The 72,089-nt window shown below is 48.1% G+C and overlaps 3 long non-coding RNA genes across 4 annotated transcripts; 2 read left to right on the top strand and 1 right to left on the bottom strand.

Annotated features, from left to right (window-relative positions):
- Positions 1–15,911: 15,911 nt before the first annotated feature.
- On the bottom strand, positions 15,912–22,746 carry LOC144302426 (uncharacterized). Its single transcript, XR_013369282.1, has 2 exons — positions 22,502–22,746; positions 15,912–22,170 (listed from the first exon to the last, which is right to left on the bottom strand). It is a non-coding gene; the product is annotated as an uncharacterized LOC144302426 (long non-coding RNA).
- A 32-nt stretch (positions 22,747–22,778) lies between these two features.
- Positions 22,779–47,364, top strand: LOC144302424 (uncharacterized). Of its 2 annotated transcripts, XR_013369280.1 has the most exons (4): positions 22,779–22,837; positions 39,842–39,922; positions 40,227–40,403; positions 44,705–47,364. It is a non-coding gene; the product is annotated as an uncharacterized LOC144302424 (long non-coding RNA). The 2 variants fall into 2 exon arrangements; XR_013369281.1 differs by lacking the exon at positions 40,227–40,403.
- Positions 47,365–60,558: 13,194 nt separating this feature from the next.
- LOC144302423 (uncharacterized) lies at positions 60,559–69,431 on the top strand. The gene is made up of 3 exons (XR_013369279.1): positions 60,559–60,669; positions 62,599–62,679; positions 69,193–69,431. It is a non-coding gene; the product is annotated as an uncharacterized LOC144302423 (long non-coding RNA).
- The last annotated feature ends 2,658 nt before the right edge of the window (positions 69,432–72,089 follow it).

The following is a 72,089-nucleotide window of genomic DNA, read 5'->3' as shown; positions in this document are numbered from 1 at the left end:
CCCCACATGAGGCTGCACACCACAACCTCGAGATCCTGACCTGAACCAAAATCAAGTGTCGACGTTTAACCGACTGAACCTCTCAGGAGCCCCTCAAATGTTCTTAAGTGCAAAATCCAAGCTGTGAAACCTTGGGGTTGGTAGGACAGCTGGGACACAAGGCTACGTAGAAGGGTGGGAGGCCTGGAGGACCTGTGGGTGGGAACTAAGGACTTGGGGGGAGGGTACCTGCATACCCTTCCCACGCAGCGTGGTGACAGGACCTCCCCTCACAGCCTTGGCCTTCAGGGTGCAGGCTTAAGTGCTTACACGACCCCGCCAACATACAGTGATGACACGTTAAGCCATTGTGGGCGGAACCCTGGCGCCCCAGGGTTCCACTGCTGCCTGGCGCTACTCTGCATTCCCAGGCAATGGGAGGCACTCGTGCTTTGGATCTGGCTCACAGTGCCCGAACTATCCCACTCTCCCCAGTACCCCAGTGTATAAAGTGTAGATGCTCACACAGCGACAGGTCACAGATGAGTGGGAGTTTCTCCCTGCTCACCTCGAGTCACTGTGGCTACTGTGGGTACCGGTAGGGGTGCTGGCTTCCTGGGTTGGGGTGAGAATGCACCGACCCCCACGTGATGCCCATGAGGCAGCTCCTGCAGCCCTTCCCCAGGTCCACGAGGTCAGGTCTGCCTCCCTGTTCCCCAGTCCAAGAAGGAGTTTGTGGTGGAGGCTCGGGCACTTCATCTCAGACACCCACTCCCTAGTAAGCCCTGTTCTTTGCAGGGAGACCCATGCCATGACCTTCCCAGCCCATGTTAGCTACATGGAACCCAACACCTGATGACCAATCCCCCCACACTGTGTCCAGGGTGGACAGTCAGAGCTTCTGGGAACTCCTGGCCCATGAGCAGGCTTGCTCTTCATGAACTAGAAAATAGAGGCCCTCGTGTTCCTCCCACAGGCCCCCTCAGGCTATTCACAAATCATTGCATTCAGTGTGGGTAGTTTGGTCACACTTTGGCTGGCATAAGTTTTTAGTTTTGATTAAGTCCAGTTCATTGTTTTTTCCCTTTGGTCATTGCGCTTGTGGAATCTAAGAGAAACATTCCGTCTGCTCCAAGCCCACAGGAACACTCGCTGGCAGGCCCACCACCACAATCTGCGCGCCAGCCCTGGGCTGGGAGACGTCACCCCAAGCATCAGGTCAGTAGTTCCCCTCAGGCTCCTGGGCCTCCTTGTGTTTCTGATAGGGGGTGGGAGAGCTCTGTCCTCTCATCATGATGACATGTCCTGGGACAGTGGCTGGGAAGGTGGACTGCAGGTGGGTGAGCTACAGACTGTAAGTGCCCATGTGTGATCCTCCAGCCCAGCACATCCCCCTTGGATCTATGGGATTGTCTCCTCCCTCCTTTCAGACAGATGGGGACCTGCCCACAGGAAGCACACAGATGCATGTGTCCTCTGAAGCTTTTCACGTGGTGTCATCCTTGGATGTGTTTGGTTTACAAAACCATGGAAGAGGACATGGAGAACCTGCTGGTTGTGAAAGGGCTGATATCATAGGCAAATACCATCAGCTGAGGCCCAGCTAAGTACCATTGACACTAGAGCACCCTCGAGAGGTGGGGACCACATTTGCAAGAGCAGGAGAAGCCCAGGAGGGGATCAGAGCCAAGGATGAACCAGGTCAGCCCAGACAAGTACCATAGTCACCAGGAACAAGGGAGACTCTGGGGATGGACATGGGAATCAGTAGCAAGTAGATCCTGGATCCTAGTCATCTGTAGCCCATGAGCCCAGGTGGGGGTCATAGTCACCAGATCCTGATGAGGCCCAGGTGGTGCACATACTCAGGTATGTATAAGCAGCAAGGGCCCAAATGGTATCATAAGCAGCCTGAGCAATTATGTCCCATGTGAGGATCGTAGCAAAGTCCAGTCAATGAGACCCAAGTGGGTGTTGTTGCCAGTAGGAGCAGGTAAGGCCAGGTGGGGATCGTAGTCCTCAGGAGCATGAGATATCTGACGGTGTGTTAGCCAGCAAGTAGAGGTGAGACCCAATCAGGGATCCGAATTTAATCTAGGCAGTGAGGGCCCAGGCAGAGATGAAAATCAGAGGAGCACTGAGGGGGGCACTTGATGGGATGAGCACTGGGTGTGATTCTATATGTTGGCCTATTGAACACCAATAAAAAATAAATTTAAAAAAATAAAAAAAAAGGAAATCAGAGGAGCAGAGCATGAGTCAAAGTCTGGAGGCATTAGAGCCAGGTGAGGCCCAGCAGGGGATCAGAGACAAGGATGAGCCTGGTCAGCGCAGACGACCATAATCACCAGGAACAAGTGAGACCTTGGGGACAGACCCGGGCATCAGGTGAAGTCAGGGACCATCTTGGCTCCTAGTGATCGGTAGCCAATGAGCCCAGGTGGGGACCAAGGTCACAAGGTCCAGGTGAGGCTCAGGTGGGGACCAGAGTCACCAGGACAGGTCAGGCCCCAGTTGGGATCATCACTGGTAGAAGCATGTAAAGCTGTCAGGCTGCTCCCATTGGGCAGAGGGGCCCTTCCTCTCATGCCCGGCCAATCTCAGAGGGTCCTGATCTCCCTAAGGACTCAGTGGAGAGGAGCCATTCTGCCCCCTCCTTTCCCTATGTCCCTTTCACTGATCAGTCCCACCACGGGGTCCCCTCTGTTTCAGCATGCCAAGTATCATCTCCATGGGACCTTGAGATGATGCTGACCCATCACTGTGGAAGGTCACAGACAATGAGATCTTTCTGCAGTAAGTTCCCCAGACATCCCTTCATCCATCTCAGGAGGCGGTTTGCATTTGCAGGAATGTCACTCTAGAGGCTGGTCTATTCCCCTGGGTCAGGACCTGACCCCTGGTGTGCTTTGAGGGCCATGTCTGCCCTGGGCTGGAGCAGAGAGACTCAGGAGGCAAACCTGGGAAGTGGGTAGGAAGGGAGCTGGGTCTGGGGGCACAGCCTCTGGGCAGTCAGATATGTGGCATCCATGCCTGCTTTGGGGAGGGCCTGGTGTCTGCCTCCAGCATCAGTGTGGGGGGCGTCCTGTCTTCAGCAAGGGATCCAGAGTTGAGACGCTCTGGGACAATGGCCTGCTTTCTACAGGAGGATGGTCTGGTCTGTGACAAATCAGCTGGGGGTGCTCCTCACTCATACCCCCAGGCCAGGGCTTCCACGGTCCTGAAGGTTTCTTCGGAGATGCAGATAGATGCCAGGGACACAGCAACGTCAGGTAGGGAGGGTGGTCAGCAGAGGAAGGGGCCCACCAGCTTGGGCAGGAAGAGGGAAGAGGAGGGGGAGGAGGCCACCTTGGGTGGCAAATGAGGGAAGGATGACAGCCCAGTGGCCTTGGTCAGAGGGGAGTAGGATTCTGATTCCTGGGCCCCACAGTAAACTCAGGAGGCTGCAGACCATATGGGGCCAACAGGGCTGCCCCCGGCCCCCTCAGCCCTGTTCAATGCCCACTGGCTGCTTGGATGGATCAGAAGTGGGTCATGCTCAAGGCTGTGACAATAGGTTCAATGGGTCAGAGTAGCAGAGATGACAGCAAGTGGAGTGGAGTCAGTGGACAGCAGGTAGGACGGCCAGGGTGCAGGGGGAGGCCGGCTGGATGCCGGGCAGTCAGGCCCTGGGAAAACAGGGGGGCCTCTGCTGAACAGTCCCTGTGCAGCATCTTCCCACTCCTGGGTGCCCGCATCCTGAATCTACAACCCCAGCAATTACCGTGCACACCCATCATCCTCCTCGTGGCCAACACTTGCTGCCCCTCGGTGCTGGGTACCCGGCTTCCCCCTTGGTGGCCACTGCAGGAAAGAGGGTCCTGCATCAGGCGAGTTTGGTCCTCAATCCAGGGCTCCCACCCTGCGGGGTCTCTGAGAGGACAGGGGTCTCTGGACACTGCCGCACCTAGCCAGAACAGCAGTCCTGCTCTCTGGAAAGACCGGGTCCATTCAGGGCTTAGAAGGCTGTGGGCCCACTGGGGTCAGGGCATGGGGGAGGAGGCCCCTGCCAGGATGCCTCTCACTGCCCGCCTGGTGATGAGGAGACCCTGATCTTTTGAGGTCTGGGGCCTTCTCAGACTTCTTCATTCCAGGATTCCCCAAACTGCTGAGTTTCTAGGCCCATCACGATCACATTCTAGACAGAGCTCATCCCAAGCTGAAGAAGCACATGGGGAGTAGATGCTCCCCAGGGGCTCTCTGCCCTTCGCCCCGGGGCAAGGGGTGACAGCACAGCCCTTCTGAACTGGCCCAAGTTTCGTGTCAAGTTCCTCCTCGTGGGGGCCTGGGGTGCCCTCGAGGCAGGGAGGGGCCATGGGGAGTGTGTCCACCTGGATCCACGGGGCCGCAGCATGGGGCCTGAGCACCTCCTGCCCATCTGCCAGGACGAGGAACAGATGTTCACTGGCATTTACACCCCCAAGTGGTTCCTTCATTGTTTCATCACTCAGGTAAGGCCACCCCAGGACCCCTGCTCCGTCATCCTGGCCACTGACCCCAAGGAGGGCCCAGCTCAACCCCTCCCTCCAGACATGCCAGGCCCAACCCTGGGGCCCTAAGGCTGAGGCTCACAGCCCAGACCCATCTGTAGAAGCCCAGAGGGTCCCTGTAGGAGGTTCCAGGGGACAGGCTGTCTCTGCCTCAGCTCCCCCAGGGAGGCCTGGTTAGCTTGGGTTTTGGATGAGCCCTTGGCCCATTTTGCAGTTAGCCTGGGGTCTCTCATGGCATGTTGGCAGAAATGGGGGCAGCATCTGTGCCCCCCAGGTCTGTGGGTAGTGCTGGCCAGGATCAGAACCTGGCCCAGTAAGATGACATTGTAGGGATCCAGATACCTTTCCTGCCCTATGGCTATAGAGCTCAAGTCCCTCGCTGGACAGGGATAGGCAGGGCCAGGCCTGAGTCAGGACAGCACTGTACCCGCAACCCCAAGACCCCACAGAGTCCCGGGGCCATCTGACCTCTGCCTCCACAGGGAAGCTTGATGCACCTGGGATTCTGCAGCAGAACGAAATGGTGAGGGTGTGGGCCCTGAGGCTCTGACCAGCTGACACCATGAGCTGCCTCATCTCACTGTCCTTCCTGAGGGCGCCCCCCACAAGGCAAATGTCCCTGACCCAGAAGGCCCTTGGTTGGCCTCTCCCCAGGCTCTGGGAGGCAGCGTCGACATGAACCCCACTAGAGTCAGAATTCCAGAATGATGGGATTGAGCCCCCTGTGGCCCTGACCTGTTCTGGATTCTGCCCCAAAGCTGAGCGACCCTGCAGCAGGATGTGGCCTCCTGGGACCTGGGCAAGCCCCACAGATCCAGGTCGCTGACCTAGGAGAGCACTGAGAATAACAGGACACCTCAGGGCAGGGGTAGCAGGGGCAGGCCGCTGGGCCACACCCTCATCCACACTAGGATCTCCACATGCTGGGTGTCCAGCAGTCAGTCTCCTAGCACCAGTGGGCCAGAGTCCGGGGTCCAGCTGGCCTGCTGGGACCCAGCGAAGGAACCTCTAAGTTGCAGGTCCAGGTCAGGTCTACTGTCCTCAGAACTGCCTCTCAGGCCCCAACCTCAGGACATGTGCCCCGATTCAGGGTTGGCACAGCCTTCCAGCTGAGGGACTCTAGCACTCATTCTCCCATGTGATTTTGACTTTCCTATAAAGGACAAGATGGTCCCTCTCCCGAGGGGAAAGCGTGCACCCTGAGCAGACCTGAGCCCCTGTTTGCTGTAGAAAGTTCAATAAAGTGAGGTTGTGTTAAAATGCACAGCAAGCTCGTGTTTGCATCTGCCAGAGCTCTGTGCAAGAGGAGGGGATAGATCCCCAGAAAGGAGGAGGAGGCCCTGCCCAGTTCCCTGAGCTGCCCCTGCACAGGTGCCACCAGGCACACAAGGCCTACCTGCCCCCATGCCTTCCAAGGTCGGCCAGACGCCAGGGGCCGGACCATCACAGACTTACTGTGACTCAGCCCCTGCCCCACAGGCCAGGACGGGGCTGGGATAGAGTGTCAGATGGGGGCTGGTGGCCTCAGTTCATGACGGTCTCTGCAAAGTGCCCTGGGAGGTCTGTTTTGCGTCTGTCCAGGGAGCCTGGACTGGCCGGGCTCCCGGTGTGCTTCCATCCTTCTTCACCCCGAACCTGTTCTCCTGGGGCACACAGAGCCATTGGGGCGGGCAATGTGGCCCTGGAGGGGAGGTCAGGACAGCAGGCACTTGCAGCTCACGCTCCTGGGGCCCCCTCACCTGGCGGACTCAGTTTATGAACCTTGTGCTATGGCATCTCCTGCTCCAGAATGTGGAAGGATCCTCCACGTCCTAGGGAGTAGGGTCTAGGGGAGAAGGGGGCTCAGCCTGGGGGCCTGGAGCACAGGGGACTGAGGGACCCTGGCCCCAGCTGACCCCCAATGTCCTCTCACCACCAGGGCTCAACCCCTATGTCCTCTGTCCATACAGGGTTGAACCCCGTATCCCATCCCCACCCAGGGACACCCACCATGTCCCTCCCGGCCCAGGGCTGACCCTCAGCCCCCTCCTCGACCAGGAGAGCTGAGCACAAGCCTTCATGCAGGCTCCACAGGCACGGTGGGCACCTGTGCTGTCCCTTGCCACACAGAGGAAGGAAGGAGGTTTCTGAAGGACACACTCACATAGTGCCTAGCAGTGCTCCTGCTTAGGATGGCTGTTGGTGACAGTGTTTTGTGTCCCTGATGTCCCTGTGTCATTTTAAATCAATCGTCAGTAAAATGACTACTGGTGAGGAAATTGTCAACTTTTAATGTATTGGCCCCACTCCCTGGATCCCAGGGAAGCTATGCTTTCTTTAACATTTATCAACATCCAAATGACTCTACCAAACCTCAAAATGTGAGCTCCATTTCTGCCCTGACACATGTTGTATGTTTGGTTCAATTAATAGATATGAATCCATCACAGGGAGCCTGGCCGGCTTAGTGTGTTTGGTAGAACAAGTGATGCCTGATCTCCCATTGGTGAGTTCAAGCCTCATGCAAAGTGAAGAGAATACAGAAAAAGAAAATCTAAAATCAATCAATCAGTTGACCTGGGGAGACACAGCTCCAGATCCCACAGGGGCAGGGAGCCACCTTACAGGTCTGCGCACAGGATCATAAGCAGCAGAGCACAAATTCAGAACTTTCAGTAGTTGGCCAGTGTGGGGGACACAGCAGCCTTAACGGTGCTCAGGTAGCGAAGTGAGAGTCAGCCCCAGGACCTATTGGGTGTGTTTAGAGTCCCTGGGGCCACAAGGACAGTGGCGCCAAGTGTGCCCAGGCCAGGAATGGGAAAACCAGCTGAGAGCAGTTGGTTTAGAGGACAGCTTTCTGCTGTGTGTGGCCATGAACTGCAAACCTCTGTGCAGTCATGGGACTGCTTTACTCGGACGGAAGAAGGAGGTGACCCTCCAGGGCAGAAAGAGCTGAGGTGTCCACCAGGGGAGGCCCTACATTTTGGAATTTTGAAACTCAGTCGCTCATCTGAAATTTAAGTTAAAAAAAAAAAAGCTCAAACACAGGCAGGGTGGACGCAGGGTTCTGACACAAACTGCAGAGACAAGAGGGCTTGATGGCTCTTCTGTGAAGCCTCACTGCAGACTGGGGGGCGGGATGTTCAGCTCCAGGGCAGGGAACCTAGGGCCCCCACCCTCATCCTTCCCATCAGCACTGAGAGTCCTCAGGGAACAGCACAACGCCGCCAGGTGGAGACCAGAGGCGCTTACACCGAGCCTGCCTCTGAGCCCTGCAGGTGCATCTCCACTAAGACAAGTGGGCACCTGACAATCATGGCAATGACCCCTTCCCAGAGGCCTGAACAGACCACTGCATCCCACCAAGAGAACTGATCACAGAGGCCTGCAAAGCTTCAGCTCAAAGGGGAAAGTAGGATCTGTCTTCCTTTGTACTTTTTTCATTATTTATTATTTTTCATTTATTATCTTCAATTATTTTTTGTTAATTTCTTAATTTTAATTGTCATGTACATACTTGTATATTTCTTATTTTTGATTGCTTTCATTGTACTTTAATTTTCTTTTTATTTGGGACTAGATTCTTCTAATAATTAATTAATAATTACCAATCAGGCTAAAACACACCAGGGTCTTGTTTTGGGGGCATGTTTTCTGTTATTCTTGTTTTCCCGGTTTTTTTCTTTTTCTCTCTACCTTCTTTTCTGGAAAAAATAATGAGGTGGAGAAATTCACCTCCCAAAATAACATAAGATAGTACTCACAGCCAGGGATTTAATCAATGCAGATAAAGGTAATATGTCTGAACTAGAATTTAAAACCATGATTATAAAGATAGTAACTGGGTTTGAAAAAGAGGTTAGAAGACACTACACAATCCCTCACTGTAGAGATAAATGAACTAACATGTAGTCAGTTCACATTTAAAATGCTATAACTGAGATGCAGTCCCAAGTGGGAGCCCTAAAAACAAGAAACGAAAAGGACCAGAGAGGCAGACTTAGGAACTCAGACTCTTATTAAAGCAATAACCTTCGTATCATAGTAGACTCGGAACATGAAGAGAGAGATAAAGAGGCAGATGTTTTATTTGAACCAATTATATAAACTTGTCTCATGTGAGGAAGGACCCACACACTGAAACCAAGAGCACAGAGAGCTCCCATTAAATTCAACAAAAGCTGACCATCGCCAAGGAACATCGGACTCAAATTCACAAATACACAATCACAGTTAGAATCCTAAAAGCGGTGGAGGGTGGGGAGTGAGAGTCCTTAACCTACACGTGAGGATGAATCCAGTTTACAGATCTGTCCACACAAACATGAAAGTCCAGAAAGCAGGGGAAGGAAATATTCAATATTTTAAATGGGAAAAGTATGTAGCCGAGAATTCTTTATACAATAAGGCTATCATTCAGGATAGAAGGAGAGATTAAGAGTTTCCCAGAGAGACAACAAAGAAAGCAGTTCATGACCAGTAAACTAGTCCAGCAAGAAATTTTTAAGGGGGACTCTTCTAGTTGGGGAAAAAAAAAGACCAAAAGCAACAAAGACTAGAAAGGACCAGAGATCAACAGAAACACCAACTCTACTGGTAACACCAAGGCACTCAATTAATATCTTTCAATAATGAAACTGAATGTAGGTATACTCACTTTAGACCAATAGACACCAACATATTGAAAGTCAGGGGATGGGAAATCATGTATCATGCTAATGGACATCAAAAAAAAAGCTTGAAGACACCTATTTATATCAGACAGACTGGATTTGAAACCAAACCTTGGGGACACATGGTGGCTCAGTGGTTGACCATCTAGTATTGGCTCAGTGTGTGATCCCAGGGTTCCAGGATCAAGTCCCACATTGGGCTCCCCTTGGGGAGCCTGCTTCTCCTGCTGCCTACGTATCTACCTCTGCTTCTCTCTGTGTGTTTCTCATGAATAAATAAATAAAACTCTTTTAAAAAAGAAAAAAATGAACAAATACTGGACCAAGAGAGCAGAAGGGCACTAATTCTTAATTAAGTAGGCTATCCCTCAAGAAGATCCAACAACTGTAAATACTTATGCCTCCAACATGGAAGTACCTAAACATATAAACCAATGAACAACAAACATCAGAAACTCACTGATAGTAATGCAATGACAGGGGATTTTAACACCCACTTATGGCATTGGACGGATAATCTAAGCAGAAAATCAACAGGGGAGCAATGGTTTGACACACTTTACCAGGTGGACTCAACAGATATATTCAGAATATTTCATCCTACACAAGCAGAATACACATTCCTTTCAAGTGCACATGCGACATTCTCCAGAACAGATCACATCATGGGCCACAAGTCAGCCTCAACAGGTACAAGAAGATTGAGATCATACCAGTAACATTTTCAGACCACGACACTATGAAACTTGAAGTGAACCACAGACAAAATTTGGAAAGACCTCGAATATGTGGAGATTAAAGAACATCCTACTAGTGAATGAAGGAGGCAACCAGGAAATTAAAGAAGAAATTTTAAAAATATATGGAAACAAATGAACATGAAAACATATTTGTCCAAACAACTGGGATGCAGTAAAAGCAGTCCTAAGAGGGTAGTACATAGCAATACAGGCCTACATCAAGACACAAGAAAAGTCTCAAATACACAACCTAATCCTATACCTAAAGGAGCCAGAAAAGCAAAAGCAAACAAAGTGTAAAGCCTGCAGAAGAAAGGAAATAATAAACATGAGAGCACAAATAAGCAAAACAGAAACAACAACGAAACAGTAGAATGGAATAACGAACCTAAGAGCTGGGACTTCAAACTAATTAATAAAATGGATCAAACCCTAGCCATACTTATCAACAAGAAAAGAGTAATGACCTAAATAATAAAATCACAAATTAGAGAGGAGACATTTCCACCATAAACAAAACCATTATAAGAGAATACTATGAAAAACTATATGCCAAAAATTTGGGAGACATGAAAAAAAAGTATAAATCCCTAGAAATGTACAAACTATCAAAACTGCAACAGAAAAATAGAAGGGCAGCCAAGTGGCTCAGTGGCTTAGTGCCATCTTTGGCCCAGAGTGTGATCCTGGAGACCCGGGATGGAGTCCCAAGTTGGGTTCCCTGAATGGGGCCTGCTTCTCCTTCTGCCTGTGTCTATACCTCTGTCTCTCTGTTTCTCTCTCTCTGTCACATGAGTAAATAATATATAAAATCTTCTTTTTAAAAAAAAAAAAGGAAGAAATAGAAAATGTGAACAGACCCATAACTGGCAAAGACATTGAATCAACAAGGCACCTGGTTGCCTCAGTGGTTGAGCATCTGCCTTTGGCTCAGGACATGATTTCAGGATGCTGGATAAATCCCACATCAGTCTCCCTGCAGGGAGCCTGCTTCTGCCTGTACCTTAGCCTCCCTCTCTGTGTCTCTCATGAATAAATAAATAAAATCTTTAATGAAATACCTATCAACATAGCAATAGCATTTTTTTTTTCACAAAGCTGGAACAAATAATCCTAAAATTTGTTTGGAAACACAAAAGGTTTAAAATAGCCAAAGCATGTTGGAAAAGAAAACCAAAGGTGGGCCATCACAATTCCAGACATCAAGTTATATTACAGAGCTCTAGTGATCAAAAAAGTATGGTGCAGGCACAAGAAGAAGACACGCAGATCAATAGAACAGAATGGAAAACCGAAACACCATACAAACCAGTAATTCTATGCTTAATTAATCTTCAACAAAGCAGGAAAGAAAAAGCAATGGCAAAAAGACAGTGTTTTCAACAAACGGTGTTGGGAAGATTAGACTGCCACATGCAGAAGACTGAAATTGGATCACTTTCTTACACCATATGCCAAAAATAAATTCAAATGGATTAAAGACCTAAATGTGAGACCTGAAACCATGAAAGACAAGAAACGATAGGCAGTAATGTGTTTAACATTGGCCATTGGATCTTTCTAGATATGCCTCTGAAGCAAGGGAAACAAAAGCAAAAATAAACTATTGGGACTTCATCAGGTTGAAAAGGTTCTGCACACTAAAGGAAACAACCAATGCTAAAAGGCAACAAAGAAAATGAGAGAAGATACTTGTAAACCACATATCTAGTAACGACCTAGTATCCAAAATATATAAAGCAAATATACATCTCAGCATCATAAACACAAATGATCTAATTGAAAATGGGCAGAACACGAATGGACATTTTCTCTAACAAGACCTCCAGATGGCCACCACACACATGAAAAGACACACAACATCACCCATCATCAGGGAAATGCAAATCAAAACTACAATAAGGTATCACCTGACACTCATCATAATGGCTAAAATTAACAACACAGGAGACAACAGGTATCGTTGAGGATGGGGAGAAAGGGGAACCCTCTTACACTGATGGTGGGTGTCAAAGAGGTGCAGCCTGTTGCATACTGTGGAAAAGAGTATGGCGATTCCTCTAGAAGTTCAAAATAGAACTACCCTACGATTCAGAAATTGCACAACTAGAAGATCAAAAGTACAGATTTGAGGGGGACATGCAGCCCAATGTTTATGGCAGCATTATCGACCATAGCTAGCTAAATTATGAACACAGCCCAGGTGTCCATCGACAGATGAAAGGGCAGAAAAGATATGGTAAATATACACACTGCGGTATCACTCAGTCATCAGAAAGGATGAAATGAAGCTATTTACAATGACGTAGAAAAAGCAACTAAAATTATGCTACCTGAAAGAAGTAAGAGAAAGACAAATACCATACGACTGCATTTATATGTGGAAACAAACTAGGGGTGGTGGAAGGGGAGGAGGGCGGGGGGTGGGGGTGAATGGGTGATGGGCACTGAGGGGGGCACTTGATGGGATGAGCACTGGGTGTTATTCTGTATGTTGGCAAATTGAACACCAATAAAAATAATTTTATTATAAAAAAATAAGAAACAAAACAAACTGGCAAAGGGGGGAGGGAATGAGAGAAGCAAACCAAGAAACACATTGTTAACCATAGAGAAGAAACTAACAAATACCAGAGGAAGGTGATGAGGGGATGGGTAAATGGGGGATTGGGTTGACGGAGGGCACCTGGGATGAGTACCAGGTATTGTATCCAAGGGTTGAATCACTATCTTGTACACCTGAAACTAATATTATACTGTGTTAACAAACATGAATTCAAGTAAAACTTTAAAATAACAATTGTTAGTATTGATGACACAGGTGCACACAAGAGATAAAATGAGTAAGGAAATTGAAAATCCAAATAAAGTTTATTTAGAGCCATATACCCCTCCTTAGCTCAGCTCAGGAGATGCCTGTCATGTCTATACTACCCCAGAAGAAGCCTGGAGTTTGATTCTCTGGGGAGGCCTCTGAATGGATGGATGCCAAACACAAACACTAACCCCAAACCTAAACACAACACTTAAAACTAACCCATTGAAGATACTAGGAGTCCCAGTGCCAGACATTCCCAGATCCAATCTCTACCTGTGTACAGACAATAACCTTAACCCTAATCTTAATCCTAACTTTCATCTAGCCTCACACTGGACCTATCACTAACTGAAAACCAAATATGAATCACTAGCCCCTAAACTATATACCTAACCATGACTTCAACCATAACCCTAACCCCAACCCTAACGCCTAACCCCTAATCCTAAACACTGAAAGGTAACCCTAACCCTTTAACCCTAAACCGACCTCTATTGTTATCCCACCCCAAATATGGAGCCTAACCCAAACCCAAGCCGTACTCCCTAACACTACCCCAAACCACAATCCTAACCAAAAACCCTTAACCATAACGATTAACCGATAACCCTCATCCCTAAAACCAAACCCTCCCCCTAACCCAAACCTGTAACCCTAACCCCTAACACAAATGTAACACTAAGCCTAACCCCTAACTCTAAACACGAACCTTAACCCCTAACCCAAAACACTAACCCTAACCCTAACCCTCACCTGAACCCTACCGTTACCCTAATTGTTATCCTAACCCCTGACCCTACCCCTAACCCCTAACACTAGCATTAACTCTAACGTATCCCTTACCTTCTGGTTTTCAAGAGTCCCTGCTCATGTCCATGTGGACCCGATCAATGCCGTCAGAAGCCTCCAAGGAGGTTCTGAAAGGCCAATTTCCGTAGGCATGTCGGGCCCTACATCAGCCCCCATACTCATCACCCCGGGTCCTGAGGAGGCCAGAGCTGCTGTCAGAGTGGCCGCGGCCCCACGCGCTCCCCAAGCCTCCCCAGCGGGGCGACTCCTGTTCCTGCAGGTGGACAAGGCCCCCTGCACCTGCCAGCCCCCTGGGGCAGTGCCTGCGCTCGTGCGCCCCCTGCAGGGTGTTCAGGCACCACAGGAGTCCTGCAGGAGGCGGGGTCCTCACTGCCAGGGCCCCACCTGCCTCCTTCCAGGTTCCAGTTGAGACCTAGAAGCTTTGCAATGGCTCACTGGCATGCGCTACAACATCCCGGCTTCTCCAGAAATACTTAAGGAACAACGAATTGGAACCCATAGGATATGAAATGAAATGTGGGCAAAACTTTTACAACTTCCACCAAAAGTCACTCAACATTGTATGTAAACTTAAAACACACAGCTATCAAAACAGCAAAAAGACGACATAAAATCTATGAGACCTTGAGTGTGGTGGTGCGTTTTGACACACAACACCAAACATGATCCAGAAAAGAAAAAAACATAATGTGAACTTTACAAACTTTAAAACTGCTACTCTGAAATCTCACAGAGGAAGACATAGACATGGCCAACACGCACATGAGAAAATGCTCTGCATCACTTGCCATCAGGGAAATACAAATCAAAACCACAATGAGATACCACCTCACACCAGTGAGAATGGGGAAAATTAACAAGGCAGGAAACCACAAATGTTGGAGAGGATGTGGAGAAAAGGGAACCCTCTTACACTGTTGGTGGGAATGTGAACTGGTGCAGCCACTCTGGAAAACTGTGTGGAGGTTCCTCAAAGAGTTAAAAATAGACCTGCCCTACGACCCAGCAATTGCACTGCTGGGGATTTACCCCAAAGATTCAGATGCAATGAAACGCCGGGACACCTGCACCCCGATGTTTCTAGCAGCAATGTCCACAATAGCCAAACTGTGGAAGGAGCCTCGGTGTCCATCGAAAGATGAGTGGATAAAGAAGACGTGGTTTATGTATACAATGGAATATTACTAAGCCGATAGAAATGACAAATACCCACCATTTGCTTCAACGTGGATGGAACTGGAGGGTATTATGCTGAGTGAAGTAAGTCAATCGGAGAAGGACAAACAGTGTATGTTCTCATTCATTTGGGGAATATAAATAATAGTGAAAGGGAATATAAGGGAAGGGAGAAGAAATGTGTGGGAAATATCAGAAAGGGAGACAGAACATGAAGACTCCTAACTCTGGGAAACGAACTAGGGGTGGTGGAAGGGGAGGAGGGCGGGGGGTGGGAGTGAATGGGTGACGAGCACTGAGGGGGGCACTTGACGGGATGAGCACTGAGTGTTGTTCTGTATGTTGGTAAATTGAACACCAATAAAAAATAAATGTATTATTTAAAAAAACTGCTACTCTGTGAAAGACATTGCTGAGAGAACCTAAAGACCACTCACAAACTGAAGAAAGTATGTGTTCAAAACACATCGGATATTCAAAATTTTTAATTTTTATTCAATCTACACAAAAAAACCCTCATAACAATAAGAACACAGATAACTTAATTAACGATGGGTGACTATCTGAGCAGACACCTGGACAAAGATGGCACACAGAAAATAAGCAAGCCTACAAAAGTATGTTCTACATCCTCTAGCATTAGGAAGTTGCCAATGTGAATAACAGTGAGATGGTGCTACACACCTTTTAGAAATTTTACTTTTTTAAAAAAATTTTACTCATTTGACAGAGTGAGCAAGGAAGTAGGGGTAGAGGTAGGCAGAGGGAGAGAGAAGCAGGCTCCCCCCAAAGCAGGGATCCTGATGCAAGGCTCGATCCCAGGACCCAGGGATAATGACCTGAGCCGAAGCAGACGCTTAACCAGCTGAGCCACCCAGGCGCCCCTAGAAAGGCTAAAGTCCCAAAAAGGAGGATACTAGTTGCTGGAGGGTGATATATGACAGGAACGCTCCTTCATGCTGCGGATATAAATACGGTTGCTTTGGAAGAGAGTTTAGCAGTTTTTTCCAAGGCTCAATTAATCTCACCTGAGGCTCCAACAGTCACACTTCTAGAATCTAGACAACTGCTTTGAAAACAGGTTCCACACAGTTTTTGTAAAATCTAACAATCACTCATGGGAAAGAGTTTATCAGTTTTATCAAAAAAAAAATAGTTTGCATACAATTACCACATAATTCAGTAATAATTCACATAATTCACATAATTAACTACTGGGAATTTATTCCAGAGAAATGAAAATTAAAACAAAAAAAGCATTTACATAGCCATTACACATATGAAGGCACCTCTGCAGATATGATAAAGATTTCTCATATGTCTTCAATGTTGATTTTTAAAAGATTTGAGAGATCGTGCAGTGGGAGGAGCAGAGGTAAAGGGAGACTCTCATCACACTCCCCACCGGCCAGAACCCAAACCCACGTGAGGCTCCACACTACAACCTCGAGATCCTGACCTGAGCCAAAATCGAGTCGATGTTTCACTGACTGAACCACCTAAGAGCCCTTCAAATGTTCTTAAGTGCAAAATCCACGCTGTGAACCCTTGGGGGTGGGAGGACAGCTGGGACACCAGTCTACCTAGAAGGGTGTGAGGCCTGGAGGGCCTGAAGGCGGGAACTAAGGATGTGGGAGGGTGCTTGCATCCCCTTCCCACCTGGCGTGGAGACAGGGCCTCCCCTCACCTTCAGAGTGCAGGGCTAAGTGCTAACTGGACCCCAGACCTACAGTGATGACACGGGGCTCCATTGTGGGCGGAACTGTGGTGCCCCAGGGTTCCAATGCCTGGCGCTACTCTGTGTCCGCAGGCTCTTGGAGGCACCCGTGCTCCGGATCTGGCTCAGTGCCCGACCAGCCCACTCTCACCAGTACCTCAGTGTATAAAGTGTAGGCACTCACAAGGTGACAGTTCACAGGTGACTGGGAGCTGCTCCTGGCCCCCCCTCTGGCCACTGTAGGTCCTGTGGGTCTTGCTGCAGGTGTTGGCCTCCTGGGCTGGGGTGAGAACACACCGACCCCCATGTCATGCCCATGAGGCAGGTCCTGGAGCCCTTCCACAACTCCGCAGGGTGAGGGCTGCCTCCCTGCTGCCCCAGGCCAGGGAAGGAGCCTGTGTTCAGGGCTCGGGCGGCTCATCCTGGACCCCCGCTCCCCTCAAGCCCTGTTCTGTGCAGGAGGCAACAGGTCAAGCCATGACCTTTCCAGTCCGTCTTAGGTGCATGGACCCCAACATGTGATGACCAATCCCCCCACGCTGTGGTCCGGGGTGGATGGTCAGGGCTCTCTTGGTCCTTCTGGCTCATGAGCAGGCTTGATCTTCACAAACTGGAACATGGAGTCCCTCGTGCTCCCGCATAACCCTCCTCAAGCTATTCACAAATCATTGCATTCAAGGTGGGTAGTTTGGTCACACATTTGCTGGCATAAGTTTTTAATTTTGATGAAGTCCAGTTCATTGCTTTTTCCCTTTGGTCTTTCTGCTTGTGGAATCTAAGAGAAACCTTCGGTCTGCCCCAAGCCCGCAGGAACACTCTCTGGCAGGCACATCCACCGCCATCTCGGGGCCAGCCCTGGGCTGGGAAACATCACCCCAAGGATCAGGTCAGCAGCTCCCCGCAGCCTCATGGGCCCCCTTGTGCTACTGATAAGGGGGGTGGGAGAGCTCTGTCCTCTCAGCATGACGGCATGTCCTGGGACAGTGGCTGGGAAGGTGGACTGCAGGTGGGCCAGCTACAGACAGTGAGTGTCCCTGAGTGATCCTCCAGTCCAGCACGTCCCCCTCAGAGCTACTGTGTTGTCTCCACCCTCCAGTCAGACAGATGGGGACCTGCCCACAGGGAGCACACAGACGCATGTGTCCTCTGAAGGTTTTCATGCGGTGTCATCCTTGGATGTGTGTGGTTTGCAGCACCAGGCAAGAGGACCTGGAGACCCTGCTGGCCTTGGAAAGGGCTGATATCAAAGCCGAATACCATCAGCTGAAGCCCAGACAAATACCATAGACACTAGAGCACCCACTAGATGTGGGGACCACATCTGCAAGAGCAGGTGAGGCCCAGGAGGGGATCAGAGCCAAGCATGAGCCAAGCATGAGTTAGTTCAGCCCAGACAAGGACCACAGTCACCAAGAACAAATGAGATCCTGGGGACGGGCCTCGGGTATCAGTAGAAGTGAGAGTCAATCTTGGCTCATAGTCATCAGTTGCCAATGAGCCCATGTGGTGACCACGGTCACCAGGTCAGGTCAGGCCCAGGTGGGAATCATCTCGCGGAGAAGCAGGTAAGGCTGTCAGGCTGCTCCCATTGGGCAGAAAGGCCCTTCCCCTCATTCCCGGCCAATCTCAGAGGGTCCTGATCTCCCTCAGGATTCAGGGGAGAGGAGCCATTTTGCTCCCTCCTTTCCCCATGTCCCTAGCGCTGATCGGTCCCCTCTGTTTCAGGCACGCCGGGTATGGTCTCCATAGGACCCTTGGGATGATGCTGTCCCGTCACTGTGGAAGGTCACGGACAATCAGAGTTTTCTGCATTGAGTTCCCTGGACACCCCTTCATCCATCTCAGGAGGCGTTGCAAAACGCCTCTCTTGAGGCTGGCACATCCCCCCAGATCAGAACCTCTTCCCCTTGGGCCCTCTGAGGGCCATGTCTGCCCTAGGCTAGAGCTGAGAGACCCAAGAGAAAAACCCTGGAAGTGGGTAGGAAGGGATCTGGGCCTGGGGTACGGTCCCTGGGCACCCAGAGGAGGGGTCTCCATGCCTGCTTTGTGGAGGACAAGGTGTCTGACACCTGCATCGGGGTGGGTGGTCAGGGCGTGGGGGAGGAGGCCCTTGCCAGGATGGCCCCCCTGCCTGCCTGTTGCAGGAGGAGACCCTGATCTTTGGGGATCTGGGGCCTTCTCAGGCTTCTTGATTCCAGGGTTCACCAAATTGCTGAGGTCCTAGGCGAGCACGTTCTAGACAGAGCTCACCCCAAGCTGAAGAAGCACATGGCGAGTAGATGCTCCCCAGGGGCTCCGACCCCTTGGCCCCAGGGCAGGGGTTGCCAGCACAGCCCTTCTGAGCTGCCCCAATTTGGTGTCAAGTTCCTCCTCCTGGGGAGCCTGGGGCACCATTGAGGCTGTGCGGGGCTATTGGAACTGTGTCCACCTGGCTCACGGGGCCGCAGCGTGGGGCCTGAGCACCTCCTGCCCTTCTGCCAGGGCGAGGAACTGACGTGCACTGGCATTTACATCCTAAGTGGTTCCTTCAGTGTTTCATCAGTTAGGTAAGAGAACCCGAGGAACCCTGCTGCCTCATTCTGTCCCCTGACTCCAGGGAAGGCCGAGTTCAACCCTACTCTCCAGACAATCCAGTCCAGACCTTGGGCCCGAAGGCTGAGGCTGGCAGACCAGAGCCACCTAGAGAAGCCCAGAGTGTCCCTGGAGGAGTTTTGAGGGAACGGGCTGTCTCTGCCTCAGCTCCCCCAGGGAGGCCTGGTCAGCCTGGGCTGTGGATGAGCCCTCGGCCCATTCTGCAGTTAGCCTGGGGTCCTCTTGTGGCCTATTGGCAGAAATGGGGGCAGAGTCTGTGCCCCCATGTCTGTGGGTAGTGCTGGCCAGGATTAGAACCCAGAGTGACCTGGTGCCCTGATCTCCCTGGGAGGAGTGCATGCACAGGAGGGGCTATGGTGTCTCCTCGGATGTAGCCCGGCAGGGTGGCAGAGGCTATGGGCAGATGGGAGACCCCAAGGGGCTCTGCTCAGGCCACTCCTCTCAACCCCCGCTCCCCAAAACCCCTTATCCCTACCCTGAAGCACTGGGACGCGTATATCCTGGACATGGAGCCTGTGCTCACAGCCATGGCTTACATGATCCTCAAAGTGCACAGGAATAAGTGGGCCCCTGGGTGCCTAGGTGTGCCCGAGGCTGGGGGTGAGGGGACAGGGGTGTTGACCCCCTACTCTGAGCAGCACCCAGGCCTGGGGACGGGGGGACGGCTGAGCAGGCGAGTAGATCAGGACTCCCTGAATGAGCAGCAGGCAGGGCCCTCCCTCGGTCATAGCACTGCCCACGGTGATCCTGCACAGCTGGATCCTCAGCTGCTACCCTTGGGAGGCACCTGGAGGCCACAGAGCAGGGAGCCTCTGGGTCTCACTCACACCCACTGCCCAGAGAGCCTCCTGAGGCTGCCCCTGGAAGGTCCTCAGGAGTTTCTGCAGGACGTGATGGTCCAGCCCTGGGCCCTGGAGGATGAGGTGGTGCTCAGACAACTTTGGGCCTCCACGACCCAGCTCCGAAAGATGAAGTGTGACCTGCCCCCACCCAGGTGTACCTAGGTCCCCATCCCCTCCCGATTCTGCTTGCTGGGGCTGCTCACGTGGATAGGGCCCCTGGGTTTTCCTCCTCATCTCTGGCCCAGACCTTCGGTCTGCCCCAAGCCCGCAGGAACACTCTCTGGCAGACACATCCCCGCCATCTCGGGGCCAGCCCTGGGCTGGGAAATGTCACTCCAAGCATCAGGTCAGCAGTTCCCTGCAGCCTCTTTCCAACAGGAACTGGAGAGTTACCTCAGGAGGCCCCTGGGCCTGGAGTGAGTGTCCCGGCAATTGAGCCTCTCCTCCCTTCTATTACCAAGACGCTGCCCAGAGTGGACGAGCAGGCTTCCCCAGGCCCAGCCACACAACCTGAGCAGTCTGGACCCCCTCCTGGCAGGGCCATCCTCAAGGCCAAGGAGCTGCTGCAGGAGGGAAGCTCCCCAGAGCCCACAGCTGTACACCTGTGTCTGGGAACACTGGGGGCTCTGCTTCTGTCTCAGCTGCCCCCAGCCCAGGACACCTCACTGGCCCGGAGGTCCCGTAGCGATAATACCCCTCCTCATGCTCCCAGAGAACCAGTACAGTGCAGGCAGGTGGCACCCAAACAAGGACCTGAAGCCAGAACACTGGGTCCCATTCATTTTGGCACCTGCCTGGGCCACACCACAGGCCACACAGCAAACCAGACAATAGAATCCCCCTTGGACGCCCCTCACAGGGTCCACCCAGCCCACTAAGATGACACTATAGGGATCCAGATACCCTTCCTGTCCTGTGGCCACAGCAGCTCAAGTCCCTCACTGGGCAGTGATAGGCAGGGCCAGCCCGTGCCAGGACAGCGCTGAACCATCTGACCTCTGCCTCCATGCTCCTGGGCCTCTGGAGGAGCGAAATGGTGAGGATGGGGGTCCTGAGGCCATGGCCAGCTGACACCATGCCCTGCCTCATCTCATTGTCCTTCCTGGAGGGCGCCCCCTCAATAGGAAGAGTCCCTGACCCAGAGGGACCTGAGCTGGCCTCTCCCTAGGCTCTGGGAGGGAGGGTCGACATGAGCCCCAAAAGGGACAGAATGAAGACTGATGAGATTGAGACCCCTGTGGCCCTGACCAGTTCTGGATTCTGCCCCAAGTCTCAGTGACCCACTCAGAGCAGGATGTGGGACCTGTTGTGCCCCACAAATCCAGGTCGCTGACCTAGGACAGCATTGGGAATAACAGGGCACCCAGGGCAGGGGCAGGAGGGGCAGGCTGCTGGGCCATACCCTCATCCACAGTAGGAGGCAGACTCACCCACATGCTGGGTCTCCAGCAGTCAGTCCCCTGGCACGTGAGCCAGAAACTAGGGTCCAGATGACCTGCTGGGATCCAGCGCAAGAACCCTGAAGTTGCAGGTCCAGGTCTGGTCCGCTGTCCTCAGAACTGCCTCTCAGGCCCCAACCTCAGGACACGTGCCCCCATTCGGGGTCAGCACAGCTTTCAAGCTGGGGGACTCTGGCACCAACACCCCCATGTGACTTTGGCTTTCTCCTAAAAGAAAGGAAGGTCCCCCTCGAGGGGAAGGCGCGCACCCTCGGCCCTGAGCTCCTGTTTGCTGTTGAAAGTTCAATAAAGTGTGGTTGTGTTAAAATGCACGGCCACCTCATTTCTGCATCTGCCAGAGCTCTGTACAAAAGGAGGGGAGAGAACCCCAGAAGGGAGGAGGGGGCCCTGCCCAGGCCCCTAATAGCTCTTGCACAGGGGCCAGCAGGAACACAAAGCTGACCTGCCCTCCTGTCTTCCAAGGTCAGCCAGATGTCAGGGGCAGGTCATTCAAAGACTTACTGCGACTCAGCCTGTGCCCCACAGGTCAGGACAGGGCTGAGAGAGAGTGACAGCCGGGGGCCAGTGGCCTCAGTTCACGACGGTCTGTGCAAAGGTCCCTGGGAGATCTGCGCTGCCTCTGTCCAGGGAGCCTGGACTGGCTGGCCTCTGGGGCGCTTCCAACCTTCTTTGCCCTGAAACTCTGATCCTGGGACATAGAGAGCCATCGGGGCGGGCAACGTGGCCCTGGTAGTGACGTCAGGACAGCAGGCACTTGCAGCTCATGCTCCCAGGCCCCCTCACCGGGCGGGCTCAGCTTGCACACCTTGTGCTACCGCATCTCCTGCACCAGCGTGTGGAAGGATCCTCCACGCCCTAGTGTGTAGGGGATGGAGGAGATTGGGGCTCAGCCTGGGTGTCTGGAGCACAAGGAACCGAGGGACCCCAGCCCCAGCTGACCCCCAAAGTCCTCTCACCACCAGGGCTGACCCCCATGTCCTCTGTCCGCACGGGGTTCACCCCCAGTGTCCCCTCCCCCCCAGGGATACCCGCCATGTCCCTCCCGGCATAGGGCTGACCCTCAGTCCCCTCTGCATCCACAACAGCTGAGCACAAGCCCTCATGTAGGCCCCACAGGCACGGTGGGCACCTGTGCTGTCCCTGGCCTCACAGGGGAAGGAAGGAGTTTTCTGAAGGACACACTCACATGGTGACCAGCAGAGCTCCTGCTTAGGATGACAGTTGGTGACAGTTAGTGTTCTGTGTCCCTGATGCTGGCTCCTACTACCCGGTTCTCGCCACAGGAAATGAAGGAGGAAGCCCAGGTCTCCTCCCAAGACATCAAACAGATAGTTCTAGATATCAGCAGAAGCTTCCCCAACCAAATCATGGTCATGTTCTGGGACTACTTTGGGGTCGGGTGAGGCTGCTGGGCCAGCGGGCTTCTGGGGACCCCAGGGCAGGCCCAAGGGCTTCTGGGTAAAGAACACAGGGTGTCTGCAGCCAGGTGGATCTGCGCTGGCAAACAAAACACTGCCATGTGGTAAAGTGCTTGGGATGACCCATGTGTTCCCCCCTGGGTCTCTGGGATGGGGAGGCCACCAGGACAGGGCCTCCAGATGTCACTGTGTGAACTGAACCACAAGCGGGTTTGGAGATGCTCCGTTAAGAGCAGGGCACAGGGGCAGGGGCCGTGTGGGGGCAGGAAGGGGACCTGGGGGCGGGGCAGCACCGCCACAGCTGGACCAGGACACACGGACCCAATGAGGGTCAGACAGGTGAAAGGGACACCCGGCCTCAGTGTTTTTATGTATTTCTGAATGTTGTGCATTGAATTTTAGACAATTTGCACTGCTTATAAACATATCTAGTATGATGAGCCCCCAAATGCCGTCCCCTATCCATCCAGGGTTCTGCGCCGACCACACAGGTCCGCGGCAAGAAGTGTGTCACAGCAAACCCCAGACCTGGGGTCGAATTTATCTATAGCTCATTTGTGTGGCCTTGCACCCTGCTGTCCTTGCCATCTGGGAGCATCCTATGGGAGCCTGGGCAGTGAGGGAGCCATGGGAGCCTGACGTCCAAGAGGGGAGGGCTCTGAGGGGCCTCAGGAGTAGACACTCTCCATCAGGCAATGGCTCTTGCAGGAAGTGGGCTACTGCCAGGGCACGAACCAGATCGTGGCCATCCTGCTGATATTCCTGACTGAGGAGGATGTCTTCTGGGCGCTGGCCCAGCTGATGACCTACGGGAAGCACACCATGCAAGTTAGGGGCTGGATGGGCCGCTGGTCCGGACTACAGCTCAGAAGAGCCTCCTTGCAGGGCCACTCCAGCCATGGGGCAGTAGGGGACCCCCACTCAGCCTGCCTCCCCACTGGCATGGGCTCCGCTTCCCCAGGTGGCCTTTGGTTTCCTGGAGCAACGACCACCTGCACCACCATTTGCAGGCTAGTCTTGCACTCCTGCTGCTCCCTCAGCCCTGTCTTTGGTTGCCTTCTTGCTCCCAGGCCCCCCTTCAGCCCACAGACGACCAAACCCAAGTGCAGCATCTCCCCGCTCCCAGGAGACCCCATCAGGACTCCAAAGCCCCAGAGATGACCATGCCCACCCATTAGTCTCCCTGTGGCCTATACTCCCGGCCCCCTGGTGCTGGGGACCCCAGACTCCTCCCCATGCTGACCACCACAAACAGGCATCCCCAGGGCTCCCTCCATCGGGCAGTTTCCTCCTAAGGATCTCCCCGACAGGGCCGCCCCTACATGTGGCTCCCAGCTTGAGAGGCATCGAGGAAGGAGAGGCCGCCGGCACTCAGCTGGGACCCACTGTCAGACACATGAATATGGCCCAGTTGGACCTTCAACCTGAGCTGACCCTCCAACAGAAATTCACTGCACGAACAAGACCAGGGTTGACCAGGAGATACCAACTATCCACCTAATGCCAGCACCTACAGTGATAAAGATTGTGGATTCAAGCCAGTTAGGTGTTAGGATGGCACAGCCCAAAGTCACATAGCTGCACAGTGAGAGATACACACACACTCCAAAATGAACAAAAATCGGAATCCCCCGCGATGTTGTCAAAGGGCAGCAGAATGGTTACATACTCGATGCTCAGGTCACTGGGGAGAATAGATTGAAGATCCTACAAATTATGACTGCACAGTGGTGTGGGAGGCATGGAGATATGTCTGCTGGGTTCTGATAGTGAGCAAGGAACGGTAGGAAACATCTTAGAGAGGGTGGACTCCCTCTTAGCAAAGGACACCAGATCCCTTCAAAGACGATACATGGTGAAATCTGTCCTCCTCTCTTTCTATTTTTGGTTTTCCCACTATTTGGTTCTTCATAATTCTATTTCAGCCTCCACCCTTCATCCAAGCCAATGACCATACAGGCTTTTTTAGGACATTGGGTCCCACAAGGAGGCACATCTTTCCCTACCAGGTTCAGAAATGATTATTGCCCAGGTTTGTGCTGATCCACCTAACTCGTGCCTTCACAGCTCTTCTCTCCTTGCAGAAGGAGAGGAAACACAGGTCTTACAATGAAAGAAGCCACTCCCACTCGGGTGGGACTGTCACTTGTGGGGAACGTCATCTGGGCAAAGTAGTGAAAGCAGGAGTACGTAAGAATAGGTTGTAGGTTATCCATAGTCTGGTTCGAGTATTTCCTGATGCAAGCACTTACCTTCTATATCATGTTTTATATCTTCATCTATTTATTATTTTTAAATATTTTATTTTTATGTAGTCTCTATACACAACATGAAGTTTAAACACACAATGCTGAGATCACATCCACCGACCAAGGCAGCCAGGCACCCCAGTGCCATGTTTTATATCGCTTTGCTTGCTTGCCTATCTCTGCATCCTCTGGAACCTTGAGTCCATTACGGGGGAGCTTTAGCTACCTCCAAATCCCGGAACCTCCTGCTACACGTCAATCCTAGTATGATGTGTGCCATTGAATAGCATTTTAATTTATTGATTTTTTTATTGGTGTTCAATTTGACAATATATATAATAACACCCAGTGCTCATCCCATCAAGTGCCCCCCTCAGTGTCCGTCACCCAGTCACCCCCAGCCCCCGCCCACCTCCCTTTCTACCACCCGTGGTTCGTTTCCCATAGTTAGGAGTCTCTCATGTTCTGTCTCCCTTTCTGGTATTCCCCACTCATTTTTTTCCCTTTCCCCTTTATTCCCTTTCTCTATTTTTTTATATTCCCCAAATGAATGAGACCCTACTGGCACAAAAACAGACCCATAAATCAGTGGAATAGAATAGAGAATCCAGGAGTGGACCCTCAACTTTATGGTCAACTAATATTCGGCAAGGAAAGACTATCCACTGGAAAAAAGACAGTCTCTTCAATAAATGGTGCTGGGAAAATTGGACATCTACATGCAGAAGAATGAAACAGGACCACTCTCTTACACCATACACAAAGATAAACTCAAAATGGATGAAAGATCTAAACGTGAGACAAGATTCCATCTAATTCCTAGAGGAGAACCCAGGCAACACCCTTTTTGAACTTGGCCAGAGTAACTTCTTGCAAGATACATCCATGAAGGCAAGAGAAACAAAAGCAAAAATGAACTATTGGGACTTCATCAAGATAAGAAGCTTCTGCACAGCAAAGGATACAGTCAACAAAACTAAAAGACAACCTACAGAATGGGAGAAGATATTTGCAAATGAAGTATCAGATAAAGGGCTACTTTCCAAGATCTTTAAAGAACTTATTCAACTCAACAGCAAAGAAACAAACAATCCAATCATGAAATGGGCAAAAGACATGAACAAAAATCTCACAGAGGAAGACATAGACATGGCCAACACGCACATGAGAAAATGCTCTACATCACTTGCCATCAGGGAAATACAAATCAAAACCACAATGAGATACCATCTCACATCAGTGAGAATGGGGAACATTAACAAGGCAGGAAACCACAAATGTTGGAGAGGATGCGGAGAAAAGGGTACCCTCTTGCACTGTTGGTGGGAATATGAAATGGTGCAGCCACTCTGGAAAATTGTGAGGAGGTTCCTCAAAGATTTAAAAATAGATCTGCCCCACGACCCAGCAATTGCACTGCTGGGGATTTACCCCAAAGATACAGATGCAATGAAACACTGGGACACCTGCACCCCGATATTTCTAGCAGCAATGTCCACAATAGCCAAACTGTGGAAGGAGTCTTGGTGTCCATCAAAAGATGAATGGATAAAGAAAATGTGGTTTATGTATACAATGGAATATTACTCAGCCATTAGAAACAACAAATACCCACCATTTGCTTCGACATGGATGGAACTGGAGGGTATTATGCTGAGTGAAATAAGTCAATCAGAGAAGGACAAACATTATATGGTCTCATTCCTTTGGAGAATGTAAATAACAGTGAAAGGGAATAGAGGGGAAGGGAGAAGAAATGGGTAGGAAATATCAGAAAGGGAGACAGAACATGGAAGACTCCTAACTCTGAGAAACGAACTAGGGGTGGTTGAAGGGGAGGAGGACGGGGATGGGGGTTAGTGGTGGCAGGCACTGAGGAGGGCACTTGACGGGATGAGCACTGGTGTTATTCTGTATGTTGGCAAATTGAACGGCAATAAAAAATAAATTTATTATTAAAAAATAAATATTTGGGGGAGGAGCAAGATGGCGGAGGAGTAGGGTCTCCAAATCACCTGTCTCCACCAAACTACCTAGAAAACCTTCAAATTATCCTGAAAATCTATGAATTCGGCCTGAGATTCAAAGAGAGACCAGCTGGAATGCTACAGTGAGAAGAGTTCGCGCATCTATCAAGGTAGGAAGACGGGGAAAAAGAAATAAAGGAACAAAGGCCTCCAAGGGGGAGGGGCCCGCGAGGAGCCGGGCTGAGGCCGGGGCGAGTGTCCCCAGGACAGGAGAGCCCCGTCCCGGAGGAGCAGGAGCTGCACCGACCTTCCCGGCGGAAAGGGGCTCGCGGGGAGTTGGAGCAGGACCAGGAGGGCGAGGAGGCCCTCGGGCTCCCGGGGACAGTAACAGACACCTGCGCCCCAGGAGAGTGCGCCGAGCTCCCCAAGGGCTGCAGCGCGCACGGCGGGACCCGGCGGGACCCGGAGCAGCTGAAGGGGCTCGGGGGCGGCTCCGCGGAGGGGGCTGCGCGGCCCCGGGAGCAGCTCGGAGGGGCTCGGGCAGAGGAAGAGGCTCCGTGCGGAGGGGGCTGCGCGGTTCCAGGAGCAGCTCGGAGGGGCTCGGGCGGCGGCTCCGCGGAGGGGGCTGCGCGGCCCGGGAGCGCGAATCCACCAGCGCAGGCTCCGGAGCACAGGGCGCCGGGACACAGCCCAGGATCCCTCCTCCCCCGGGACAGGCAGAGGCCGGGAGGGCCCAGGACAGCAAGGACGCTCCTGCCCCAGCTGAGCAGAGCAGCGGCCCCGCCCCGGAGCCTCCAGGCCCTGCAGACGGAGTTCCTGCCGGAGCTGAATCCAGGTTTCCAGAGCTGCCCCGCCACTGGGGCTGTTCCTCCTGCGGCCTCACGGGGTAAACAACCCCCACCGAGCCCTGCACCAGGCAGGGGCACAGCAGCTCCCCCAACTGCTAACACCTGAAAATCAGCACAACAGGCCCCTCCCCCAGAACACCAGCTAGACGGACAACTTCCAGGAGAAGCCAAGGGACTTAAAGAACACAGAATCAGAAGATACTCCCCGGTGGTTCTTTTTTTGTTTGTTTGTTTTTGTTTTTGTTTTTGTTTTGTTTTGCTTTTTGATTTGTTTCCTTCCCCCACCCCCTTTTTTTCTCCTTTCTTTTTCTTTCTCTTTTTCTTCTTTTTTTTTTTCGTTTTTTTTTTCTTTTTCTTCCCTTTTTTTTTCTCTTTCTCTTTTCTTTCCTTCTTTCTCTCCTCTCTTTTTCTCTTTTTCCCAATACAACTTGCTTTTGGCCACTCTGCACTGAGCAAAATGACTAGAAGGAAAACCTCACCTCAAAAGAAAGAATCAGAAACAGTCCTCTCTCCCACAGAGTTACAAAATCTGGATTACAATTCAATGTCAGAAAGCCAATTCAGAAGCACTATTATACAGCTACTGGTGGCTCTAGAAAAAAGTATAAAGGACTCAAGAGACTTCATGACTGCAGAATTTAGAGCTAATCAGGCAGAAATTAAAAACCAATTGAATGAGATGCAATCCAAACTAGAAGTCCTAACGACGAGGGTTAACGAGGTGGAAGAACGAGTGAGTGACCTAGAAGACAAGTTGACAGCAAAGAGGGAAACTGAGGAAAAAAGAGACAAACAATTAAAAGACCATGAAGATAGATTAAGGGAAATAAACGACAGCCTGAGGAAGAAAAACCTACGTTTAATTGGGGTTCCCGAGGGCGCCGAAAGGGACAGAGGGCCAGAATATGTATTTGAACAAATTCTAGCTGAAAACTTTCCTAATCTGGGAAGGGAAACAGGCATTCAGATCCAGGAAATAGAGAGATCCCCCCCTAAAATCAATAAAAACCGTTCAACACCTCGACATTTAATTGTGAAGCTTGCAAATTCCAAAGATAAGGAGAAGATCCTTAAAGCAGCAAGAGACAAGAAATCCCTGACTTTTATGGGGAGGAGTATTAGGGTAACAGCAGACCTCTCCACAGAGACCTGGCAGGCCAGAAAGGGCTGGCAGGATATATTCAGGGTCCTAAATGAGAAGAACATGCAACCAAGAATACTTTATCCAGCAAGGCTCTCATTCAAAATGGAAGGAGAGATAAAGAGCTTCCAAGACAGGCAGCAACTAAAAGAATATGTGACCTCCAAACCAGCTCTGCAAGAAATTTTAAGGGGGCCTCTTAAAATTCCCCTTTAAGAAGAAGTTCAGTGGAACAGTCCACAAAAACAAAGACTGAATAGATATCATGATGACACTAAACTCCTATCTCTCAATAGTAACTCTGAATGTGAACGGGCTTAATGACCCCATCAAAAGGCGCAGGGTTTCAGACTGGATAAAAAAGCAGGACCCATCTATTTGCTGTCTACAAGAGACTCATTTTAGACAGAAGGACACCTACAGCCTGAAAATAAAAGGTTGGAGAACCATTTACCATTCAAATGGTCCTCAAAAGAAAGCAGGGGTAGCCATCCTTATATCAGATAAACTAAAATTTACCCCAAAGACTGTAGTGAGAGATGAAGAGGGACACTATATCATACTTAAAGGATCTATTCAACAAGAGGACTCAACAATCCTCAATATATATGCTCCGAATGTGGGAGCTGCCAAATATATAAATCAATTATTAACCAAAGTGAAGAAATACTTAGATAATAATACACTTATACTTGGTGACTTCAATCTAGCTCTTTCTATACTCGATAGGTCTTCTAAGCAAAACATCTCCAAAGAAACGAGAGCTTTAAATGATACACTGGACCAGATGGATTTCACAGATATCTACAGAACTTTACATCCAAACTCAACTGAATACACATTCTTCTCAAGCGCACATGGAACTTTCTCCAGAATAGACCACATATTGGGTCACAAATCGGGTCTGAACCGATACCAAAAGATTGGGATTGTCCCCTGCATATTCTCGGACCATAATGCCTTGAAATTAGAACTAAATCACAACAAGAAGTTTGGAAGGACCTCAAACACATGGAGGTTAAGGACCATCCTGCTAAAAGATAAAAGGGTCAACCAGGAAATTAAGGAAGAATTAAAAAGATTCATGGAAACTAATGAGAATGAAGATACAACCGTTCAAAATCTTTGGGATGCAGCAAAAGCAGTCCTAAGGGGGAAATACATCGCAATACAAGCATCCATTCAAAAACTGGAAAGAACTCAAATACAAAAGCTAACCTTACACATAAAGGAGCTAGAGAAAAAACAGCAAATAGATCCTACACCCAAGAGAAGAAGGGAGCTAATAAAGATTCGAGCAGAACTCAACGAAATCGAGACCAGAAGAACTGTGGAACAGATCAACAGAACCAGGAGTTGGTTCTTTGAAAGAATTAATAAGATAGATAAACCATTAGCCAGCCTTATTAAAAAGAAGAGAGAGAAGACTCAAATTAATAAAATCATGAATGAGAAAGGAGAGATCACTACCAACACCAAGGAAATACAAACGATTTTAAAAACATATTATGAACAGCTATACGCCAATAAATTAGGCAATCTAGAAGAAATGGACGCATTCCTGGAAAGCCACAAACTACCAAAACTGGAACAGGAAGAAATAGAAAACCTGAACAGGCCAATAACCAGGGAGGAAATTGAAGCAGTCATCAAAAACCTCCCAAGACACAAGAGTCCAGGGCCAGATGGCTTCCCAGGAGAATTTTATCAAACGTTTAAAGAAGAAATCATACCTATTCTCCTAAAGCTGTTTGGAAAGATAGAAAGAGATGGAGTACTTCCAAATTCGTTCTATGAAGCCAGCATCACCTTAATTCCAAAGCCAGACAAAGACCCCGCCAAAAAGGAGAATTACAGACCAATATCCCTGATGAACATGGATGCAAAAATTCTCAACAAGATACTGGCCAATAGGATCCAACAGTACATTAAGAAAATTATTCACCATGACCAAGTAGGATTTATCCCTGGGACACAAGGCTGGTTCAACACCCGTAAAACAATCAATGTGATTCATCATATCAGCAAGAGAAAAACCAAGAACCATATGATCCTCTCATTGGATGCAGAGAAAGCATTTGACAAAATACAGCATCCATTCCTGATCAAAACTCTTCAGAGTGTAGGGATAGAGGGAACATTCCTCGACATCTTAAAAGCCATCTATGAAAAGCCCACAGCAAATATCATTCTCAATGGGGAAGCACTGGGAGCCTTTCCCCTAAGATCAGGAACAAGACAGGCATGTCCACTCTCACCACTGCTATTCAACATAGTACTGGAAGTCCTAGCCTCAGCAATCAGACAACAAAAAGACATTAAAGGCATTCAAATTGGCAAAGAAGAAGTCAAACTCTCCCTCTTCGCCGATGACATGATACTCTACATAGAAAACCCAAAAGTCTCCACCCCAAGATTGCTAGAACTCATACAGCAATTCGGTAGCGTGGCAGGATACAAAATCAATGCCCAGAAGTCAGTGGCATTTCTATACACTAACAATGAGACTGAAGAAAGAGAAATTAAGGAGTCAATCCCATTTACAATTGCACCCAAAAGCATAAGATACCTAGGAATAAACCTCACCAAAGATGTAAAGGATCTATACCCTCAAAACTATAGAACACTTCTGAAAGAAATTGAGGAAGACACAAAGAGATGGAAAAATATTCCATGCTCATGGATTGCAAGAATTAATATTGTGAAAATGTCAATGTTACCCAGGGCAATATACACGTTTAATGCAATCCCTATCAAAATACCATGGACTTTCTTCAGAGAGTTAGAACAAATTATTTTAAGATTTGTGTGGAATCAGAAAAGACCCCGAATAGCCAGGGGAATTTTAAAAAAGAAAACCATATCTGGGGGCATCACAATGCCAGATTTCAGGTTGTACTACAAAGCTGTGGTCATCAAGACAGTGTGGTACTGGCACAAAAACAGACACATAGATCAGTGGAACAGAATAGAGAATCCAGAAGTGGACCCTGAACTTTATGGGCAACTAATATTCGATAAAGGAGGAAAGACTATCCATTGGAAGAAAGACAGTCTCTTCAATAAATGGTGCTGGGAAAATTGGACATCCACATGCAGAAGAATGAAACTAGACCACTCTCTTTCACCATACACAAAGATAAACTCAAAATGGATGAAAGATCTAAATGTGAGACAAGATTCCATCAAAATCCTAGAGAAGAACACAGGCAACACCCTTTTTGAACTCGGCCATAGTAACTTCTTGCAAGATACATCCACGAAGGTAAAAGAAACAAAAGCAAAAATGAACTATTGGGACTTCATCAAGATAAGAAGCTTTTGCACAGCAAAGGATACAGTCAACAAAACTCAAAGACAACCTACAGAATGGGAGAAGATATTTGCAAATGACATATCAGATAAAGGGCTAGTTTCCAAGATCTATAAAGAACTTATTAAACTCAACACCAAAGAAACAAACAATCCAATCATGAAATGGGCAAAAGACATGAACAGAAATCTCACAGAAGAAGACATAGACATGGCCAATATGCACATGAGAAAATGCTCTGCATCACTTGCCATCAGGGAAATACAAATCAAAACCACAATGAGATACCACCTCACACCAGTGAGAATGGGGAAAATTAACAAGGCAAGAAACAACAAATGTTGGAGAGGATGTGGAGAAAAGGGAACCCTCTTACACTGTTGGTGGGAATGTGAACTGGTGCAGCCACTGTGGAAAACTGTGTGGAGGTTCCTCAAACAGTTAAAAATATACCTGCCCTACGACCCAGCAATTGCACTGTTGGGGATTTACCCCAAAGATACAAATGCAATGAAACGCTGGGACACCTGCACCCCGATGTTTCTAGCAGCAATGGCCACGATAGCCAAACTGTGGAAGGAGCCTCGGTGTCCAACGAAAGATGAATGGATAAAGAAGATGTGGTTTATGTATACAATGGAATATTACTCAGCTATTAGAAATGACAAATACCCACCATTTGCTTCAACGTGGATGGAACTGGAGGGTATTATGCTGAGTGAAGTAAGTCAGTCGGAGAAGGACAAACATTATATGTTCTCATTCATTTGGGGAATATAAATAATAGTGAAAGGGAAAATAAGGGAAGGGAGAAGAAATGTGTGGGAAATATCAGAAAGGGAGACAGAACATAAAGACTGCTAACTCTGGGAAACGAACTAGGGGTGGTGGAAGGGGAGGAGGGCGGGGGGTGGGAGTGAATGGGTGACGGGCACTGGGTGTTATTCTGTATGTTAGTAAATTGAACACCAATAAAAAAAAATAATAATAAAAAAAAAAAAAAAAAGAAGACTTAAGAGACAAATCAGCCAATCTCAACAAATGGACCTTATTTGAATTTATTTAAATCATGTAAAAATTTTATTCATGAGATGATTGGAAGTTTGAACACCAACTGGTATTTCATAATAATAATGAATCTTTGTTAATTTTTAGGTGTTATTATGGTATTAAAGTTATCTGTTTTAAATAAAAAAAAAAAATAAAATAAAAAATAAAAAATAAATATTTAAGGAAAAAAATTCTGGAAAGACCACAAATATGTGGAGATTAAATAATATCCTAATAGAGAGTGAATGAGGCTACCAGGAAATTAAAGGAGAAATTTTAAAAAATGTTTGGAAGCAAATGAAAATGAAAACATATTTGTTCAAACCTCTGGGATGCATCAAAGGCAGTCCTAAGAAGGAATTACATAGCAATAAAGGCCTACCTCAAGACATAAGAAAAGTCTCAAATACACAACCTCATCCTATAAATAAAGGAGCTAGAAAAGGACAAGCTAACAAAGCATAAAGCCTGCAGGAGAAGAGAAATAATAAAGTTGAGAGCACAAATACACAATTAGAAACAACAAAACAGTAGAATGGAAAAACGAAACGAAGAGCTAGTACTTCAAACTAAGTAATAAAATGGATCAAGCCTGAGCCAGACTTATCAACAAAAAGATAAAGGTCCTAAATAAATAAAATCCCAAATGCGAGAGGGGATAGCTACACCACAAAGGAAAACAATTAAAAGAGAATACGATGAAAAACTATAAGCCAACACACTGGGAGACCTGAAAGCCATGGACAAATCCATAGAATGTACAAACTACCAAAACTTAAATAGGAAGAAATAGAAATGTGAACAGACCCATAACTAGCAAAGACATTGGATCAGCAAGGCACCTGGGTGGCTTAGTGGGTGAGCATCTGCCTTTGGCTCAGGTCATGATCCCGGGATCCTGGATCAAGTCCCACATCAGGTTCTCCCGCAGGAGCCTGCTTCTGCATGTACCTCTGCCTCCCTCTCTGTGTTTCTCATGAATAAATAAATGAAATCTTTTAATGCAATCCCTATCAACATAGCAATAGCATTTTTTTTTCACAGAGCTGGAACAAAAAATCCTAAAATTTGTATAGAACCACAAAAGGTTGAAAAAAGCCAAAGCGGTGTTAGAAAAGAAAACCAAAGCTGGGCCATCACAATTTTAGACTTCAAAAAAAATGTTTAGACTTCAAGTTATATACAGAGCTCTAATGATCAAAAAAGTATGGTGCAGGCACAAGAAGATGACACGCAGATCAATAGAACAGAATGGAAAACCGAAACACGATACAAACCTGTAACTCTATGCTCAATTAATCTTCAACAAAGCAGGAAAGAATATGCATTGGCAGAAAGACAGTCTCTTCAACAAGGAGTGTTGGGAAACCTAGACAGCCACATGCAGAAAACTGAAATTGGATCACTTTCGTACACCGTATGCCAAAAATAAATTCAAAATGGATTAAAGACCTAAATGTGAGATTTGAAACCATAAAAAGAAGAAATGATAGGCAGTAATGTGTTTAACATTGGCCATTGGATCTTTCTAGATATGCCTCTGAGGCAAGGGAAACAAAAGCAAAAATAAACTATTGGGTCTTCATCAAGTCGAAACGGTTCTGTACAACGAAGGAAACAACCAAAGCTACAAGGCAACATACAAAATGAGAAAAGATATTTGTAAACGACATATCCACTAAAGACTTAGTATCCAAAACATATAAAGCAAATATAAATCTCAGCATCCTAAACGCAAGTGACCGAATTAAAAATGGGCAGAAGACACGAAACGACATGTTCTCTAAAAGACATCCAGATGGCCACCAGACACAGGAAAAGACACTCAACATCACCCATCATCAGGGAAATGCAAATCAAAACCACAATGAGATATCACCTGACTCTTGTTATAATGGGTAAAATTAACAGCACAAGAAAGAACAGGTATTGGTGAGGATGGGGAGAAAGGAGAACCCTTTTACTTGCTGGTAGGAATTCAAACAGGTGCAGCCTGTTGCATACTGTGGAAAACAGTATGGGGATTCCTCTAGAAGTTAAAAATAGAACTACCCTACGATTCAGACATTGCACAACTAGGTATTTAACCATAGGATACAAAAGTACAGATTCGAATGGGGACATGCAGCCCAATGTTTACAGCAGCATTATCAACAAGAGCTAGCCAAATTATGAACACAGCCCAGGTGTCCATCGACAGGTGAATGGGCAGAAAAGATGTGGTCAATATACACACTGCGGTATCACTCAGTCATCAGAAAGGATGAAATGAAGCCATTTACAATGATGTGGAAAAAGCGACTAAAATTATGCTAACTGAAATAAGTCAGAGAAAGACAAATACCATACAACTGCATTCATATGTGGATTTTAAGAAACAAAACAAACTGGCAAAGGGGAGGGATGAGAGAAGCAAACCAAGAAACACATTCTTAACCACAGAGGAGAAACTAATAAATACCAGAGGAAGGTTAGCGGGGGATGGGGAAATGGGGGATGGGATGACGGAGGGCACCGGAGATGAGTACCAGGCATTGTATCCAAGGGTTGAATCACTCTCTTGTACACCTCAAAGTAATATTATGCTGTGTTAACAAACAGGAAAACCCAACAGAGCATATTTAGAGCCATATATCCCCTCCTTATCTCAGCTCAGGAGATGCCGGCCAGGTCATCTGGGGAGGCCTCTGAATGGATGGATGCCAAGGACAAACCCTAAAGAAAAACTTTAACCCATTGAAGATACTAGGAGTTCCAGTGCCAGACACATGCCCCATGCCCAGATCCAATCTCTACCTGTGTACAGACACGAATCCTACCCTAACCTTAATTCTAATTTTCACCTAGCCTAACACTGGACTTATCACTAACTGAAAACAAAACACCAATCACTAGCCCCGAATCCATACACCTAATCATGACTCCAACCATAACCCTAACCCCAACCCTAATCCTAACCCCTATCCCCTAACCCTAAACACTGAAACGCAACCCTAACCCTTAACCCTAGCCCTACCTGTCTTGTAACCCTACCCGAAATCCGGAACCTAACCCAAACACTAGCCTAAGCCCCTAACGCAAACCCCTAACCTTAACCCTGCCCAAATGCCCCTCACCATAATCCTAACCATTAAACCTTAACCCCACTCCTAAACTCATACCCTACCCCAACCCAAACCTCTAACCTTAACCCCTATCCCAAATGTAACACTAGCTCTAAACTAACACCTAACTCCTAAACCAACCCCAACCCTAAACCTAACGCTAACCCTAAACACTAACCCTAACCCTCACCTTAACCCTACCATTATCCTAACCCCTACCCCTAACTCTAACATTAACTCTAACTTATCCCTTACCTTGTGATTTTGAAGAGTCCCTGCTGATGTCGGCATGGACCCGACCAATGCCTCCAGAAGCCTCCACAGCGGGTCCTGAAATGCCAATTTCTGTAGGCTTGTCAGGCCCTACATCAGCCCCCATACTCAGGACCCCAGGGCCTGCAGATGCCGGGGCTGCTGTCACAGTGGCCGCGGCCCCACATGCTCCCCAAGCCTCCCCAGCGCGGGGGCTCCTGTTCCTGCAGGTGGACAAGGGCCCCTGCATCTGCCAGCCCCCTGGGGCAGCGCCTGCGCTCGGGCGCCCCCTGCAGGTGGTCAGGCACCGCAGGAGTCCTGCAGGAGCGGGGTCCTCACTGCCAGGGCCCCACCTGCCTCCTTCCAAGCTCCAGCTGAGTCCTAGAAGCTTCGCAATGGTTCACTGACATGTGCTACAATATCTGGGCTCCTCCCGAAATACTTAAGGAACAAGGAATTGGAACCCATAGGATATGAAATGAAATATGTGGCAAAACTTTTACAACTTCCACCCAAAGTCACTCAACATTGTATGTAAACTTAAAACCACAGCTGTCAAACATCAAAAAGATAGCATAAAAGAAAATCTACGTGACCTTGAGTTTGGTGGTGCATTTTAACACACAACACCAAACATGATCCAGAAAAGAAAAAAACATAATGTGAACTTTACAAATTTAAAACTGCTACTCTGTGAAAGGCATTGCCCAGGGAACCTAGGGACCTCTCACAAACTGAATATTTGTTCAAATATTTGAAAATATTTGTTCAAAACACACATCTCATATTAAAATTCTTAATTTTTTCAATCTACACAAAACGAACTTCATAACAGTGAGAACACAGATAATTTAATTAACAATGGGTGAATATCTGAGTAGGCACCTGGACAAAGATGATAGGCAGATAATAAGCAAGCCTGCTATGTTCTACATCCTCTAGCATTAGGAAGTTCCCAATGTGAACAACAGTGAGATGGTGCTACACACCTTTTAGAAATGCTATATTTCTATTTTTTATTTTTATTCTTTTATATCTTTTCTTTTTCTATTATAAATTTATTTTTTACTGGTGATCAATTTACTAACATACAGAATGACACCCAGTGCTCATCCCATCAAGTGCCCCCCTCAGTGCCCATCAGCCAGTCACCCCCAGCCCCCACCACCTCCCCTTCCACCACCCCTGGTTCGTTTCCCAGAGTTAGGAGTCTTTCATGTTCTGTCTCCCTTTCTGATATTTCCCACTCCTTTTTTCTCCTTTCCCCTTTATTCCCTTTCACTATTTTTTATATTCTCCAAATAAATGAGACCATATAATGTTTGTCCTCCAATTGACTTATTTTTTCAATTTTACTTATTTGACAGAGAGTGAGCAAGCAAGTAGGGGTAGAGGTAGGCAGAGGGAGACAGAAGCAGGCTCCCCCAGAGCAGGGAGCCCTATGGTGGCTCCATCCCAGGACCCAGGGATCATGACCTGAGCCAAAGGTAGGCACTTAAGCAACTGAGCCACCCAAGCATCGCAGCAGCTGAGCCACCCAGGGGCCCCTAGAAATGCTAAACTCCCAAAAGCGAGGATACTAGTTGCTGGAGGTTGGCATATGACGGAACGCTCCTTCATGCTGCGAATAAAAATATGGTTGCTTTGGAAGATAGTTTAACAACTTTTTCCGAGGCTAAATGAATCTCACCTGAAGTTCTGGCAGGCACACTTCTAGTATCTAGACAACTGCCTGGAAAAAACAGTTTCCACACAGTTTTTCTAGAATCTTACAATCACTCCTGAGAAAGAGTTTAGCAGTTTTGTCCAAAAAATATTTTGCATACAATTAACACATAATTCAGCAGTAGCACTCCTGGGAAATTATTCCAGAGAAATGAAAATTTTAAAAAAAAAGCATTTACACAGCTATTACACATGTGAAGGCACCTCTGCAGAGATGATAAAGATTTCTCAAATGTCTTCAATGTTGATTTTTAAAAGATTTGAGAGAGCGTGCAGTGGGAGGGGCAGAGGGTAAGGGAGACTCTGAAGCAGATTCCCCCCGCCGCCGGGGCCGAGCCCCACCTGAGGCTCCACACCACAACCTCAGTTCCTGAACTGAGCCAAAATCAAGAGTAGATGTTGAGCTGACTGAACCACCCAGAGCCTCTCAAATGTTCTTAAGTGCAAAATCCATGCTGTGAACCCTTGGGGATGGAAGGACAGCTGGGACACCCAGTCTACCTAGAAGGGTGGGAGGCCTGGAGGGACTGAGGAGAGGAACTAAGGATGTGGGAGGGTGCCTGCAACCCCTTCCCATCTGGCATGAGACAGGACCTCCCAGAGCACCCTTGGCCTTCAGGGTGCCAGGCTATGTGCTGATTGGACCCCCGACCTACAGTGATGACACGGGATCCCATTATGGGCAGAACTGTGGTGCCCCAGGGTTCCACTGCTGCCTGGCACTACTCTGCGACCCCAGGCAGTTGGAGGCACCCGTGCTCCGGATTTGCTCACAGCACCCAAACTATTCCACTCTCCCTAGTACACCAGTGTATAAAGCGTAGGTGCTCACACAGCGACAGGTCACAGCTGAGTGGCAGCTGCTCCCTGCACACTTCGGGTCACTGTGGTGCCTGTGGGTCCCAGCACAGGATGCCAGGGGTGCTGGCATCCTGGGTTGGGGTTAGAATGCACCAAACCCTGTGTGATGCCCAGGAGGCATCTCCTGCAGCCCTTCCACAGCTCCACGGGATCAGAGCTGCCTCCCTCCTACCCCAGGCCAGGGAAGGAGGCTGCGGTCAGGGCTAGGGCAGCTCATTTGGGACCCTTACTACTTTGTAAGCCCTATTCTGTGCAGGGGAGACCCAAGCCATGACATTTCCAGCCAGTCCTAGGTACATGGACCCCGACATGTGATGACCAATCCCGCCACCCTGTGGTCCGGGGTGGGCGATCAGGGCTCTCTGGGTCCTTCTGGTCCATGAGCAGGCTTGCTCTTCACAAACTAGAACATGGAGGCCCTCGTGATCCCCCCCGCAGATCCTCCCTCAGGCTATTTACAAAACACTGTATACAGGGCGTGTAGTTTGTTCACACTTTTGCTGGCATAAGTTGTTAATTTTGATTAAGTACAGTTGATTGCTTTTTCCCTTTGGTTGTTGTGCTTGTCGAATCTAAAAGAAACCTCATCTACCCCAAGCCCGCAGGAACACTCACCTGAAGCCATCCATAGCCATCTTCGCGTCATCCCTGAGTTGGGACACGTCACCCCAAGTATCAGGTCAGCAGTTTCCCTAGCCTCCTGGGCTCCCTTGTGCTCCTGGTAAGGGATTGGGAGAGCTCTGTCCTCTGAGCGTGATGGCATGTCCTGGGACAGTGGTTGGGAAGGTGGATGGTAGGTGGGCGAGCTACAGACAGTCAGTGCCCATGAGTGATCCTCTAGCCCAGCATGTCCCCTGGGAGCTATGGTGTTGTCTCCACACTCCAGTCAGACAGATGGGGACCTGCTAACAGGGAGCACACAAACGCTTGTGTTCTCTGAAGGTTTTCATACGGTGTCATCCTTGGATGTGTTTGGTTTGTAGCACCAGGCAAGAGGACCTAGAGACCCTGCTAGCCTTGGAAAGGGCTGATATCATAGCCGAATACCATCAGCTGAGGCCCAGACAAGTACCATAGATGCTAGAGAACCCACTAGAGGTGGGGACCCTTCCTGCAAGGGCAGGTGAATCCCAGGAATGGATCAGAGGCAAGCATGACAGGTCAGTCCATTGAAGAACCATAGTCACTAGGAACATATGAGATGCTGGGGACGGACTCAGGCATCAGCAAGTGAGGGTCCATCCTGGATCCTAGACATCGGTAGCCGATGAATCCAGGTGTGGATCACAGTCACCAGTTCCCCATGAGGCCCAGGTGGTTGTATACTTAGGTATGTGGCAGCGGGTATGGTCCAAATGGTATCAAAAGCAGTAACAGCAATGGTATGTACTGTGTGAGGATCATAGCAGAGTCCAGGCAATGAGAACCAAGTGGGTGTTGTTGCCAGTAGGAGCAGGTAAGGCCAGGTGGGGATCAAGTCCTCAGGTGCTCCAGATGTCCTGATGTATAGCCAGCCAATGGAGGTGAGACCCAATCAGGGATCTGAATCTAAGCTGAGAAGTGAGGGCCCAGGCAGAGATGAAAATCAGAGGAGCAGAGCCTGATGGCCCGGGGCATCAGAACCAGGTGAGGCCCAGGAGGGGATCAGAGCCAAGGATGAGCCTGGTCAGCCCAGACAAGGACCATAGTCACTAGGAACATGTGAGGCCCTGGGGACTGACCAGGGCATCAGTAGAAGTGAGGGTCTATCTTGGCTCCTAGTGATTGGTAGCAATGAGCCCAGGTGTGGACCACGGTCACCAGGTCTAGGTGATACTCATGTGGGGATCAGGTGATCTGGGTCACCAGATCAGGTCAGGCTCAGGTGGGGATCATCTCTGTTAAAGCAGATAAGGCTGTCAGGCTGCTCCCATTGGGCAAACAGGCCCTTCTTCTCATGCTCGGAGAATCTGAGAGGGTCCTGATCTCCCTCAGGATTCCGGGGAGAGGAGATATTCTGTTCCCTCCTTTCCCCATGTCCCTGGCACAGATCAGTCCCCACCATGTGTTCCGCTCTGTATCAGGCATTCCAAGTAGGGTCCCCAAGAGATCCTTGGGATGATGCTGACCTGTCACCGTGAAATGTCATGGACAGTCAGAGCTTTCTGCCCCCCTTCATCCATCTCAGGTAGGGGTTTGCATTTGTAGGAATGCCTCTCTGGAGGCTGGCACATCCCCCCTGGTCAGGACCTCATCCCCTGGAGCCCTCTGAACACCATGACTTCACTGGGCTGGAGCTGAGTGACCCGGGAGGCAAACGCGGGGTGTGGGTTGGAAGGGAGCTGGGCCTGGGGGCTGGCCCCTGGGCACTCAGAGAAGTGGTCTCCATACCTGCTGTGGGGAGGGCCAGGTGTGTGTCTCCTGAATTGGGTTGGGGGGTGTCCTGTCCTTCAGCAAGGACTCCAGAGGTGAGGAGCTCTGGGACGATAGCCTGCTTTCTATAGGAGGATGGTCTGATCTGGAGCGAATTGGAGGGGTGCTCCTCACTCACACCCCCAGGCCAGGGCTCCGACAGTCCTGAAGGTTTCTTTGGGGCTGCAGGTAGTTGCTGGGGACAAAGCAAGGTCAGGGAGGGAGTTTGGGCAGCAGAGGAAGGGGTTGACCAAATTGAGCAGGAAGAGGGAAGAGGAGGAGGAGGAGGAGGCCACCATGGGTTGAAAACAAGGGAGGGAGAAGAGCCCAGTGGCCTTGGCCGGAGGGGAGGAGGCTGCTGGGTCGACGGCACCACAGCAACCTCATGAATGCTGGAGACTCCATTTTGGGGCCAACGGGGCTGCCCCTGGTCCTCTCAGCCCTGCTCTCTGCCCAGTGGCTGCTTGGAGGGGTCAGGCATGTGTCGTGCTCAGCGGCTCTGACAAGACAAGAGGTACAATGAATGGGGACAGTAGTGGAGGTGACAGTAAGAGGGTTGGATTCAGGGGACAGCAAGGAAGACACCCAGGGTGCAGGGGGAGGCGGGCTGGAACCCGGGTAGTCAGTCCCTGGGAAGGCAGGGGCCTCTGCCGAACAGTCAAGTGGGCACCTAGGCCACGCTGACAGCTCTCAGGCTGGTCCATCTCAGTGACAGGGCACCTCCTGGGGGCTCCGAAGGGGTCCCACCTAGCCTACCACCAGCAACAACCCTTCTCGGAACCCCCAGAACCCTGTCCCAGACCGACCACAGGCAGCGTGCAGCCCCTGCCTTCCCTAGTGGACCCTCACCTCCGAGTGCTGTGGGCTCATATGTTGGGGACTCTGGGGCCAAGCCTGGAGCTCAGGGATCTGTGCCTCTGCCTTCCCGGAAGAAGGACCTGCCCGGCCCCAGGCCCCGAGGCCAAGGTGGGAGCCAGTCCTGGGCACTGGGCAGGATTGGGAGTGGGCGTGGGGCCAGCTGTCCACAGACCCCGTCCTGCAGGACATCCCCAGGGGTGTCTCCCCAAACGCCCTGTCCCAGCGCTGCTCAGGCTGCGAGGAACGCACTGCAGACCCCGAGCCACGGTCAGCGGGAAGGTCTCTGTGCCTTCCTGGGTCACTCCTCTGAGTCCCCGCAGGGTGACTGGATGAAGCAATATACGCCCATCTCCCAGGGCTAGAGGCTCATCTGCTGCCCCTGTATGTCCTTTTCCAGAAACAACGCCAGCAAACCTGGCGAGCCACCAAGTGGCTAACCATGCTCAGGAAATGGGGCCAGTACCAGCAAGCAAGAAGGTGGGGGCACTGCGTGTCCCCCAAGGGCACTCTGTCTTTAGGAAGCTGGGGGCCGCCCAGAGCCACCTCCTGCCCTGTCCATGGGAGATTTCCCTGTCTGGGAAGAGTCTGCTGCCAGAGGCAAAGCCTCCACAGGCCCAAGGTTTGCGGTGAGGGTAGCGTCAGTTCAAGGCCACGAAACCCTGCTACTTGTGGAGGACGCGCCCAGCTCTAGGGAGGCTCAGCCTCTCTGGAGACAACGAGCAGCTGAAACCACAATCTTCTCGATGCCTCCCTTTCTCTGAGCTCCAAGGTGCCGCCCTGGGCCCAACTCCCCGACACTGCCTTCCCTTCTGCTGCTGTGTAGTCAAGTTTTCAAGGGGGTCCCGCCCTAGCTGCATGTACAGGTGTGGTTGCGTTTGCTGGAGATCGAGAATGTTAAATCTCCAGGGACCGAGACTCAGCAGACGGCCTGCCCCACTTTACCCACTGTACTCCACGTCCTGAGGTCTGCTCCCAGCTGCCCTCAACACCTCTGTCCCCATCTACTCTTGGGTGTGAATGTGTGGAAAACCACATCCTTTGCCTCAGAGGCTGGCCTCACTGCTACCTGGTTGGACTACAGGCACATCTGTGCTGGGCCGAGGGCAAGGCGTGGGCAGCCAGTCATTCACATGGAGAACAGCTACGTAGCATCTGACCTCCCTCCCCTCCTGGCTGGAGGAAAAGAGGAGCTCAGGCTAGCACCTCGAGGTTCTCCTCTGACCCCTGACGAGACGCGTCAGAGGACCCCTGAGGAGTGCCACCTGAAGCAACCTCCACAGGCTCTTGCACCAACCGAGAGTCTTTCAGAGACTCTTCCTATATCTCCCTGAAGGCTACCTTACACCTCCCATCCCAGCAAGCGCTTTGTGCAGAACTAAGGCAGAAGAGCCGCACACAGCTGGGTTCCCTGACACCTCTCCCTCACCTGGATTAGGGCCAGGATTTAGGTTATCCGCACAAGGTGTGTGGCTCCTCGGCAGGATCCGTTGTAGCCCCACGGTCCAGATGCCCAGGGCACCATCACATCTGTCTCCAAACACAGGACAGGACAGCAAGCCCACACCCAGTAATGGCATCTCGTGGACCTACTCAATGGATAATAGGGCTGAGCTCTTGAAGCCCTGACACTTTGGCTTCTCTGTAGAGCGGGCAACTTGGACGTATTCCCACTCTGGTCCGGTCACCATATGTACAAGCATGTGTGTTAACCACCCATTGAGTTTGGAAATTCTTCCTTTGGACGGGTTCTCACTGGCATGGTCAACACTATGCCCCTGGTGCCTCTGCTCCACACTCCGTGGTTAACCCCCCAAGAAGTTCACATCTCTCCGGCAAAATCTAGGGGCTACCGTCCCTTCCACAGCGAACAACGCCCATGACACAAGGTAAAAAACTTGCCTGAATTCTGGCTTCTGGAATGCCTGTTCTTATGGCCAGGAAACCGCTCCTCCTCAAAGGCTTGAAGGAAGATACTGGTTTGGGATGCAGAAATGGATGTTCGTTTCCTCTGCATTCCTTCGGGACTCGACCTAAAGAGAAAACAGCATTGGAGAGGAGGGCTTGGACGCCAGTAGCACAGCCAGTGCGGAGATAGAACTGTGTGTCAGGGTGTGTGTGGTGGTGTGTGAGTGCATGCGACTGTGTGTGTGTGTGTGTGAGAGAGAGAGAGAGAGAGAGAGAGAACTTTTCTCTATGTTCTCTGTCTTCATAGCCTCCCTTCCCTGAGACCAAGAGCTAGAGCCTGAACCCACCCCTGGAGCCAGCCTTTGGATAACAATGGTGAGTTGATGGAAGAAGAGGCCATCTTCCTGGCTACCAGGTTCAGGACAGGAAGACGCAGATCCTTCCTGGCCCAGAAACAGCCTGCCTGCTGCCTGCCCAACAATGGCAGGTGGGGTGTCGCCATCCTCGATCACAGGGTGGCTGGAGCCTGAGAGCAGAGATGATGCCCTTCCTGAGGCTTTTGCTACTCCTCGGTAAGCACACAGAGACACATTCCTGTGTCAAGGAGTGGCTCAGGAGGGGACCCTTCTTGGATGCTGGGGAGTCACCTGGAGGCTCTTCCTGTCCACGCAGTGGCCTTTCTCCTTGGCGGATTGTGGAGCCCAGTCAGCGGCTCTGCCTTCGCTGTCTCGTTCGCTGGTTTTGGCACCAGACCTAAGGGGCAAAAGAAGAAGCAACGGTCAGGTAACACGCGAAGGCAGCTTATCCCACACATGGCAGGGACTCGAGGACCCAAGACCAACTAACACCCCACTGAAAGCCAGAGCTGGCTTGTTGCCTACACTGTTACATGTATTTGCATGGCCCTTTGGTGTACAAGGAAGAAGGCGTTGGTCTCCCCTGAGGAGCATGAACTGTAGGTAAACACACAATGGATGGTGTTGGTAGAACAGTCATTTCTTCTTTGGTCATCTGCATGGACAGATGATGGGGTTCCTGCTGCAGTCCCCTGTTGGGAGCTGAGGAGACGTTGACTGACCCAAGAAGACACTGGAAATGGGTGTCATTCTCGTCACAATTGGACCCTTGTGCAGGCTTCCTCTCTGCTGGTGGCAAAAGACAAAATGGTCGTCATGGATTGGCACCTATTCCTCTCTATGTGTCTCTTCCCCTCCCGTGTAGGAGGACTCACGGTGTTTCATGTGGTAAAAGCGATTGGCCATGGCACAGGATCTCTGGGGACAGTCAGCCCATGGGCATGAACCCGTCATCAGGCCTCAGGCCTTGGACCCCAGTGTTCCCTCATCCAGTGAACGAAGGTCTCAGAAGGACCTCCAAGGGCAAGGGCTCCTAGAGCCCGCACATCCCCATGCCATAGGTTCTCAGCTCCCCAGCTGAGCACGCAGAAGGACAGGCAATGGCCTAGCCCCATGTGTTTGCATGCCTCCTCCCCCAGAGACTATGAGAAAAGCACTGGGTCTGCCTAGCTGGATTCTAGATTCGGGGATGGTCAGCTCTCGGGCCAGGTGTTCTCTGGCAGCGATGCCAGGGTAAGGGTCTCCTGGAAGAATGCCTGCAGGGCCCCCATCTGCCTCACCATCAATACGAGCCTCGTTTGTCGGGGTCCTCATGGGAGTGGGACTGTGTGGGGAAGAGGGCAGCCACAGGAGGAAGGCATTCAGAGGAGCATTGACCAGCAATGTGCTCTCAGCACTCCCCTTTCTGGGATGTCGAAAACATCCCCGTCCAGGAATGACCTCCCCTTTGCCACTTATGGTCCCACCTAAGCCTGAGGGGGCTGTTCCACAGGACATAGGCAGTTCCCCATCTGCCCTTGGGAATGGGTGTTCGTCAGGGATCTAGGGAAAGGGCAGCCTTGAGCTACCTATGTGATTCCAGGCCAAGGCTTGGAGAAGACCCTGAGTGGAGATACTGGTGGGGGTCAGGGTCGAGGAGGGGGCGGGGGAAGGGTGAAAAGCCCATTGGGAAAACCAAAGAGGACCACATGTCCACGAGGAAACCTGAAGGGAATATGTGAAAACCCATGCCCATAGTGGGTCCATTGACGTGAAAGTTCTACAGTCGTCAACCCATCAAAGGAAGTGATCCACCTTGACTTGCTCTCTGTGCCCCGAGATCCAGCTGGCGGCCTTACAGAAGGGGGACTCTTGCTGGGAATCTCGGCCCAGTCCAGGGTTTCCCTCCTCCCACAGCCCTATGCAAGCCCCACTCCTGCCCCTTCACCCAGACACCAGGGGAGCCCAGCTGTCCCATGAGCGTCCCACCCATTAAGGCAGTCACTTCTCCTTTCCTGAAGCCCGGTATGTCCTCTGAGCCCTTGGGGCATCTCGGCAGGTGCGGATCCTGTGATGGTCACTCACAGCCAGGGGTGCTCCTGGAAGCCATGCTGCAGGCGGCCCTCGGCTTGAGTGGCGCCGGCAGGTCAACTGGACAGGACCCAGCACGCGGGACGTACTCCGGCCTGGGAGGGCCCAACCCAGGATGGCCCACCCCTTGGTCTTCCCTCAGCTCCCTGGGTGGCCCCACCCCCAGTGGGGCTGACCATCGGTGGACAAGGGAGGTCTCCCTGGACCGGACCTTGGGACCACCAGAAGCAACAGTTGGAGCTGGGCCTGTGTCTGATGGGCCTGCACCCTTCCCTTAGATGACCAGCGCCTTCCTGGCACCCACAAGCCTCTCGGGATCTCAGACCTGAAATAGAACCGTGCCCTGGAGCCCCTGTGCACCGTGTCTTTGGCCGGACTCCTTCGTGGCCCTCGTACAGCCGCTCAGGATTCTGGACCGATGTTGTGGAACTCTGGCCACCTCTGGCCTCCCAGCACGAGCCTCCTGCTTCACCTTCCTAGAAAGTCATTTTAATTTTTTTCTTTATTTTTATAATTGTTTTAATTAAAGTTGTGTGGTTTATTTCTTTTCACTCTGGTCATTTTTCATTGGGAGTGTTCTGCTGTGTTTCTTTACGTGTATTTGTTGCAATGACTTTGTAATTTGGAGATTTTATATATTTCCAAAATATATGTATGAACACATAATATAAGGATGTGGGGTTTTTTTTATAGTGTGTACTTTGAGGTCTCTTTGGGTTTTGAACCCTTAGCCTGCCAATCTGGATCGGTCAGCCTCTCAGTTTGGTCTGGAGGCAGCCTCTGGATCTGGGGAAGCAGTTTCCAATGACACCTGGGCAGCTCCTGTGAAGCCCCACTTGACAGCCAGGCAGGAGCTGGGAATCAGACCCCTTAGATAGGAGGCCTATGAGGGACGTTGGGCGCCAGCTGTCGCCCTCAGTGTGGGGATGGGTGGAACCACGATGGATTGCCTGTGGGCACGAGGGAGCAACAGCCTTGAAGAAAAGAACAAAGAGGGATCCCTGGGTGGCGCAGCGGTTTGGCGCCTGCCTTTGGCCCAGGGTGCGATCCTGGAGACCTGGGATCGAGTCCCACGTCGGGCTCCCAGTGCATGGAGCCTGCTTCTCCCTCTGCCTGTGTCTCTGCCTCTCTCTCTGTGTGTGACTATCATAAATAAATAAAAAATTAAAAAGAAAAGAAAAGAACAAAGAGCACCCGTGATCGTGGACAATTCGGGGCACATGCGCGTCTTACCACGTCCTGGGTCCACGGAGGCAATGCCCTCCGCAGGCTCATACGGTTTCAGGCCTCCCCTGTGTGCCCAGAGAAAAGAGTGTGGGCTCCGTCAGTGCCCGTCATTTTGTGGTCAGACAGGCTCCAGCTGATTCTCCTCGCTCTTGACCACTCTCTGCTGGTCATGTCCACAGGGACATGAGGTGTCCAAGGAGAGTGTGGCTTAGTGACCTGGGAGACCCGGGAAGACACGTCCAAATACCTGCAAAGCACATGAAGAAAATCATCTCCCCCGTCGAATCTGTACTTTTGTATCCATCGGGTAAGTACCGAGTTGTGCATTTCTGGTCATAGGGTAGTTCTCTCACTGGGACACCTGCACCCCGATGTTTCTAGCAGCAATATCCACAATAGCCAAACTGTGGAAGGAGGCTTGGTGTCCATCAAAAGATGAATGGATAAAGAAGATGTGGTTTATGTATACAATGGAATATTACTCAGCCATTAGAAACGACAAATACCCACCATTTGCTTCAACGTGGATGGAACTGGAGGGTATTATGCTGAGTGAAGTAAGTCAATCGGAGAAGGACAAACAGTGTATGTTCTCATTCATTTGGGGAATATAAATAATAGTGAAAGGGAATATAAGGGAAGGGAGAAGAAATGGGTAGGAAATATTAGAAAGGGAGACAGAACATAAAGACTCCTAACTCTGGGAAACAAACTAGGGGTGGTGGAAGGGGAGGAGAGTGGGGGGTGGGGGTGAATGGGTGACGGGCACTGAGGGGGGGCACTTGAAGGGATGAGCACTGGGTGTTATTCTGTATGTTGGTAAATTGAACACCAATAAAAAATTAGTTTATTGAAAAAATAATAAATAAATATAAAAGCATAACTTGCTTAAAAAAATAAGGTAGTTCTCTTTTTAACCTAAGGAACCTCCACACTGTTTTCCACAGTGGCTGCCACTGTTTGCTTCCCCCTATCAGTGTAAGAGGGTTCTCCTTTCTCCTCATCCTCACCAATACCTGTTGTCTCCTGTGTTCTTAATTTTAGGCATTATGACAAGTGTCAGGTATTTTCTCATGTGGTTTTGATTTGCATTTCCCTGATGATGGGTGATGTTGAGTGTCTTTCCTTGTGTCTGGTAGCCATCTGGATATTACAGAAAATGTCCATTCATGTCTTCTGCCCATTTTCAGTTGGATGATTCATGTTTTGAATGTTGAGATTTATATTTGGATATTATGTCTTTACTGGATCTGTCGCTTAGAAATATCTCGTCTCATTTTCTAAGGTGCCTTTTAGCCTTGGCTGTTTCCTTCACTGTGCAGAGCTTTTTATCTTGATGAAGTCCCAATAATTTATTTTTGGATTTGTTTCCCTTGTCTCAGAGGCATATGTAGAAAGAAGATCCTATGGCCAAGTCAAAGACGTTACTGCCTATCTTTTCTTCTTTTTATGGTTTCAGGTCTCACATTTAGGTCTTCAATTCCTTTTGAATTTTTATACATGGTGTAGGAAAGTGTTCCAATTCCATTCTTCTGCATGTGGCTGTCTAGTTTTCGCAACATTATTTGCTGAAGAGAGAGTCTTTTATTTATTTTAAAGATTCTCTTTATTTATTCATCACACACACACACACACACACACACACACACACGCAGAGGCAGAGGCAGAGGCAGAGGCAGAGGCAGAGGCAGAGGGAGAAGCAGGCTCCATGCGGCGAGCCTGACACAGGACTCTATCCTAGGTCTCCAGGATCACACCCTGGGCTGCAGTGGCCGCTAAACTGCTGCGCCACCAGGGCTGCCTGAGACTGTCTTTTAACCATTGGGTATTCTTTCCTGCTTTGTCGAGGATTAATTCAGCTTAGAGTTTCGGGTTTGTGTCTGGTTTCGGTATTCCATTCTGTTCTATTGATCTATGCGTCTTCTTGTTGTGCCCGCACTATCCTCTTTGGATCACTAGAAATCTGTAATATAACTTGGAGTCTGAAATTTTGGTGCCCCCAGCTGGATTTTCTTTTTTAATACTGCTTTGTCTATTTTCAATCTTTTGTGGCTCCATACAAATTTTAGGGTTATTTGTTCCAGTTCTGTGAAAAATGTTAGTGCTATGTTGATAGGGATTGCATTGAATAAACAGATAGCTTAGAGTAGTATAATCTTATTTGCAATATTTGTTCTTCCAGTCTTTGGGCATGAAATATTTTTTCATTTCGTGTCATCTTCAATTTCTTTCATCATTATTTTTATAGTATTTCCAGTACAGGGCATTCACCTCTTTGGTTAGCTTGCACCCTACATATCTTATTGGTTTTGTTGCTAATTAGAAATAGGATTGAGTCCTCAATTTCTCTTTCTGTTGCCTCATTATTGTTGCATTGAAATACGACACATTTCCACATATTAATTTTATATCCTGCTACTGTTCCAAATTCATGTTTGATTTCTAGCAATTGTTTTTGGTGATGTCTTTTGGGTTTTCTAAATAAAGCATCATGTTTATGCAAATAATGAAAGGTTGACTTCATCTCTGACAATTTGGATCCCTTTTATATTTTGTTGTTGTTGTTGTCAGATTACTGAGGCCCAGACATGCAGTACTATGTAAATAGGAATGGTGAGCGTGGACATCCTTGTCTCATTTCTGAGTGTAGGGGAAAGACTCTCAGTTTTTCTCCCCTGAGCATGATATTAGCTGTGGATCTTTGGTATATGGCTTTATGATGCTGAGGTATGTCCCTTCTATCCCTACCTTGCTGAAAGTTTTTTTTTTTTCAAGAAAAAGTGCTGTATGTTGTCGAATGTTTTTTCCACATTTATTGACAGATCATAAGGATAAGCTTCTTATCCTTTCTTTTATTAATGTAGTGTATCATGTTGATTGATTTGTGAATATTGTACCACCCTTGCAACCGGGGAATAAGTCCCACTAGATTGAGGTGAATAATTCTCTTAATATCCTGGGAATATGATTTGCTAGTATTTTACTGAGAATTTTTGCTTCCATGTTTCTTTAAGCGTATTGGTCTCTAAATCTCCTTTTTAGTGGGTTTTCTTTCTGGTTTTGGTATCAAGGTAATGCTGGCCTCATAGAAAGAGTTTGGAAGTTTTCCTTCCATTTCTATGTTTTGGAAACGTTTGAGAAGAATAGGTATTAACTCTTTTTTAAATATCCAGTAGAATTGCTCTGGGAAACAAGCCAGGCCTGGACCTCCATTTAGGGAGGGGTTTTTTTCTTAAGATTTTATTTGCTTATTCATGAAAGACACAGAGAGAGAGGCAGAGACAGAGGGAGAGGCACACTCCATGTGCGGAGCCCGATGTGGGACTCAATCCTAGGTTCCCGGGATCACAACCTGAGCTCAACGCAGACACTGAACTCCCGAGCCACACAGGTGTCCTATTGGGAGGGGGTGATTGCTGATTGAACTTATGGGCTAGTTCTGGGTTTGTTCACATTTTCTATGTCTTCATGGGTTAGTTTTGGTAGTTTTTACATTTCTTGAGGTCTGTCCATTTCTTTCAGGTCTCCCAGGTTGTCGTCATAGAATTTTTCATAATATTCTCTTATATTTTTCTTAAGCAGAAAATAAACCTTTATTTCTATCAAATTAAAAGTAGGAATCAAGCTTCAAGCAAGATAACCAAAGTAGTCAATAACACAATTTAACAGTTAGGAGAGCATGTACGGATTAGAATACAAGTTTAGATACTTTTAAGCATGTACACCCAAAACAAAAGGGCTGACAACTTTCACACTGAGGAGAAGCAATGACTCATCATAAACACACAACTTCTGGGAAACTGGAGCTGACTTTTCACAGGACAGTAATCTGAAGTGACAAGCTGTCACTGGCTTAGAGAACAGATTTGAGCTTGATAGGGGTCACAGTGAAACACCATTGTAATGCAACAATTGTACTTGTTTTATTTTTGTAGTGCTGTATGTGATCTCTCCCCTTTCATTTGTGATTTTATTTATTTGGGTCCTTTCTCTTTTTGATAAGTCTGGGTAGAGGTTGATGAATTTTATTAACTGTATTTTAGAACTAGCTCTGAGTTTCATTATTCGATTCTACTGTTTTCTTGTTGTTGTTGTTTCTGTATCATTTATTTCTGCTCTAATCTTTATTATTTCCCTTCTTCTGCAGGCTTTACGCTTTGTTTCCTGTACCTTTTTTAGTTCCTTTAGGTGGAAACTTAGGTTGGGTATTTGAGGCTTCTCTTGTGTCTTGAGGTAGGCCTGTATTTCTATGTACTTCCCTCCTAGGGCTGCCTTTGCTACATGCCAGAGGTTTGGACAAACATGTTTTCATTTTCATTTACTTATATATATTTTTATAATTTCTTTAATTGCCTGGTCACCTCATTCATTCTCCAGTAGCGTGTTCTTTAATCTCCAGGTATTTGTGGTGTTTCCAAAGTTTTTTCTTTAGTTGACTTCAAGTTTCATAGTGCTGTGGTCTGAAAATGTACGTGGTATGATTTCAGTGTTCTTGTACCTGTTGAGGGCTGATTTGTGGCTCATCATGTGATCTATTCTGGAGAATGTGTCATGTGTATTTGAAAGGAATGTGTATTCTGCTGGTGTAGGATGAAATATTCTGAATACGTCTGTTGAGTCCTTCTGGTCCAGAGTGTCAATCAAAGCCCTTGTTCCCTGTTGATCTTCTGCTTAGATGATCTGTCCTGTTTGTCAGTGGGCATGAAAATCCCCTGTCATTGTATTAATATCTGTGAGTTTCAGTATGTTTGTTGTTCATTGGTTTCTATATTTAGCTACTTCCACATTGGGTGCATAAATATTTACCATTGTTTGATTTTCTTGATGGATAGCCTCTAATTATGAAATAATGTCCTTCTTCATCTCTTATTACTGTCTTTGGTTTCAAATCTAGTTTTTCTAAGTGTGGCTCTTCCAACTTTTTATTGATGTCCATTACCATGATAGATGATTGTAAATCCCCTGACTTTCAATATACATGTTTCTGTAGGTCTAAAGTTAGGCCTTTGTAGGAAGCATATTGATGGATTTTTTAAAGATTTTATTTATTTATTCATGGGACAGAGAGAGAGAGAGAGAGAGAGAGAGAGAGAGAGAAAGGCAGAGACATAGGCAGACGGAGAAGCAGGTTCCACAAAAGGAGCCCGATGTGGGACTAGGTCCCTGACACTGGCATGATGCCCTGAACTAAGGCCAGACACTCAATCTCTGAACCACCCAGACATCCCATATTTGCTTTTTAATCCACTCTGATACCTTATATCATTTGAATGTGACTTTTAGTCCATCTACATTCAGAGTGATTTTTGAAAGTTATGAATTCAGTGCTTTGGTATTACCAGTAGAGTCAGTGTTTCTGGTGATGTTCTCTGGTCCTTTCTAGTCTTTGTTGTTTCTGGTGTCTTTTTTTTTTTCCTCACTAAAAAAATCCCCTTTAAAAAGTTCTTGCTGGACTGGTTTAGTGATCATGAACTCCTTTATTTGTTGTCTGCCTGAGAAACTCTTAATCCCTCTTTCTATCCTGAATGACAGCCTTATTGTATAAAGAAATCGTGGCTGCATACTTTTCCCATTCAGTATACTGAATATTTCCTTCCACTACTTTCTGGCCTGAGAGGTGTGTGTGGGCAGATCTGTTGTCTGGATTTGTCTTCCCTTGTAGGTTAAGGACTGTCACCACCCCCACCGCTTTCAGGATTCTAACCTTGCGTGTGTATTTTGTGAATTTAATTCTGATGTGCCTTGGCGATGGTCCGCTTTTGTTGAATTTCGTGGGAGTTCTCTGTGCTCCTGGTTTCAGTGTCTGGGTCCTTCCTCACAATAGAAAAGTTCATATACTTTGTTCGAATAATACTTGTGCCCCTTTTCTCTCTCTTCATCTTCTGAGTCTCCTGTGATATGAACGTTATTGTTTCAATCAGTGGCTGTGTTCCCTAAGTCTGCCTCTGTGGTCCATTACTTTTCTTGTGTTTAGGGTTTCCATTTCGGACTGCATCTCAGTTATAGCATTTTTAATGTCGGCCTGACTACATGTTAGTTCTTTTATATCGACAGTAAGGGAATGCGTAGTATCTTCTAAGCTCTTTTTCCAACCCACCTACTATCTTTATAATCATTGTTTTAAATTCTAGTTCAGACATCTTACTTATATCTAAATTGACTAAGTCCCTGGATGTGAGTACTACCTCCTCTGCTTTTTGGAGGCAAATTTCATCATATCATTGTGTTTCCCAGAATACACGGAAGAAAGAAAAAGAAAAACAGGAAAAACAACAATAACCAAAATCCCCCCAAAAATCTTAGATATTGTGTTTTTTATGCTGCTTTTTAATTATTAATTAATTATTAAGAGAATCTAGATCGCAAAATAATAAAGAAAATTTAAATACAAAGAAAGTAATAAAAATAATAAATATATGTCTGTAATAAATACAATTAACACTTAATAAAAAAAAATTGACCAAAATAAATGAAACATAATTATACAGAACAAAGTACAAAGGAAGCTAGATCCTACTTCTCCCGTTGATCTGAAGCCTTGCAGGCCTCTGTGATCAGTACTCTTGGTGGGAGCCAGTGGTCTGTGCAGGACGTCTGGGGGAGGGGCAATTGCCCTGAGTGTCAGGTGCCACTTGCCTTAGTGGAGATGCACCTGCAGGGCTCAGAGGCAGGGCTCTGTGAAGGCTCATCTGGCCTCCACCAGGTGGCGCTGTGCTGCTCCCTGAGCTCTCTGAGTGCTGATGGACAGGATGAGAGAGGGGGCATTGGGTTCCCTGGCTCTGGATCTGAACATCCCAACCCCCTGTCTGCAGTGAGCCTTCACAGAAGAGCCATCGAGCCTTCTTGTCTCCGCAGTTTGTGTCAGAACCCTGCGTCCACCCTGCCTGTGTCCGAGCTTGCATGGCATGCCACCTATAGGTCATCAGCTGGGCCAGTGCCCAGAAGGCATCCTCCTTATTTTGGGACATCAGCAGGATGGCCACGATCTGGCTCATGCCCCAGCATTGGCCCACCTCCTGCAAGAGCCAGAGCCCGACAGAGGGTAGCCACCGCCGATGCCCCCCTGAGCCCTCCCCGCTTGGACATCAGGCTCCCACGGCTCCCTCACAGCCGAGGTTCCCAGAGGGTGCTCCCAGAGGGCGAGGAGAGCAGGGTGGAGGGCCACCAGGATGAGCTATAGATCAATTCAACCCCAGGTCTGGGGTTTGCTGTGACACACTTGCTACTGAGCCCTTGTGGTTAGGGTGGGCCCTCGCTGGACAGGGGACGGCATCTGGGGGCTCATCATACTAGGTTTGTTAACAAGCAGTGAAAATTGTCTAAAATTAAATGCATGACATTCAGAAATACATAAAAACACTGAGGGTGGGTGTCACTTTGACCCATCCGACTCTCATTGGGTCCATGTGTGTCCTGGTTCAGCGGTGGCAGTGCTGGCCAGCTCCCAGATCACTTTCCTGCCCCCACTTTCCGGCCTCCACCCTGTACCCTGCCCTTCACAGGGTAGCCTCACATGTGAGTGTGTCCTGCAGAAACCTCCTTCCTTCCCCGGTGAGGCCAGGCCAGGGATGGCACAGGTGCCCACCATGCGTTCTGGCCTGTGTGAGGGCTTATGCTCAGCTGTTGATGGGGAGGGGACTGAGGTCAGTCCTGTGCCAGGAGCAGGATGGCAGGTAACCCTGGGTGGGGAGGGGACACGGAGGGTCAACCCTGTGCAGACAGAGGAAATTGGCGTTAAGCTCTGGTGGTGAGAGGACATTGGGTGTCAGCTGGGTCTGGAGTCCCTCGGTCCCCTGGGCTCCAGGCCCCCGGGCTGAGCCCCACTCTCCCCCAGATCCTACCCGCTAGGGCGTCGAGAATCCTTCACATGCTGGTGCAGGAGATGAGGCAGCACAAGGTGTGCCAGCTGAGCCCGCCTGCTGAGGGGGCCCAGGTACATGAGCTGCAAGTACCTGCTGTCCTGACGTCCCATCCAGGGCCACACTGACCGCCCTGCTGGCCTGCTGTGCTCCACAAGCACAGGTTCAAGGCGAAGAAGGTTAGAAGCATCCCCAGAGCCCAGCCAGTCCAGGTTCCGTGGACAGAGGGAGCACAGATCTCCCAGGGCGCTTTGCACAGTCCAACATGAACTCAGGCCACCAGTCCCCAGCTGTCACTCTCTCCCAGCCCCGTCCTGGCCCACGGGGAATGGGCTGAGTCCCAGTAAGTCTGTGAGGGTCCTGACCTGGAATTGGCCGAACTTGGAAGTCATAGGGGCAGGTCAGTTTGTGTGCCTGGTGGCACCTGTGCAGGGGCTGGTAGGGGCTGGGTAGGGCTCCCTCCTCCTTTCTGGGGGTCTGTCCCCACTGCTTGCACAGAGCTCTGGGAGACGCAGAAATGGGCTGGCCATGCATTTTAACTCTCAAGACTTTATTGAACTTTCAACAACAAACAGGGGCTCCGACATTAGGGTGCGCACCTTCCCCGGGGGAGCGGGACCATCCTGTCCTTTAGGGAAACCCGAAGTCACATGGGGGTGTGGGTGCTAGAGTCCCCTAACTTGGAGCCTGGGAAGATTCTGAGTGTGGGCACATTTCCTGAAGTTGGAGCCTGAGAGGCAGTATTGTGGACAGCAGACCTGACCTATACCTGCAGCTTAGGGGTCCCTGCTCTGGGCCCCTACAGCTTAGGGGTCCCTGTGCTGGGTCCCTGCATGTCAGCTGGACCCCGGCTTCTGGACCACTGGTTCCAGGGGACTGACTCCCAGAGACCAGGATGTGGAGGAACCTGCCTCCTAGTGTGGGTGAGGATATGGCCCAGTGGCCTGCCCCTGCTGCCCCTGCCCTGGAGTATCCTGAAATTCCCAGCATTGTCCTAGGTCAGCGACCTGGATCTGTGGGGCCCACCCAGAACCGAGGAAGACACATCCTGCTCTGAGAGGGTCGCCGAGCCTTGGGGCAGAATCCAGAACTGGTCAGGGCCACGGCGGGGCTCAATCTATCAATCTGCATTCTGACCTTGGGGAGGCTCAATTCGAACCTGCCTCCCCAGTACCCTGGGAGAGGCCAGCCCAGGTACCTCTGGCTCAGGGACTCTTTTCCTGTTGTGGGGGTGCCCTTTATGAAGATATGTGAGAAGAAGCAGGGCATGGTGTCTGCTGGCCAGAGCCTCGGGGCCCATATCCTTACCATCACGCTCTGTTCCAGAGGCCCAGGTGCATGGAGCTTCCCTGTGGAGGCAGAGGTCAGATGGTTCCAGGATTGTGAGGGGCCTTGGGGTAGTGGGTTCAGCACTGCCCTGGCTCTGGTCTGGCCCTGCCTATCACTCCCCAGAGAGTGGCTTGAGCTGCTGTGGCCTCAGGGCAGGAAGGGTATCTGGATCCCTACAGTGTCATCTTAGTGGGCTGGGTGGACCGCGTGATGGGAGTCCCAGGGGGAATCTGTTGTCTGGTTTGCTCTCTGGCCTGTGATGTGGCCCAGGCAGGTGCCAAAGGGAAGGAGACCCAATGTTCTGGCTTCAGGTCCCTGTTCGGGTGCCACCTGCCTGCACTCTCCTGGTTCCCTGGGAGCATGAGGAGGGAGTTCCCTGTGGGGCATCTGGGCCGGCCAGGGGTCCTGGGCTGAGGGCCCAAAAGAGTTAAAAATAGATCTGCCCTATGACCCAGCAATTGCAGAGCTGGGGATTTACCCCAAAGATACAGATTCAGTGAAACGCTGGGACACCTGCACCCCGATGTTTCTCGCAGCAATGTCCACAATAGCCAAACTGTGGAAGGAGACTCGGTGTCCATTGAAAGATGAATGGATAAAGAAGATGTGGTCTATGTATACAATGGAATATTCCTCAGCCATTAGAAATGACAAATACCCACCATTTGCTTCAACGTGGATGGAACTGGAGGGTATTATGCTGAGTGAAATAAGTCAATCGGAGAAGGACAAACATTTTATGTTCTAATTCATTTGGGGAATATAAAAAATAGTAAAGGAGGAAAGGAGAAAAAAATGAGTGGGAAATATAAGAAAGGGAGACAGAACATGAGAAACTCCTAACTCTGGGAAATGAGCTAGGAGTGATGGAAGGCAAGGTGGGAGAAGAGTGGGGGTGACTGGGTGGCGGGTACCTCGGGGGGCACTTGACGGGATGAGCACTGAGTGTTGTTCTATATGTTGGCAAATTGAACACCAATAAAAAATAATTTAAAAAAAAAAGAAAGCTCTGATGGTCAATGACCTTCCACAGTGATGGGTCAGCATCATCCCAGGTCCCGTGGACACTGTACTTGGCATGCTGAAACAATGGGACCCCGTGGTGGGGACCGATGAGCGCCAGTGACATGGGGAAAGAAGGGAGCAGAATGGCTCCTCTCCCCTGAATCCTGAGGGAGATCAGGACCCTCGGAGATTGGCCGGGCATGAGATGATGGGCCCCTCTGCCAAGTGGGAACAGCCTGACAACCTTACCTGCTCCTACCAGCGATGATCCCAACCTGGGCCTGACCTGACCTGGTGACTCTGGTCCCCACCAGAGCCTCACATGGACCTGGTGACCTTGGTCCTCACCTGGGCTCTTTGGCTACCGATCACTACGAGCTAAGATGGACCCTCACTTCTACTGATGCCTGGGAATGTTCCCAGGGTCTCACATGTTCCTGGTGACTATAGTCCTTGTCTGTGCTGACCTGGCTCATTCTTGGCTCTGACCCCTATTGGGCCTCACCTGGCTCTGATGCCTCCAGCCTTTGACTCGTGCTCTGCTCCTCTGATTTTCATGTCTGCCTGGGCCCTCTCTGATCAGCTTAGACTTGGATCCATGAACTGGTCTCACCTCTACTTCCTGGCTAACACACCATCTGGAAATCTGGTGCACCTGAGGACAATGATCCCCACCTGTCCTTACCTGCTCGTCTTGGCAACAACACCCACTTGGTTGTCATTTGCTGGACTCTGCTATGATCCTCACCCGGGAAATAATTGCTCTTACTCCTTATGATACCATTTGGGCCATACCCTTTCCTACATACCTGAGTATATGCTCACTACCTGGGCCCCATCGGGACCTGGTGACTATGATCCCCACCTGGGCTCATCGGCTACTGATAACTAGGATCCCGGATCGACCCTCACTTGCTACTGATGCCTTGTCCATCCCCAGAGTCTCACTTGTTCCTGGTGACTATGGTCCTTGTCTGGACTGACCTGGCTCATGCTTGGCTCTGAGCCCCTCCTGGCCTGCACCTGCTTTTACAGATGTGGTCCCCACCTCTAGGGGGTGTCTAGTGCCTATGGTACTTATCTGGGCCTCAGCTGATGGTATTTGGCTATGATATCAGCCCTTTCCAAGGCCAGCAGTGTCTCCAGGGCCTCTTGCCTGGTGATTTAAAACAAACACATCCAAGGATGACACTGAATGAAAACCTTCAGAAGACACATGTGTCTGTGTGCACCCTGTGGGCAGGTCCGCATCCGTCTGACTGGAGGGTGAAGACAACACCATACTTCCGAGGGGGACATGCTGGGTAGGAGGATCACTCACGGGAAGTCACTGTCTTTGGCTCGCTGACCTACAGTCCACCTTCCCAGCCACTGTCCCAGTAAATGCTGTCATTAGAGGACACAGGTCTCCACACCTTTATCAGTTACACAAGGGGGACCAGGAACCTGCTGGGAACTGCTGACCTCATGCTTGGGGTGACATCTCCCAGCCAAGGACTGGAGCTGCCATGGCACTGGAGGGGCCTGTCAGAGAGTGTTCCTGCAGGCTTGGGGCAGACAGGAGGTTCGGTTTCTCTTAGGTTCCACAAGCACAACAACCAAAGGGAAAAGCAATGAACTGGGAATCATCCAAATTAAAAACTTGTGGAAGCAAAAGTGTGACCAAACACCCCATCCTGAATACAAGGATTTGTGAATAGTCTGAATGGGGCACTGGGCGGGAGCACGAGGGCCTCCATGATCCAATACATGAAAAGCAAGCCTTCTCAAGGGCCAGGAGGACCCAGAAGCCCTGACCGTCCACTCCGGACCAGAGTGTCGGGCCTTGGTCATCACATGCTGGGGTCCATGCACCTAGATTGCACTGGAATGTCATGGTTTGGGTATGCCTTGTATACAACAGGGCTTACAGGGGAGCGTGGGTCCCAGATGAGCAGCCAGAGCCCTGCCATAGACTCCTTCCCTGGCCTGGGGCAGCAAGGAGGCAGCCCTTACCCCGTGGAGCTGCGGAAGGGTACAGGAGCTGCCTCATGGTCATCACATGGGGTTTGGTGTGTTTTCACCCAAGCCAGGAAGCCAGAGCGCCCACTGGGAACCACAGGCCCCATCCTGGCCCAAGGGGGGCAGGGATCAGCTCCCACTCACATGTGACCTGTCGCTGTGTGAGCACCTACACTTTATACACTGGGGTACTGGGGAGAGTGGGATAGTTCTGGCTCTGTGAGCCACATCAGGAACACAAGGGCCTCCAACTCCTGAGGATGCAGAGTAGCGCCAGGCAACGGTGGAACCCTGGGGCGCCACAGTTCTGCCCACAATACTGTCCCGTGTCATCACTGTAGGTAGATGGTCCAGTCAGCACTTAGCTCTTCACCCGGAAGGCAAAGGGTGTGAGGGGAGTTCCTGTCACCACGCTGCATGGGAAGGTATGCAGGCACCCTCCCACGTCCTTAGTTCCCACCCTCCAGGCCTCCCACCCTTCTCAGTAGACTAGTGTCCCAGCTGTCCTACCACCTCCAAGGGTTCACAGCATGGATTTTGCACTTAAGAACATTCGAGGGGCTCCTGTGTGGTTCAGTCGGTTAAACGTTGACTCGATTTTGGCTCAGGTCAGGATCTCGAGGTTGTGATGTGGAGCCTCACATGGGGTCTGGACCCAGCTGTGTGGGTAGTGTACTTGAGAGTCTCCCTTTCCCTCTGCCCCTCTCAATGCAAGCTTTGTCAAATCTTTTAATAATCAATATTGAAGATATTTGAGAAATCTTTATCATCTCTGCAGAGGTGCCTTCATATGTATAACAATTGTATAAAAGTCTTTCAGGGATCCACTGTGATTTCTATCAGAAACCCCTAATAATATTTATTGAAGTATAGTCAACATGTAATGGTACACTAGTTTCAGGGCCACAGTTTAGTGGCTCCATTCCGTACATTACTCAGCTCTCCCCACAAGAACTGTAGTCAGCATCAGTCCCTGTACAAAGTTAGTACAGTAGTACTGACTCCATTGCCTAGGCTGTACTTTTTAATTTCTGTGGCTTATATATTTTAGAACCAGATTTTTATAGCTCTTAGTATTCATCTATTTTGCCCATCTCCAACCTACTTCCTTTCTGGCAAGCAGTCAAAGTGATCCACCACATTAACGAGAAAAGGACAAAAACCATACAGTCATCTCAATAGTTGCAGAAAAAGCATTTGACAAAATACAACATAATCTTAGTGGGTTAACAAACAAGGGGTGGTGGTAAAGGAGGTGGGCGGGGGGTCGGGCTGACTAGGTGACGGGCATTGAGGGGGGCACTTGATGGGATGAGCACTCGGTGTTGTGCTATATGTTGGCAAATTGAACTCCAACTAAAAAATATGTAAAATAAACAAAGGGGAGGTGTGCGGGGGGATAGGGTATCGGTGATGGGCAGTGAGTGGTCACTTGATGGGATGAGCATTGGGGGTTATACTATGTGTTGCCAAATAGAACATAAATAAAAACAAATGTAAAAAAAAATCATAGTGGGTTTTGAAGATATTTCCATCAACAGAAAAAAGGCCGTTAGGTAGGCCCGGAGCTGACATCACACTCTATGATGAAGACCTGAAATCGTCTCCCCTAAGAGCAGGAACAAGACAGGGAAGTCCCCTCTTAGCCCTGGCAGTCCTACCATAGAAAGATACAAGGGAAAGAAACGGCATCCACACCTGTAAGGGGAAGTCAAACTGTCCCTATTGGCAGAAGACACAGTAGTAGAAACAGGAAACCCCGAGTCTCCACCAGAAAAGTTAGACTTAATGAGTGATTTCACTTGGGGGACACAAAATGAACATAGAAAGTTGGTAGCCTTTCTATACCAACAATGAACACTCAGAAAGGAAATTAAGAAAATAACTCCATTCTCAGTAGCAACAAAAAGAACAAAATATTAGATTGAACCAAGGCAATGAAAGGCTGTACACTGAAACCTGGAAGACTTTGGGAAGACATCCTGTGCTCATGGGGTGAGAGCCTTCATCCTGTTAAAATGTCGATAGTACCTGGAGCGACCCTCATTTTCAACGGAATTCTTATCAAAATCATGGTGACAGATTTTAGAAATAGGAAAAAAAAAAAACCCTAACAAGTGATTTTGTTCAGGATTACATCATCAAAATAAAAAAAAAAAAAGGATTACATCATCATGAATGGTATTGATATGTCTTAGTATTTTCTGTTTCTGGTCTTATTTTAAAGTTATTAGGATAATAAACTGAATTTTGGAATGCTTGTAACTTTCAATATTTCCCAAAATGTAAGTGTGGAATTAATCTACTTTGACCGTTTATAATAGAGTTCACCATGGTGTTTTCTGGTTCTGCAGTTTCCTCCTGGAAGCGTTTTGGCGACTGTGCTGTAGCGGGTGCTTCATAGGAATCCAACTTAGGACATTGGTCCTTCAGAGGTAACTTTTCTTCTGCTTGAGAAACATTCTTTAGAATTTCCATTTGTGGGATCCCTGGGTGGCACAGCGGTTTGGCGCCTGCCTTTGGCCCAGGGCGCGATCCTGGAGACCTAGGATCGAATCCCATGTCAGGCTCCCGGTGCATGGAGCCTGCTTCTCCCTCTGCCTATGTCTCTGCCTCTCTCTCTCTCTCTCTCTCTCTCTGTATGACTATCATAAATAAAAAAAAAGTTTAGAATTTCCATTTGTATTGACAACAGTAGCTTTGGTGTGTGTGGTTATGTTTTAGCATATGTTTCTGAAAATATCTTCCGTGTACCTTTACTCCTAGGAAATATTTTCACTGGTATTTAATTTCTAGGATAGGTATTTTTTTAGATCACATTAAATATACCAATCTAGTCTTTGTGATTTCCTTTGGAAGTGTTGAAATATTCTCAAGAATGATAATATGTCTCAACTTTGAGCTAAATAATATTTTGTCTTCATATTTTTTCTGTTAAAATACACATAAAATAAAATTTACCTTTTGACCATTTTAAGGTCTACGATTCAGTGGCTTTACGTACATTCACAATATCAGGGGACTGTCACCACTCTCTAGTTTGGGAACATTTTCATTATTCCAAAATAAAACGCTATGCCATGTAGGTGGTTCCTCCTCATTCCCTCCCCACCCCAGTCTCTGGCAACCACTCCTCTGCTCTTCATCACTGTGGATTTACCTCTTCTGGGTATTTATATTTATATATGTTTATATTTCATGGAAATAGAATCCTACAACATGGACGCTTTTTGTTTGGCTCCTTTTGCTCGGCATAATGCTTGCAAAGCTTGCCTATGTTGCAGTGCGTATCAGCTCTTTGTTCCTTTTTATAGCTGAATAATATTCCATCACATGAGTGCGCTACATTTTCTAATATTATACTATGTTAACAAACAGGAACTCAAGTAAAACTTTAAAATAACAATTGTTAGTATTGATGACACCAGTGCACACAAGAGATAAAATGAGTATGGAAATTGATTTCCAAATAAATCGTATTTAGAGCCATATATCCCCTCATTATCTCAGCTCAGGAGATGCCGGCCATGTCTATTCTCGCCCCAGCAGAAGCCTAGAGTTTGATTCTCTAGGGAGGCCTCTGAATGGATGGATGCCAAGCAGAAACCCTAACCCAAAATCTAAATAAAACACTTAAAACTAACCCATTGAAGACACTAGGAGTTCCAGTGACAGGAAGATGCCCAGATCCAAACTCTACCTGTGTATAGACAATAACCCTAACCTAATCTTTATCCTAACTTTCATCTAGCCTATCCCTGGACCTATCACTAACTGAAAACTAAACACGAATCACTAGCCCCTATTCCACACACCTAACCATGACTCCAACCATAACCCTAAACCTAAACCCTAATCCTAATCCTTAACCTAACCTCTGACCTCTCATATCTAACCCTAACCCTGACACCAACCATAATCCTAACCCTAATTCTACCCCTAACCTCTAACCCAAACTCTACCCCTAAACCCTAACTGTGACCAATACCCCTGACCATACCCCCTAGGGCTAAACCCTAACTCTACCCAATACCCTAACCCTAGCCCCTAACACCCAATCCAAACCCTAAAACCTAAGCTTAACGTTCTAAACCTAACCCTAACTGTAACCCTAACCCAAAACTCTAACCCTAACCATTAACCCCTCACACCCATCCCTAAACCCACACTGTAACCCCTACCCCTAAAAATAATCCTAATCCTAAACTCTAACCCTAAACCTCACCTTAACCCTACCCTTACTTACCCTAACTCCTAATCCTAAACTCTAAAACCTAACCCAACCTCTACCTGTAACCCTGCCTCGAACCCAGAACCTATCCTAAATCCTAGTCATAGCCCCTAACCATTAACCCCTAACACCCATCCCTAAACAAAACCCGAACTCCTGACCAAACGTAACACTCAATGAAACCCTAACCAAAAGACGTTAGTCAACTAACCTTCCCCCAAGAGGAAAGAATATCCAATGGAAAAATACAGTCTCTTCAAAAGTGGTGTTGGAAAAATAGGGCAGCACATGCAGAAGAATGAAACCAGACCACTCTCATAAACCATACTCAAAGATCAATTCAAAATGGATGAGAGACCTAAAGGTGAGATAGGAACCCATCGAAATCCTAGAGAACACAGGTAGCAACGTTTTGCCCTTGGCCACAAAAACTTCTTGCAAGACACGTCTCTAAAGGCAACAGAAACAAGCAAAAATAACTGTTGGGACCTTCCTCAAGATAAAAATCTTCTGCACAGCAAAGGAAACAGTCAACAAAACTAAAAGGCAACCTACATAATAGAAGAAGATATTTGCAAATGACATAATGATAAAGGGCAGGTGTCCAAGATCTCTAAAGAACTTGTCAAACTCAACACTCAAAAACAAAAAATCCAATGAATAATGGGCAGAAGATATGAATGGACTTTTCTCCAAGGAAGACCTACAAAAGGCCAACAGGCATGTGAAAAAAGCTCCACATCACCTGTCATCAGGAAATGCAAATGAAAACCACAATGATATGCCGCCTCACACCAGTGAGAATGGCTAAAATTAAAGGATAGGAGACAACAGATGTTGGCAAGGAAATGGCCAAGGGGGAAATTCTTGCACTGTTGGTGGGAATGCAAGCTGGTACAGCCTCTCTGGAAAACAGTATGGAGGTTCCTCAAAGCGTTAAAATAGAGCTACCCTATGACACAGCAATTGCACTACTGAGTGTTTCCCCCGAGATACAGATGCAGTGAAACGCCGGAACACCTGAACTCCAATGTTCACAGGAGCAGTATCCACAACAGCCAACTGCAGGAGGAGCCACGATGTACTTGGACAGATGGATGGATAAAGAATATGTTATATATTATATATAATAATAATATAATAATATAATAATTATAATATAAATATAAATATATAAATATAATAATATAATATATATTATATATAAATATAACGATTATATATATTATGAATGTAACTCAGCAATTAAAAAGAATGAAATCTTGCTATTTGCAAAGACATGGATAGAACTAGAGGGTATTATGTTAATTGAAATAAGTCAGTCAGGAAAGAAAATAATGATATGGTTGCACTTCTATGTGGAATTAAAGAAGCAAAACAGATGGACATCTGTGAAGGGAAGGGAAAAAAGAGGATGAAAACAGAAAGGAAGGAAAAAGAGTCTCTTAATCATAGGAAACAAACTGAGGGTCGCTGGAGAGCTGGGGGTTGGGGAAACAGGGTAACAGGGGGATGGGCATGAAGGAGGGAAGGTGATGTCATGAGCACTGGGTGTTATATCCAACCCTTCTTGAATTCTACCTCTGAAACTAGTAATACACTATATGTTAATTAATTGGATTTAAAATAAAATTTTCAAAAAACATCAGTTGACGATATCAGAGTGCATTTCCTTCCAGGCTCTATATTCTGCTCAATCTGATTATGCCAGGACCACACCACTGTGGGTTTGATTTTTGTTAAGTAGGCTCCTTCCCCCATTCATAGCCCAGCTCAGGGCTTGACCTCATGACCCTGAGATCAATACCTGAGGTGAGACTGAGAGTCCTATTCTTAACTGACTAAGCCAGACAGGACCCTAGAGTCACACAGTTTTAATTCTGTGGCTCTGTGACATAGTTTGAAATAGAAAAATGCTGCATCCAGCTCTGTTCTGCTTCTCAGTAGTTTTTGCTGTCCAGGGTCATTTGTAGGGGCAGACGAAAGTTAGGGTTCTTTTCCTATGTCTAAAATCTGCCACCATGATTTTGATAGGAAGTCCATTGAAAGTGAGGGTTGTATCAGCGACTGTCGACATTTTCACAAGAGGAAGGCTCCCACCCCAGGAGCCCCAATGTCTTCCCAAAGTCTTCCGGTTTTCAGTGTACAAGCCTTTCACTGCCTTGGTTCAGACTCATTGTTTTGTTCTTTTTGATGCTACTGAGAATGTAATCATTTTCTTAATTTCCTTTCTGAGTGTTCATTGTTGGTACACAGAAAGGCTACCAATCTTTCTACGTTCATTTTGTGTCCCCAAGTGATGTCACTCATTAGGTCTAACAATTCTGGTTTTCCTGTTTCTAGTACTGTGTCTTCTGCAAATAGGGACATTTTGACTTCCCCCTTACAGCTGTGGATGCCTTTTCTTTTCCTTGTCTGTTTCCTATGGTAGGACTTCCAGGGCTAAGAGGGGACTTCCTTGTCTTTTTCCTGCTCTTAGGGGAGACGATTTCAGGTTTCATCATAGAGTACGATGCCAGCTACAGGCCTTCCTACATGGCCTTTTTTCTGTAGATGGAAATGTCCTCAAAACCCTTTATGCTTTTTATGTTGTATTTTGTCAAATGCTTTTTCTGCCACTATTGAGATGACCGTATGCTTTTTGTCCTTTCTCTTGTTAATGTGATGGATCACGTTGACTGATTGCCAGAGAGGAAGTGGGTGTGAGATGGGCAAAATAGATGAATATTAGGAGCTATAAGCATTTGGTTCTCAAATATATAAGCCACAGAAATTTAGAAAGTACAGCCTAGGCAATGGAGTCAGTACTATTGTAACTTTGTATGAGGACAGATGGAGACTACACTTGTCATGGGGAGAGCTTAGTAATGTACAGAATGGAGTCACCAAGTTGTAGCACTGAAACTACTGTAACATTGTATGGTGACTATACTTCAATAAATATTAATAGGGGTTTCTGATAGAAATCACAGTTTGTCCCTAAAAGGCATTTACAGCGGTTACACATATGAAGGCACCTCTGCAGAGATGATAAGATTTCCCAAATGTCTTCAATGTTGATTTTTAAAAGATTTGAGAGAGCATGCAGTAGGAGGGGCAGAGGGAAAGGGAGATTCTGAAGTAGACTCCCACCAGCCGGGGCCCGATCCCCACGTGAGGCTCCACACCACAACCTCGAGATCCTGACCTTAGCCAATATCAAGAGTCAACGTTTAACCAACTGCAGCACCCAGGAGCCCCTCAAATGTTCTTAAGTGCAAAATCCATGCTGTGAACTCTTGAGGTTGGGAGGACAGCTGGGACACCAGTCTACTGAGAAGGGTGGGAGGCCTGGAGGGCCAGAGGTTAGGAACTAAGGATGTGGAAGGGTGCCTGCATCCCCTCCCACCCGGCATGGTGACAGGACCTCCCCTCACACCCTTGGCCTTCAGGGTGAAGGGCTAAGTGCTGACTGGACCACCTACCTACAGTGATGACACGGGACACTATTGTGTTTAGGGAGCCTATGGTATTTTGGATATAGAGGAGTGCTGCTAGGAGGGGTAAGGATCCAATTAAAGTATAAAATAGGAAGTATAGTCCTGTTTTTAGTCGTTCGGTTTGATTTCCCCATCGGGTAATAATAATAAGGGTTGGAATTAGTGTAGCTTCAAATAGGATGTAAAAGAGGATTAGTTCTGTGGTGGTGTATATTATGACTAGAAATAATTGAAGTATAATTAGTATCGAGATATATAGTTTTTTTCCGGGCTAGGGGTTCTTTTGATAGATGGAATTGACTTGCTATGAGGGGTAAGAGTCATGTTGTAAGTGCTAGTAGGGGTGCTGATAGGGAGTCAGAGAAAAATAGTAATGAGGAATTGAGGGTGTTGTCATTAGGCTGATTGAGATAGGATAGACTGATTAAACTGATTAATAGACTATATATTGTTGTGTTAATTCAGATTATATTAGGTTTTGATATTCATGCTAGTGGAATAAGTATTGTAGTAGGGATGATAACTTTTAGCATTGTAGAAGGTTCAGATTTTGTATGTAATTGGTGCCATAGGTATTAGATACTATAACTAGTAAAGACAATCCTCACGCTGCTTCGCAGGCAGCGAATACTAGTAATACAATTGGTATCATGCTGGCTAATGTGAGGTGATTATTTAAGATGGTTACAGATATTATTATGAATAGTTGTAGTATCATACCCTCTAAACATAATAGGATGATATTAGATGGGATCAGTAAATGAGTATGCCTAGTAGGGAGAGGATAAATGCCAGGAAGATGTTAATGTATACTATGGACATATGATAATTATGAGTTAAATCATAATTTAATGAGTCGAAACCATTTGTTTTAGTTTAGACTAATTATCATATTCAGTTAATTCCAATCCTTTTTCAGTTCATTCATAAGCTAGGCTGCGGCTAGTAAAGAGGTTAGTAGAAGTGCCATGAGTATTGTTCTTAGTTTGTTTTGTGATGCTCAGGGAGGCGGGAGGAGCAGTGCAATTTCGAAAAGTAAGAATGTGATGGCCACTAGGAAAAATTTTATGGAAAAGGGTAGACGTGAGGATCCCATAGGGTCAAAGCTGCATTCATAGGGACTTGCCTTGTCTGCATAGATATTTAGTTGAGGGAGTCAGAATGCAATTATTACAAGTAGGGATGCTAAGGATACATTGATTATTAGGGTTAATATTATGTTTATTACTTCTTTTCAGGGTTAATCTGAAACTAACTGATTGGAAGTCAATTGTACTGATTCTACTAAAGAAGTAAGATCCTCATCAGTAAATAGAGACATACAGGAGTAATCAGACTATGTCGACAAAGTGTCAATATCATGCGGCGGCTTCAAATCCGAAGTGATGATTTGATGTGAAGTGGTAATATAATTGTCGGAGAAAGCAGACAATAAGGAATGTAGAACCAATGATTACATGTAGTCCGTGGAACCCAGTAGCTATAAAGTGGAGCCATAGACTCCATCAGAAATTGTAAAAGATGTCTCATAATATTCAGAGGCTTGAAGGAGTGTGAGTATACACCTAGGGAAATTGTAATAAACAGGGCTTGGAGTATGTGTTTGCAATTCTCTTCTATAAGGCTATGATGAGCTCAGGTAATGGAGACTCCAGAGGCCAGGAGAACAGAGGTATTAAGTAATGGGACTTCTAGTAGATTTAAGGGGATAATACCTGTGGGCAGCCAGCAACCCCCAAGTTTGGGGGTTGGGGCTAGACTAGAGTGATAGAAGGCTCAGAAGAATCCTGCAAAGAAGAATACCTCTGATACAATCAATAGGATTATTCCATAGCATAATCCTTTTTGAACAATGGGTGTGTGGTGCCCTTGGAATGTACTTTCTCAGATGACATCTTGTCACCATTGGCACATAGTTAATATATTGGTTGTAAGTGCTAGTGTAAGTAGGGATATTGAGTTATAGTGGATCACATAATGAGGCCTGATGTTATGAGGAGGGCAGAGAGAGCTCCCATCAGTGGTCATGGGCTTGGGTTGACTATATGGTAAGCGTGGGTTTGGTGGGTCATTAGGTGTTGTCATGCAAATATAGACTCACTATTAGGGTAAAAACATAGGCTTGAATTAGAGCAACAGTGAATTCGAGAATGTTGAGTAGGACCAAAATAATAAAGGTGTTAGAGCTGTGGTGGTACTAATGTTTATTAAGGCAAGGGTAGCCCCTCCAATTAGATGAATTAACAAGTGACCTGCGGTAATGTTAGCTGTTAATCGTACGGCTAGGGCTTTAGGTTGAATGAATAGGCTAATAGTCTCAATGATTACTAGTATTGGGATAAGGGGAAGGGGTGTCCCTTGAGGTAGGAAATGTGCTAGAGATGCTTTGGTTTTGTCCCGGAAGCCAGTAATTACTGTTCCTGCTCATAAGGGGATTGCTATTCCTAAGTTTATAGATAGTTGTGTTGTAGGTGTGAATGAATGGGGTAATAGTCCAAGTAAATTAGTTGAGCCAATAAATACGATGAGTGACACTAGTATGAGAGCCCAGGTTTGTCCTTTTTGGTTATGAATAGATAATATTTGTTTGGATGTTAGCTGAATTAATCATTGCTGGATGGAGATTAGGTGATTGTTAGCTAGGTGATTAGATGAGGGAAATAAGATACATAGGAATATAACAATTAGTATTACAATAGAGAGTCCTATTATTGAGGGGGTAGTGAAAGAGGCGAATAGATTTTCATTCATTTATTTTCTCAAGGAGTGAGTTGGTTAGTTGGCTTTACTGTTTTTGGTTCTGGATTTTCTGGGTAGTAGTGTTTTGAAATTTTTAATTGGAATATAATGAGTAGAGTTCAAATTATGGATAGAGTTGTAATAAATCAGGTAGATGTGTCTAGTTGTGGCATTTCATTAAGGAGAGACTTAAACTCTCAGTCTTTAACTTAAAAGGTTAACGCTTTATAGCTTCTTAATGATTTAGACTGGTTTATATTATACTACTAGGGCAGATCAGGTTTCGAAGTATGATAGGGGGACTATTTGAAGAACAATAGGTATAAAGCTATGGTTGGATCCGCAGATTTCGGAGCATTGGCCGTAATATAGCCCTGGTCGTATGGCTATTAGGGTGGTTTGGTTTAGTCGTCCTGGGATAGCATCAGTTTTTAAGCCTAGTGATGGCACAGCTCATGAGTGTAATACGTCTTCTGATAAGATAAGTATTCGGATAGTTATTTCTATTGGGAGAACAACTCGGTTGTCGACTTGTAATAGTCGTAGTTCTCCTGGTTTTAGTTCCTGCATAGGGATCATGTAAGAGTCAAAGCTTAGGTCTTCGTAGTCAGTATATTCATAGCTTCAATATCATTGGTGGCCTATCGTTTTCACAGTTAGGGGTGGGTTGTTAATTCCGTCTATTATATAGAGAATTCATAGAGAGGGTAGTGTGATTAAGATTAAGATAATGGCTGGTAGAATGGTTCACACTGTTTCCACTTCTTGTGCGTCTATTGTGCTTGTGTGAGTTAATTTAGTAGTAAGTATTAGTGAAATAATGTAGAGTACTAAAGAGCTGATTAGAAATACAATTACTAATGTGTGGATATGGAAATGAAATAACTCCTCCATAATAGAGGAGGTTGCGTCCTAAAGTCCGAGTTGAAAAGGGCACGCTATAGAGATATATAGGGGTTTCACCTATAATTTGACTTTGACAAAGTCATGTAATGTTTTACTAACATCTCCTAATTGATAAAGACATAATGTTTATGACAGTGGCTTGAAACCAGGTTTAGGGGGTTCGATTCCTTCCTTTCTTATTTTTGGATAACATATGTAGGTTCTTCAAATGTCTGATATGAGGGGGACATCCATGTAATCACTCGATATTACTTGTGGTGAGTCCTACTATTGCAACTTCTTGTTTAGCTGCAAAGGCCTCTCAAATCCTAAAGATTATAAGTATCACTGCTGTGAGTGAGATGAATGAACCTATAGAGGAGACAGTATTTCAAATAGTATAAGCATCTGGATAATCGGAGCAATGATGAGGTATTCCAGATAGTCCGAGGAAGTGTTGAGGAAAAAAGGTTATATTAACTCCTACAAATATAATTGTAAAGTGGATTTT

Source organism: Canis aureus, chromosome 31 (genome assembly GCF_053574225.1).
Source record: "Canis aureus isolate CA01 chromosome 31, VMU_Caureus_v.1.0, whole genome shotgun sequence".
NCBI classification, from domain to species: domain Eukaryota; kingdom Metazoa; phylum Chordata; class Mammalia; order Carnivora; family Canidae; genus Canis; species Canis aureus.
The sequence above is the reverse complement of the archived record's forward strand: the minus strand, read 5'-3'. Positions and strand labels throughout refer to the sequence as shown.